At 36.4% G+C, this 72089-nt stretch overlaps 1 protein-coding gene across 1 annotated transcript; it reads left to right on the top strand.

The window, feature by feature from the left end:
• The first annotated feature begins 46536 nt into the window (after positions 1-46536).
• Positions 46537-48054, top strand: LOC130867485 (melanoma-associated antigen B4-like). Its single transcript, XM_057759519.1, has 2 exons — positions 46537-46870; positions 46949-48054. The coding sequence occupies exons 1-2, from the start codon at positions 46537-46539 to the stop codon at positions 48052-48054; spliced, it is 1440 nt and encodes a 479-aa protein (XP_057615502.1).
• Positions 48055-72089: the final 24035 nt, after the last annotated feature.

Here is a 72089-nt window from a genome sequence, read left to right as displayed (position 1 = left end):
GGGAGCGTGTATGGGTCTGATGTAGGTCCTGTACATCTATGCTATAGTTGTATAGCTTTGTCTTTATGTGTGACTACTAACAGTTCGAACAGGGGCTGTCTCTGACTTCTTTGCCTGCTTTCATGCCCCCTTTCCTCCTCCTGAGTTTCTTGTTGAGCCTTAATATGAGGGGTTGTGCCTAGCTTTATTATGACTTGATAAAATATTTTTGGTTTATATTTCTGGGAGGCCTGCCAGTTTCTGAAGGGAAAGGAGGAGTAGGTTAGGAGGACAGGGGACTTGCGGGGGCACTGGTAGGAGTGTAGGGAGGGAAAACTGTGGTTGGAATAAAATACATGAAGGAAGAAAAAAAGGAATAAGAAAAAATATGAAAGTGATAGTCTCAGTAAAGATAACAAATGCTTACATGTAAAAAGTTACAATGTGTTTTGATCCAATTCAAGGTCATAGTGTATAACATGATATAAGTTCTCCTTCATTTAGAGATGTAGGCAATAAAAAATTTACCTTGATCATTTCAATAGATTAATGGGATATTTTCTACAGAAATTGTCATTGGCCAAGTAACTATTATCACAAAATGACTAGAGGTACAATCTCAGATGAATTTAATCGATGTTATTTTCTTTTTGGTTATGCTAAGTACCACAAACACTTCCCCAAAACTTCTTGAACTTATCCTGCTAATTGCAGAGAATCTTGTGAAGGGAAGAGGCTAACAATTCATTTAACTTAATAAATAAAATACATTTAATGAGTGTGCTATAGACATGGAGTATACTTTCAAACTTAAATAAGGATATTATATTTATGAATATGTCATGACATAGGTTAATTCTGGGCCAATGTAAGTCAGCTAGTTTATATTTGGTATTTTGCAGTTGTAAAAACTCATTTATCTGGGCACTCTTGTATAAACTCATACCACTGGAACTTCATTTTTCTGATAAATGCTACAAATATACATTAATAAGCTTGCTTCTCCCATGCTATTTTTGAAAGGGCATAGTAAATTTATGTAATTCTATTTCTTATCTTCTTAAAGAGTCATCATTTCTTGAAACTCCCTTTTATAATTGTGGAACTTTTGATCAAGGGATTATTTTATTATGTATACTGTTTATAAGAGGGTAGTCTGAGATCACCTATTTCAGATGTCCTATATTTATGATGGAGACCTGTCAGTGTAGTCCATCTCACTGGATCTGTGTGGAAGAATGGAATGCAGATGCTTATTTTTCTAATAAGTGATTTCATATATCTCAATATTTGACACTTGTTAATTTTGACAATAATCCAATCCTATCATTTCCTAAACAAATAATTTGCAGTTCAATCATGGGAAGCAGATTTTCTTCCAGAATTATAAAAGACTATTGACTTCTCAAGCTTTTAAGGTATCAACCCAGGTTTTGTTTTTTGTTTTTGTAGTGTAGTAATTGTTACATATCCCAAACCTGTGTACATGTATCATAAAGTTTTCAGTAGGAAGAATTTTAGTGATATTCTTCCAAGGCAAACATACTTATGACTTATTAATGTGTTTTTTTATTGTATGCTTGTGACAGTAGTGTCTCATTACAGATATCTAGGTAAGTGGGAATGCAGCCTCAAAGCAAAATGTTTAAAAACAGAAAGCATTAAGAAAAATAAAACCCCAAGTATGTAATATGGTCTTAATTCAGGCTCTAAATTTATGTAAAATATGTGCAATTAAAATTGTTTTATAGAACATTCTGTGAAACCAAGCATCTTGAGTTCACTAGTAAAAAGAAACTCCTGCCTACGTTGTATGCCCTTATCCTGAGTGTTATGGTATCTGTTATCTTTATTCTTCTCAGTTGCCCTAAGTTTAATGAAAATGGGAACATTCTTGATATTGCTCAAAGGAACAGCTCTAGAAGTCAGTGTTCAACTGCCTTGAAAATCCAAATGATTATTTTTTTGTTCTATAATGCCATACCTCAAGCAACACTTGTCATTTAAAGAGATGCATCATTTTGCAGCCATAAATAGAGACTTCCTGTATTCTCTAGTCAATCTGTAGGAGAGAAAAAGCTTCCCTGTTGAAAACACGTTAAACAATTTTGCCTATGAACAAATGAGAACTTCAGGCAGTGAAAAATTAAAGCTTTTTTGAATGCCAACATGTGGTGCAGTTTTACAGAAAAAAATATTTTATAGGTAATTGGCTGTCTCCTCAGAACAATGACTCTCTGTCAGGTTGGCTTCATTTCTGTTCTCTTAAAATGAGAATGATTTTGTATCTGGGAACTGTGTGCCTTTCTCTGTTAGAACTGCCAGTTCTTGTAGTCCTACCCATGTGTCCTACATCTTATCTTACCTGATAAAATGCTCTTATAGAGCCATTTTTTGAGAGTTTTGAAGCTTCATTTCTGCAAATTAAATTCTTGGCTTTTGAAGTTTCAGGTTTTACTTCTGATGAGTTAGGTACATACCCCGATAAGAAATGAAGAGGAAAAATATTTCACCTCACTTAAAATCTTCCCCATATATGTTAACTATCTCATCTGGAAGGTGAGAAAGGGCTTTAGTAGCCTTTTCAAGTTACAATTAAGGGAACCAGAGGTTTTATAGAGGGAATTCTAAGCAATACATGTTTTGAAAAATATATGTCTTGTCAACTTCATATCCTGGTCCATCTTCCTTGAAAACCTCTCCTTTATTTTTATTGGCTTTTTCCCACTTTTCTATTCCATATCATTAATCTAAAAGGTGAAATACTAGCCATGTTTCATAACTTTACTATTTTTCTTGTTAGAAATAAATTCATGGTTTGATTGTTGTAATACTGACTTCTTCCTTATCCTACTTCAATGACATGCAATTAGAATATGAAAATATATTAATAAACTTATCTTTCTTATTTGTTTTGGTCTGGATTTTTAAACGAGAAACCAATGATACTTTGACATTTTAGAAGAGATTTCTGCTCCTAAGTTATCACATGAAAAGATAGGGATACCAGTTAGAACATGTTATAATAAAAATGCTGTGGTACAAACCTTTGTTGCAATAGGTGTCACTAAATAAAATGTACTTAGAGGAATATCACATGTTTATTTTAATCCTATATTACTAGGAACTAAAAAGCATGTAATTGGTTTTTTGGTTTTTTTTTTTTTTTTTTGGTTTTTTGAGACAGGGTTTCTCTGTGGTTTTGGAGCCTGTCCTGTAACTAGCTCTTGTAGACCAGGCTGGCCTCGAACTCACAGAGATCTGCCTACCTCTGCCTCCCAAGTGCTGAGAAGCTTCTGTAAAGCAAAGGACACTGTCACTAAGACAAAAAGGCAACCCACTGACTGGGAGAAGATCTTCACCAACCCCGCAACTGACAAAGGTCTGATCTCCAAAATATATAAAGAACTCAAAAACCTGACCATAAAGGGCTAACCAACCCAATTAAAAAATGGGGCACTGAACTGAACAGAGAATTCTCAACAGAAGAAGTTCGAGTGGCCAAAAGACATTTAAGGTCATGTTCAACTTCTTTAGCGATTAGGGAAATGCAAATCAAGACAACTTTAAGATACCATCTTACACCTGTCAGAATGGCTAAAATAAAAAAACACCAATGATAGCCTTTGCTGGAGAGGTTGTGGAGAAAGGGGTACACTCATCCATTGCTGGTGGGAATGCAAACTTGTGCAACCACTTTGGAAAACTGTGTGGCGGTTTCTCAGGAATTTGGGGATCCACCTACCCCTGGACCCAGCAATACCACTCTTGGGAATATACCCAAGAAATGCCCTATCATACAACAAAAGTATATGCTCAACTATGTTCATAGCAGCATTGTTTGTAATAGCCAGAAACTGGAAACAACCTAGATGCCCTTCAATGGAAGAATGGATGAAGAAAGTACGGAATATATACATATTAGAGTACTACTCAGCAGCAAAAAACAATGACTTCCTTAATTTTGCATGCAAGTGGACAGAAATAGAAAACACTATCGTGAGTGAGGTGAGCCAGACCCAAAAAGAGGAACAGGGGATGTACTCGCTCATATTTAGTTTCTAGCCATAAATAAAGGACATTGAGCCTATAATTCGTGATCCTAGAGAAGCTAAATAAGAAGGTGAACCCAAAGAAAAACATATAGGCATCCTCCTGAATATTAACCTTCATCAGGCAATGAAAGGAGACAGAGACAGAGACCCACATTGGAGCACCGGACTGAAATCTCAAGGTCCAAATCAGGAGCAGAAGGAGAGAGAACACGAGCAAGGAACTTAGGACCGCGAGGGGTGCACCCACACACTGAGACAATGAGGATGTTCTATCAGGAACTCACCAAGGCCAGCTGGACTGGGTCTGAAAAAGCGTGGGATAAAACCGGACTCGCTGAACATAGCGGACAATGAGGACTACTGAGAACTAAAAAAAAATGGCAATGGGTTTTTGATCCCACTGCACGTACTGGCTTTGTGGAAGCCTAGGCAGTTTGGATGCTCACCTTACTAGTCCTGGATGGAGGTGGGTGGTCCTTGGACTTCCCACAGGGCAGGGAACCCTGTTTGCTCTTAGGGCTGACGAGGGAGGGGGACTTGATTGGGGGACGGGGAGGGAAATGGGAGGCGGTGGCGGGGAGGAGGCAGAAATCTTTAATAAATAAATAATAAAAAAAAAATTGAAGGCAGTGTCCTGGAGCAATGCCTTTCTTCTAAGCCAGTGCTTATTCTCTTGTTTCTATGTTTGGTTAGTTGCTTGGAAAGTTCTAAAATAATTTCATAGACTTAAAGAAGCAATTAAGTGATAGGAATTTTTGAAGCTATATTAGTGTTATTATATTTTAACATCTAAGAATGCTATTTTGGAGCAACTAACGCAAAGCAAAGTAATATTCAGCTTAAGTTGGCTTTTGCCTAGAACTAATTTATATCCAGTAAATTTTACCCATTTGGAATATTAAATTTTATTAGTTATAAGGCATGTATAGTACATGTTCAAAACATTTCTATTCATATAAAAAAGTTTCTTCATGTCCCTTTATAGTTAATCCTTTCTTCCTACACCAAGTTCTTGGCAAGCAGCAAATGGGCTATATTTAGTGTGATTTTTTTTATGAGTTTGACTTTTCTGAAATGCCACACAAGTGACATAGATTTTATGCTGAGTATTTTTCACTTAATATAATTGTTTCAAAAGTATCCATGTTGCTCATATGCCACAATCAGTTTTAGGATAAAATAATATATGTACTTTGTTGTTAGGTTAAAACATGAAACAAATGAGAAGACATTTCAATAATCTTCCTTCAAAAATCATCAGCATATTAATTTATTTTAAAATATTAACTCCTGGTTTTATTGATGCATATGGGGTTTATAATGTACATATTGCAGTGTTCGTAAGCTTAACTTTAAGATCTATAAGTTTCATAAACTATATCAGTCATCTACTAATTTCTGTACATTTAGGGATCTTATTTGCAATTTCTAACCTTTGTGATGCACCTGTGCATTTGTGAAGACACTGTGCTCCTGAGAGTAGAAACCCTGGATATAAACTGATCACAGGTTTCTCAGTTTGAGAAATAAAAGAAAGGGGCTTGGTTATAGTAAGTATAATGAATATGAAAAAAGATAATTCTATTACTCAGAAGGATCAGTATGGTGGAAAAAGTACAAATCAGATTATAAAAATTAACAAACATATCGACAAAAACAGTATATTGGAATAACTCCCCTTTATTGAATAACACATTAAGCATTTAATTTCTATTACTGTACTAAACACTTGTTTTAGGTTTTCCCTTAAAAATATTTACTTAGTTTGCTATTCTTCTTGAAGAGTCTCTTTACTCCTGTGCCTTAGAAATAACTGCATTTATATTCTTCACCTAACATTTTAATAAATATATCTAAACATGTTTTCTTATCGCCCATAGTTAATTAATATATTTCTCCTCCCATTATCACAAGCACATGTGTAGTTTACTTCCCTACATTTGATGATTCTTATCTTTAATCTTTGTGTTTCAGAATCCCTGGGAGCTTGTCGTTACATGTTTGCCATCATCACTATTACTAAATGATTGTTGTGTATGGGGCTGCTGAACACATGAGTGAGTTGGATTTGGTAGTAAGCCTTGTCCTTCATATTATTGTTCATGTATCTGTTTTTTTTTAAACTTTGATGTTCATGTATCTGAGCAATATGGCTCAGAAGTCAAACGCAATGTCACAAAACCTGAGTACCTGAATTTAGTTCTTGAAACCTCAATGGTAGATGGAGAGCAAAGACCTCTTAAAGTTGTTCTCTGACTTCTATATGTGCAATTTGAGAAGTATACCCCTACATATGCAAGTGAATATAAAATAACTGTGTGCTCATGTGGTTTATATGTGTGTTCAGGTGTTCATTTCTTTGTATGAGGGTTTGTAGGCAAGAGGTTGTAGGTTGACATTGTTCACACTTTATTCCTTCAGATGGGCACTTTTCCTGAAAGTGGAGCTCACAGATTGGCTAGACTGTCTGGCCAGAGTCATAGAGATCCTCCAGTATCTGCTTCGCCTTCTTTGCGGTTGCACTGGTATGTGACTTCTGCTATTCTTTTATGTAGGTATCAGAGAACTCCGGTTCTCATGTTTGCAAGGCAATGTCTTTCCCATTGAGATCCCTCCTCAGCCAAAATTTATTTGCATTATAACTAAAAGAAAACATTTCCTGTTTCTTCCTTGGGCCAGATATTTTTGCTGCTTACTCTGCATTTGGTGAGTAGGAAGGAGGGAGGAGAGTAGGGAGAATGAGAGAGAGTTGTCTTACTGGTTTTCATTCCATTTGAGCATCCTTAAATTCACACTGTTAGTTAACTAAACCTTAAAGTTTGCTCTGCAACATACTGCTTCAAACCTAATGTGTCCCATCATCTTTTATATCCTTTTTCTATTTTCATAACAGATTTTCCCACCTTGGGCTGATTTCTTTTTCAGTCCAATTCCATCATCATTCTACTCCATCTGGCATTTCTCGCTTTATAGAGGTAAAACAGACACGCAGTTAGGATCTGGTTTTTGAATCAATGCTTTTAACCAATAAGCTATATAGCATTCTGCATGTGGTCTTAAAAATTCCCCAACTGAATAAAAAGGCACAATCTCCTCAAGAAACATTTATCTTCATTAAAATTGGCACAACAACATGGAAACATTGCTAAACTTTTATCCTTAGCTCTTGTCTCTCCAGAGTATTTCTATATATATTCATAGAGCTATTTTTGTTTAAACTATTGCTGGTACTGTAAATAGTTTTATTTTTGCTTTGTTTTCATTTATAAGCCATAATGGAGAAAAGAAATCTCGTCTTAATCAGTTACCTATAAAACAACAGCAGAACATTTGGTCCTTGACTAGTTTTAGAGATGAAAGGATATTAAGCTTTTTAATTTTAAATCCACTGAATACAAGTAAACTAAAGCTTAAAGTACTTTAATTAGGAAGAGCAGTTTGTGCATATTTAAGTGGCTATGAAAACTAAATCACATGCATTTGAAAAGTGTTTGGAAATCCAAAATAAACTCAGTCTGTTTCCCATGATGGATGTTTTATCCATCTGAGTCTCCCTCTCACAGATATGTCAGAAGTATTCATGCCTAAAGAGAAAGGCTGTAGAGTAAATGAATCCTCAGTGACTCTCTCTTGAAAACTTTGAAAAGTACCTGTGAAATCAAGTTGGTTCAGTTCATTGCTGTGTAGTTTCTGTACAATCCACAATGCATATTTACCTTTTCTTTTTAAATGGACAAATATAGAGGGCTCATATTTTTTCTTCTGTTCAATATTTTTAGTCAAATGTATTCTCTTCAAAAAGATTCAGGAGGCGAGCCTGTAAGGCCTAATTGGTAAAGAAAAAAGAATGGTCATATCAAACTCATTTCCCTGTAAATTGAGGACCATCCTTAGGCCAGTAAAGTATGTATTACATGACTGTAAATCATGCACAGATGGCAATGAGGGAGATACTTTGATTGAACTAATGGCTCTCCTAAATCATTGTCTTTTTGAGTGAAAACCTATCTGTGATGTGGGACCCCCCTCTGTATGCTGTAAATACTATTGGTTAATAAACTATCTAAGTTTTTCTATTATCCCAGCACTCACTATATAGATTTTGTTTCTTAGAATAGATCTACTTGTTTTGAAAAATTGAAAACACACTTTGACCATGCATTCTCTGATTTTCTCTCCTTGGTCTTCCAGACCTCCACCTATTCTATAGATCTTACTTTAAAAAAATATCTATCTCCTAACTCACATGTTGATTTTGAAATCAAAATAGTTTGCCCCTACAAACTGCCTGCCTTGTTATTTAAGCTTGAATGATGCTAAGTCTAAGTTACTTTACACTTCATCTTCTCATAAATAATAGTACTAGACGACTTAGGTATACACCAAACTATCCTATCCTCTCATTAGCTTACCATATCTCATATCTGCTGATCAATCAATATTAATCTTAGATAGTTTTAAAAATTCATTATCCACTTTCATTTATAACAAATAGTGTTCTTGTGCTTGTCAAAAAGATATTGTATGACAAATTTATAGTAATAGAATCAAAGAGTTTGTAGCACTTAACTTTTGCTTTTCATTTACATATAAAGACTTTTCTGTATTGTCACTGATATTTCTTTAATCACTGGCTTTCAAGTAAAAGGCATAGAAGTAAAATAGTAGTAAGAAGATAGGGAAATACAAAAATAGTGAGAAATTTCATGAGACTCAAAAACAGGAATCCGACTGGGCTTAAGGGAGAAGCAGACACAAATACTGTCGGGATTTGTTAACTTTTATCTCTCCTTTTCCCTTGTTTATAGGCTTTATTCTGTCTTCACATGATTGACCAAATGTCGGATTGTAGTTCTTAAATTTCCTCAAGACTTTCCTCAAGAGAGACTAACTTTATTTTTTACTCTCCAAGTCCTATTTCACACAAAGGTCTTGTCTTGATTTGGTTCCCGATGCAGGTTTAAACTTAATACCCATATTTTGATGTATGGAATGGCTACCCTCTCATTATCTGCATTTATAGGTAGGAAGTTCTAGGAGAAACTGGTATAAGATATGGTAGTATATATACACACATGCCCTTAAATATATGCATTTATGAGTTACGTAATATTTATTATTCTTTTCATTTATGTATATTAATGTTACATAGAATAACAAATTTCTCGTTTACATAAGTGATATTATTTATAGTCTCTTGAAATATTTCTAACAATGAAGAACTTGCTACCACTTGAAGTGTACTTAGATTCTTTTTTTATTGATTTTTATTGAGCTCTAGATTTTTCTTTGCTCCCTTCTCTGCCTCTCCCCTTCCATTCAACACTCTTCCAAGGTCCATATGTTTTAGATTCTTGGAAAAATATTACCACCATTACTTTGCCACTTGTTTTTGTTTTATAAGTCAAATTTCATATTGTATAGCTTAGAACACTGCATGACCACCAAACCAAAATGTGAAATGTAGAAATATACTTGAAGCTGCATTCACCTTGAATCTAAATATTCTTTGACATCAAATCGGCAGTTAGGATGACACTGTGCATATCTCTCAGACAGAAACAATGGTACTGTGGAGATTTTTCTGGTGTAACTCAGACAAATTTTCTTGGCATTGGTAGGGATAAACAGAGAAAAGTAAACAATGATTAGTTGATGTTACATGTTTTGATTAATGTTACCTAAGTTACTCCATTAAAAAACAAAAACAAAAACAAAAAACAAAAACAGTGGGATTTTAGATTGGACCTTGCTATGATAGCTTTCATATTGCAAGGAGCTTTTGATTTCTTTTTGTGGATGGAAGATGACTAAGAACAGGGATGAACAAATGGATGACACTATGTATCTGGCACCATCAATGAAGCCTAGGGTCATAACTGACTTATTCTTGAGAGTGGAGAGAGTGACACTCTATAAATTTATTAGGATGAAGTAACATTTTGGGTCACATGTATGTATTAATGCCATCTCAGATAAACCAGGTCTAAGAACTAATTGACCTCATTGAGCCAAGGAAAGATGTAATTCCTTCACCTGAACCCACAATGATGTTGTCCACACAGTTCTCTCACCTGACTACCCAGTGGGTAAGTTGAGAATCAGCAAGAAGAGAATTTCTCCTCTCAAGAGACTGCCACCTGGTAAGTTATTTCACTACCCAGATACACATTTCCTTTTTAATTAAATGTGTTTTTTTAATAATTATTATTATTAAAAATTTCCACCTCCTCACTTCCTCCCATTTCCCTCCCCCATCCCCCACTTCCTCTACCCCTCCCTCTCCAGTCCAAAGAGCAGTCACGGTTCCCTGCCCTGTGGGAAGTCTAAGGTCCTCCCCCCTCCATCCAGGTCTAGGAAGGTGAGCATCCAAACAGACTAGGTTCCCACAAAGCCAGTACATGCAGTAGGATCAAAACTCAGTGCCATTGTCCTTGGCTTCTCAGTCAGCACTCATTGTCCGCCATGTTCAGGGAGTCTGGTTTGATCATATGCTCCATCAGTCCCAGTTCAGCTGGCCTTGGTGAGCTCCCATTAGATCAGCCCCACTGTCTCAGTGGGTGGGTGCACCCCTTGTGGTCCTGACTTCCTTGCTCATGTTCTCCCTCCTTCTGCTCCTCATTGGGACCTTGGGAGCTCTTTCCGTTGCTCCAAATGTTGGTCTCTGTCTCTATCTCCATCCATCGCCAGATGAAGGTTCTATGGTAATATGCAAGATATTCATCAGTATGGCTATAGGATAGGGCCATTTCAGGCTTCCTCTCGTCAGCTGCCCAAGACAATGATATCTTAAATTTTGCAGGCAAATGGATGGAAATAGAAAACACTATCCTGAGTGAGGTAACCCAGACCCAAAAAGAGGAATATGCTATGTACTCACTCATATGTGGATTCTAGTCATAAATAAAGGACATTGACCCTATAAGTCGTGATCCTAGAGAAGCTAAATAAGAAGGTGAACCCAAAGAAAAACATATAGTTATCCTCCTGGATATTGGAAGTAGACAAGATGGTCAGGCAAAAATTGGGAACTTCGGGGTGGGAGTGGGGTGAAGGTAAGGGGAGATGGAAAGAGAAAAGTGAGAAGGGGAGGATGGGGAGAGCTTGGGGGAATGGGAGGGTTGGGATGGAGGAAGGGTGGATATGGGAGCAGGGAAGTAGATATCTTAATTAAGGGAGCCATTTTAGGGTTGGCAAGAGACTTGACTCTAGATGGGTTCCCAGGTGTCCAAGGAGATGTCCTTAGCTACTTCCAGATACACATTTCTGCTTCTTTGCTTCTCAGGCTCCCCAAACCTCTAGAACTCTCGTGTGTACTCTATGACATCCACACCCTCCTCACACACATACATAATGTGTGTTCAAAGAGTTAATTTAAAAAGTTATGTAAAATTTAAGTAAAATAAGTTATTTTTGTTTCAGTCAGGATTATTAAGTAAAGTGTTGAGTGTCTGATAAATTTTTATCATTGAATCTGCTATATTTTGTGAACTGATTGTTATTCAGTAAATTTTGAAGTTGTGTAAAGACCCAAATATGTTTGTCTCTGTTTTCCTGATGCAGCACATTTAGGACAATATAAATATAAATTTTATCTGGCGATGGATCAAGATAGAGACAGAGACCCAATTTGGAGCAACGGTCTGAGCTCTTAAGGTCCAAATGAGGAGCAGAAGGAGGGAGAACATGAGCAAGGAAGTCAGGACCACGAGGGGTGCACCCACCCACTGTGACAGTGGAACTGATCTATTGGGAGCTCACCAAGGCCAGCTGGACTGGGACTGAATAAGCATGGGTTGAAACTGGACTCTCTGAACAGGGCGGACAATGAAGGCTGATGAGAAGCCAAGGACAATGGCACCAGGTTTCGATCCTAATACATGAACTGGCTTTGTGGGAGCTTAGCCTGTTTGGATGCTCACCTTCCTGGACCTAGATAGTCTTCCCGCAGGGCAGGGAATTTGTACTGCTCTTCAGTATCGAGAGGGAGGGGGAATGGAGTGTTGGGGAGGAGAAGAGGAGTGGGGATAGGGGGAGGGAAGTGGGGAGAGGGGGCAATATGTGGGAGGAGGGGGAGGAAATGGGAAATGGGGAGCAGGTGGAAATTTTAATTAAAAAAGAATTTAAAAAGGTAACAAATAGTGTAGAAAATAAAAGAAATAACAATAAATATCTAAGAGTTTAAGAAAAAAAATATAAATTTTACAGTGTTCTAAAAATACAGAATGATAATGGGTAAAATATGGAAATGATGATGAATTAAAAAGTATTAATATTTAGCATCATTTTTCCATTTTGTAGAAATTATTACATATAAGCTTGTTATGTTTCTATTTTCAACATATAATCACAGTGTTTTATATATAGATTCATAACTTATGAACACTTGCAGATAACTTATTCATACCAGACTTGGTAAAGGATTTTTATTATCATCTCCTTGTCTGATGTTGTATGTTATAATATGAAGTGAGGGGAGCAACATTACCCTCATTTAAATTTTGTGAAAACGCTTCAATTTTCAGTGTCAGTTTTGTGGGCTGCAACAAATAGATTTGCAAAATGTAGAATAAGCTACAGAGAGTGAATTAAATATCTAACAAATTAGCACTTTGTATAACTGATAAAATTTGTTTTTCCTTAAAATGTGTCTAAATAATTAAAAAATTCAATGGATAAATAAAATAACATATAAGCCTAAATTTATGAACTTAGAAGTAAAATCAATGGTCTTATAGGTTTTTCATTTACCAGTGTATTTTTTTTTTTTTTTGCTTTGCTTTTTGAGACAGTGATTCTCTAAGCTTTGTACCCTGTTCTGGAACTAGCTCTTGTAGACCAGGCTGGCTTCAAACTCACAGAAATCCACCTTCCTCTGCCTTCTGAGTGCTATGATTAAAGGCATGCACCATCATTGCCAGGCTTAATTGTATTTTTATCATTTTATTTCTTTTTGTAATTAAATCTTTTTCATATAATACATTTTATAATGTTTTCCCTTTCCCAAGTCTTCCTGATCCTCCCTCCCTCCTTACTTCCCTACTCGTCTAATTTTATGTTCTTTCTCTCTCTAATCAGTATTTTGCTATGTGAGTTTACTGTTGAAGAATCCAAGAAGTGTAATTGTGTGTAGAACTTTTATAAGTACTTTAAAAGTAAATATTTTCAGGAATTGTTACTGTCAAAGTGGCCTGCAGGACCTATCATAATTGACATATTAACGTTCCTGGGGCAAACATTAATCTTAAACTGTGAATACTTTTTTTATGAAATAAATGAAGGGAAATGAGAAAACTATTGTTATAACAAAATTTTAAAATCAGATAAAATAAGATGTAGTTTTTTATTTAGTCATGTATCTTTTCTAACTTCCAGGAAATGATGATTAACTGTGTCAAATATACCCTTTAACTTTTTCTATGTATTTTGCATGCTTGTGTTTCCCAGTTGGTTCATATTCTTCAATGTAGCTAAGCACAATATATTCATTTCCTTTGAATCATAACTAATTTCCTTTTGAATTAAAAAAGAAAAGAAAAACGAATTTGATATATGTCTCTTAGCAATGATACATCTTTGAAGCTTGTAAATGCTTCTAGACAATTTTACATACATGTTTATTTCAATCTTGCCTTCTGCCAAATAGATAAGATAGATGAAGTTCTGACTTCCATGCTCATGTTCTCCCTCCTTCTGCTCTTCATTTGGGCCTTGGGAGCTCAGTCCAGTGCTCCAATGTGGGTCTCTGTCTCTATCTCCATTCATCGCCAGATGAAGGTTCTATGGTGATATGCAAGATATTCATCAGTGTGGCTATGGGAGAAGGCCAGTTCAGGCACCCTCTCCTCTGCTGCACAAGGACATAGCTGGGGAAATCTCCTTGGACACTTGGGAACCCCTCAAGAGCCAAGTCTTTTGCCAACCCTAAAATGGCTCCGTTAGTTAAGTTATCTTCTTCCCTGCTCCCATATCCACCCTTCCTCCATCTCAACCATCCCATTCTCCCAAGCTCTCCCCAATCCTCCCCTTCTCCCTTCTCTCTCCCCATCTCCCCTTCCCCCCAACCCACACCCACCCCCATGCTCCCAACTTTTTCCCAGCGATCTTGTCTACTTCCAATATCCAGGAGGATAAATATATGTTTTTTTTGGGGGGGGTTCACCTTCTTATTTAGCTTCTCTAGGATCATGAATTATAGCTTCAATGTCCTTTGTTTATGGCTAGAATCCACTTATGAATGAGTACACAGCATATTCCTCTTTTTGGGTTGGGTTACCTCACTCAGGACAGTGTTTTCTATTTCCATCCATTTGCATGTAGAATTCAAGATGTTATTGTTTTTTAACCGCTGAGTAGAACTCTAAAGTGTATATGTGCCACATCTTCTTTATCCATTCTTCTATTGAGGGGTACCTAGGTTGTTTTCAGGTTCTGGCTATTACAAATAGTGTTGCTATGAACATAGTTGAACAAATGCTTCCAAGAGTGGAACTGTGGGATTCTGAGGTAGGTTGACTCCCAGTTTCCTGAGAAACCGCCACACTCATTTCCAAAGTGGTTGTACAAGTTTGCATTCCCACCAAAAATGGATGAGTGTTCCCCTTACTCCAATAAGATAGATGTTTATATGGTGCTAAAATTAAATGATTTATCCAAAGCCTTATTTGTTTCTACATAATGGATATTCTCAGTAATTTAAACGTAGAGAATTATTTTCAAACTCCAAATTCAGTGTTTTAATGTTTTTGTGTATGTGTGTGTTTTTGATTTATATATAATGTTTATGGTCCCATTAATATAAGACTGACAAAAAGTTTTAATAAAAATCACTGCATTTTTACCACTTAATGTAGAAGCAGAGAATTAATATTCACAGAAACAGTCATAGGCATTTTTTTGAAAAATTAAGCTAGACAATACCCCTTTCTGTTTAATGCAACGTTACATTATTGTTTGGGGTTAAATAATCATTTTTCATTTTTAGTATTTTGCCATCAAGGAAAATATATATATATATATATATATATATATATATTCTAAGTACCTACAGTTTTCAAATTGATATTGAAATTTTTTGATGGTATGCAAATACTGTTCATATATAAAGCATATATAACCTACTGCCTCTTGTCTGATTATTACTTTTTATTACTGATGTGAATCTTCCTGACTGAGGATATTGTAGCAGTTTAGTTTTTATGTGTGGTGGTAGACAAATAAGTTTATTATAAGACACTTGATCAAATTATCATGGGGATTCTTTCTCTAAAGTTCCTTCTTGTCTAGAGGCTGAATCAGGTGCAGGTTGTGGAGTAGGTGAGTGATCACAGACAAGTGGGCGCCTTCTCACAGGCAGAGTTTTATTGCCAAATGATGTACCTCTGATCAAAATCACCTACTCAGGATCAGAATGTTTCTCAGATCTTCAAATCTCAAGAAAAAAAGACCATTATTTCCTTAGGCCATTCTTGTCACTGATTAGTTTGCTCGAGTGCATGCAGTTCCTGATGTATTAAACCCTGAGCCGTAGATTAGAGGAGGCAGATGCCCTGAGGTCCTCTTGCTGATCACCAAACTCATTGAAATGAAAGAAAATGACTTTGCCCAATTGTTGGGAACGATAAGGGTCAGGTCAGCTTAAATAGGAATTGAGTTCACGATCTGTTCTCAGTACACTGGAAAAGGAGAGGACACCAACATTCAAAGGTCTATAACAAAGAAAAACACAAAGACTGAGGGTTGCAAATATTTTTGCTGTTCATAAGGTAAGTGAAGTTTGGATGGTAATTACATATACAGGACGTGTTTTAAATGAAATGAATGCTTTACATCAACTGTTCATCAATAAATCAGGAATGAATAGTGACTAGAAAGAAAGTATGTTCAAAACAAGAATGTACTTCCTGAGAGACATATGCTGCCATTCATTTTCTTTTCTTTTATGCATAGAGATTTGTTTTACCTCTTTTCATATGCTTTCTGACTTATTTTTCCACTCAGAAGAAAATAAATATTATAGAACAACTGATTTTTATAATAAATGAACATCACATAAATATGAATACAAATCATGCCATAAATATGTAGAATGAAAATTGTTATGTATTGCTTTGGAAAAAACAAATTTAACAAGTGCCTATAGTTACTGTTTTTGTGCAATCGCCCATTTTTTATGATACTGATCTGTACTTATAATCACATTTTGGCAAGCATGACAAGCCCAAAAATGACCTCATGCAATTTAGGTGCCTTTTATTATGTAATATTTGATTCTCAAGCCAAGACAAATCTTGCTCTAGTCTGCATTATGTATATTGTATTCTTAGTCTTTCAAGGGATATGTTGCTTAATACTGTGATTAATTTGAAAAGTCTGGAAATTGTGAATAACCTCATTCTAAATCTTCAAAATAAATTTTATACCTAATTTAAACCTGATAGAAACTATAATCTGAATAATATCTTCCTTTCTATTATTGTCGTTACTATATCCAAAATATTTGCAATGTATGAATTTTTTAGTGTGTACAAACTGGATTGATAAATTTAACCAGGAAAAATCAAGTATATGTAAGAATGCTACAGTAGGAAGAATTTTCAAATGCTTCCAAAGATGTCTGGTCTTTAGTGTATAAACAAACATGAATTCCGGTAGTGTTATGAAAATATTGTTAGATGTAATTAAAGTCTCTAAACTTTCTTACTAAGCATTTTAGCTCCACTTCCCATAAACAAGATGTGGAAGGGGTTTCTCCCAGATACCTCTCATTTGTGAATTTATCTCAATGTAGTAACCATATGACATTAATGATGTGCCTTTAATATGAATTATTAATGCATATACAAAAAATAAAATATCTAATTAGGTAACTTTTAGATCTATGAGATATTTGTGAGGTTTGTCATAACTAGATGAGAGTTTACATCTGTATCTACAGGTCATAAAAGAAGAAATCAGAGAATCAGCAAGTGAAATAAGCACAAAGTTTATACTGTGTATTTAAAACTGGAGATAAAGAAATTAGTTGGCTTCAAGGATCTGAGAGTGACCTTACTTAACTGCCAGCAAGAAAAGGCAGATCTCATTTCTGAAAACATTCAATTCCACCTTAACCTGAATCAATTTGAAAGGATCAAAGCACCAGAGCACACACTCATCCCAGTCTTAGGGAAAACTTGATCATAGAACTCAGCCAAGGCATCTTTTTAAACTGTGAGGTAATAAATGAGTGTTGCTTTACACTGAAAATGTTGTGTTAATTTGCTAGGTAGCAATAGAAAACAGAGATAATTTGCCTTTTCAATCTGTATTTCCTCTCCAATGAGCAGTGACTGTAATTACCCTCACGTTTTCAAAAAAGGAAAAGGTTTTAGTGTTTAGAAAGTCCTGCAGTTCCCACAAAGTGATTTAGCAGCCTTAACTTCATTTGAGATAGACTCTCATTTTATAACCTAGACTGACTTCTGAGGCATGGCAGTCCCTATAGCCTCTGCCTTTCATGTACTGCAATTTAAAGCTTTAGCAACAGTGTCCAACTCTATTATAACTTTTTAAAGTTTTAGGTTTCTTTATTTCATGTGCATGAGTATTTTCTCTCTCCATGTACATACACACACACACATACACGCACACACACACAAACACACACACACACCTGCTATCTGTGGAAATCAGAAGGGGGCACCCGAGACCCTAGAACTAGAGTGGTGGATTGTTTTGAGCCCACATTTAGCTATTGAGAAGTGAACATGGGTTGTCCACAAGAACAAGCACTCTTAATAACTTAACCATCTTTCCAGCACCAATATATTTTTTTATTATCCCCTTTGCTGAGTACAGTCTTTTCTTTTTCTGTTTCTGTACCAATGATTTCATAATTCTCTCCACCTAGAAGTAGTCCCTATATTCCTTTAGTATCTCCAGTATAAATCTAATTCTTTAAGGTTTAACTCAAATGCCATGTCTCAAAACCAACTATTAATTCCTACAGTTTTTATGAATTATCACTTCTCTTTACCTTCAGAGATTTATCCTAAAGCTCTCATGAAATTTCCAAGTTCTTCACTGTATATTATTTATAATAATTTAATTTTATTTTTAAGGAGGTACCATCACTAAAACACTTTTGCTATCCTGCATATAAGTAGTAAATTCAGTACTGGGTGGAGAGATAGGTATAATACAGATAGAAATAGAGATTAATGAGTTAGTGAATACAGAGAGTTGACTTTTATTAACTTAATTATCTACTCCACTTTCCATTCCCCTTTTGTAAATTTCTCTCTTTCTTTGATTCAATTTTTACCCATCCTAGTCTTCTCATCTTCACACTTTTCCAAAGTTGAATTTCCTATTGTTGTTATTTTCTTCCCAGACATATAAAGGAGTAATTTGAAAACCCACTGAATGAGAAATTATGCTATTATTTTAATGCTCTGATTTTGTCCACGTGTTTTGCTGAATGTGACATAAGTATGTGATTATTCAGCTGCTCTCACATAATTCTGAAATAACATTCAGAAATAAATCTTTATTTTATATATTTATATGTATGTGTATGTGTTTGAATTATCCAGATATTTTTAGATTGTTTCAATTTGTTTGTTTATTAAGCATTTGCAAAATATAAGTAAAAGTAAAAATCTACTTCACCTGGTGAAGTAATTCCAGCTACTTGAAAAACTGAGGTAAGGAAACCATGAATTAATAGCTTGGTAGAGATGGGCATCAGGATAGGTCAAGGCAAATCTGAACAATCTGGCAAGATGTTTTCTCAAGATAAAATATTTTCTCATGGCTGATGATAGAATTTGGAGGATATTGGACACTATCCCTAGTTCTTTCTCTCTCTCTCCCTCTTTTTTCTTTACCCACACTTTCTCCTTTACCGTCTCTCACACACATGTATACACTCTCTTGCTCTCTCTCAGTGTATGAATCTCTTTCTTACACTCATAAGAATCAGCATTTGCATACACACAAATAAGCATACATACACATAAGCACACAGACAAAAGAAGTCAAAGTCTTTAAAAGTCAAAGTCCTTAGAGACTAAGACAATTAAGACAATAGAACTTTTTTTGCTCTTATATTATTTTTAATTTTTTTAATTTTTATAAATGCTGTACAGAGTAATAGATCTCATTATGGTATATTTTCCTTTATTTTCATTCATATTTATTGTGATTATATCCACACGTGTCACTTTCAGACATCCTCTTTCTTCTCCTCTGAGCTCCTTCTTCCTCTCTAGTTCCCTGTTAAAGAAAATGACTTCTGTTTCTCCAGCAAGCCTTCAGAGTCATTTGCTCCTCAGGAAGGGATGGGGTCTCATGAGCACCTCCTCTATCCATGGTGAAACGTTGGAGGGTCCAGTCTTGTGCAGGTATCAAAGCTGTTGTGCATTCATGGTTGCAAAAGAAATATACTTCCTCATCCTCAGACTCCTAAATTCTTTCTGTCCACCCGTTTGTAATGGTCTCTGTGCCTCACAAGGTGGAGAGTGATATAGATGAAGGATGAGAATTCACCATTAACTTATTCTTAGTCTTTTGACTAAATATGAGAATTTACACTAATTATTAAATGAGCTTCTACCTGGGCTATGAGTCATATTTTTCGGTGTATATAAACACAAATATTTAGAAGATAGTTTGACATGTCCATTTAAGAAAGCAACAATTGTTATGTTATGCACTTGGGCTTATGCCTTTCCAAGCAATAGCCTTTAGACTAGGTTCATTGTAGTCGGAACATATTCATTCCTGTGATGTGAGCCTCAAATATGACTACAAAATGGCTGGTCACGACCAAGATACTTGGGTCCCTATTGAACCTGTGGGTATATCTTGCCTGTTATTTTGATATTGTAGCTCACATGATTTACAGCTTAGTAAGACTGTTTATGAGTTTAATCTCACAGAGACTGCATAGCGCCTTCCAGTACTATGAACTCTAGAGAGCAGGGCAGGAATCTCTGGCTGAGTTTCTGTTTTGACTTCTCTATGTCCCATAACCCAAGTTCACGATTTTTATAGCAATCGGGTCTTACTATCTATTTCTGGCAGAAAGACCGGTGGCAACCACAACAGCCTCTTTTCATGGAGGTCCCTGAGACCAATCAATTCAATAAATCATGGGTAGATGTCCTGTGCTTGGCACCAACTTTCTTGTTTATAAGCCTATGACTTCTGAAGAGCAGTACTATATACTATATACACATGGGGAATAACTTTGTTCCAAGTACTCTTTGCTTTATTTTATTTTTATTCAGGTTTGAAATAATGTTTTTAGTTTATAAAACACAGCAGTTTTCTATGTGGCATTTTTGTATATCCTTAGATTTGTTAACGAACCTGAAGAGTAGCATTTGTGGTGACAATATAGTGACAAATATGTGCCACGAGGGTGAGAAAAACAATTACAATGAAATGTTTCTAGTGGCATGATTTTGTAAAATACATGGGAACACATGGAAGTATATGAATTTGAATGTTTCTATGAATATTTGATCAGGCCAGTTATTTTTATTACAAAGCCTGCAAGAGTGATGGTAAATATATAGTGGCTGGGGATTTAATGGATAGTTTGTGAGTAATTCAAATGATAGTTGTTGATATTTCTTACTATTAGTACTAAAGAATGGATTCCAATTAGTAGATAATATTCAGTTAAATAGTAGATAATATTCAGTTAAATAGATGGGACTACATCATGTGTTTTTAACAATAACTATACTATCTAGTTGGTGCTTGTTGTGATAATATAGCCATAAATTTCCATGTAAACAGAAGTTTCTCTAAACAGAAATCTCTTCAACTTGTTCTCTTCCCTTTGTCTGCTTTCTTTCAGCCACTTTCTGACCCCCTCTACACACACACACACACACACACACACGTATACATTTCCCCTTTTTCTTCTTTACCTTTCTCTTCATCAATGAGATGCTAGAAATAGAATCCTTGTCCTTATTCTTGCACATTTTACCACTGGGGTATATCCTTAGCCCCTGGTTTCTGATTCATGGCTATCTCTGTAAAGATAACAATGGTGATGATGCTAAATGTCACCACCAGATAGTGAGGAGTTGTTTGTGATATTTAAATTAAGTGTTTATTTAACCATGTAAGTGGCAAGAAATTTCTGCCATTGGAAAGCAGGCCTAGCAATACATTCTTTGGGAGACTAGAACTCTACAGGCTTTTATGAAACTCAAACTCCTTGTCACTCAAAAAAAAGTACTCTAAAACACCAAGAAAAATGTATAAGCAAAGGAATTAGCTTACAATAAAGAATATAAATTTGAAAAAAATGTTAAAACAGCAAAAATAACAGAAAAATGAAGAAAAGTTTGTCACATATGAAGCCTGGAAATTCTAAAAGCCTGATTGATTTAAGATGTGAAGCAGAGACACTTAGACTAGCAATACTGTTAAGTAAACATACAAAACAAGTTAGTCAACAAATACTGACCAATTAATTATGCATAACTTTCTGTTTTAGTTGCAATGAGGGATTAAATAAATAGGTATATTATATGTTTTCCTGACTCTGAAAATGAGTTTTCTTGAACAGATGCTTTCACTTTGATAAATAGCATGAAGCTTAATAGATAATCTCTTACAAATCTAACATTGAATTTAACACTGGAAATTTCAGTCAGATCTAACATTGTAAATATATGCTCCTCAGCATATAAGGCTGAGGAGATGGCATATTCATAATGTGAACTTGAAAACTAAAAGCAATATTTTATTCATTCTTTGTTTTTCTGCATAATGAAATCTTAATGGACAATATGCTATACAAGTTTTCTATTGAAGGGAATGTGGAATCTATGTTGTTTTACATTATGTGTTGAGCTTCATACAGAAACAATTTTAATATGTATAGAGCTTACAGATTTAAGTATATGGAGAAGAGGAGCACCAAGATGTGATTAACTATGATTCTGATAAGAGTGAAGAGAATATGAACTTATGAAACACTTATAAATGTGATTCAATATGAAAATGGTTGTGATACTAAGGGTAACTTGTAGTTACAGTTACTAAGGATATCCAGATGTTTGGCAAGACACTCGGTTCATTTTTTCACAACATCCCAAGTCTCTAGTTACATAGCAAGATTTTACGTATACTCAGAGCCTTGCCTGAGAAATGGGGAAGTAAATCTATAAAACAAAGCACATGGTGCCTAACAACATAGCTACTTTCCCTTAAAAATAGTTCCTGTAACTATATTCAGTAACATAACTCAGAAAATATTAGCATACTTCTGACAGTAGGCTTTTAGTATAGCACATCCTTGGAACCAGTTAAACCATCTAAATATTTTAACTCAGTGTTACTTTTTCTTGGCTTTTCATCTTCATCACCATTGCGATGGAAGCCTTTTCAGAATCCTTTTTATAGGAAATTCATAAATCTAGATAAATTGTCAAAATCCACATACTCTACTTAATAGTTTTCTCAATCACAGTAGCACGATGAATATACAGCATAGATTTCCTAAGACTCAAGTGAATTTCTTTTCTTACTGCTTTACAAATACTTTATGATTTGTCAAAAACTGTGTCCTGGTTGATTTTTAATTCAGAAAGGAATGTCCTCAAGTCAATGACATGTGTACATGTGTAGTTATTTTGTAATGTAAACCATTTTATATTAGCTGTAAATAGTTCAAATATAATTAAAAACCCTATTTAATCTGTGAAAATAATAGAACAAAAGAAACTCATTCAAAGGCTTTATCTTTGCCCTTTTAATAGGGAGGGTCTCATTCTGTTGGTAGACTGACCTCAAACTCATGATCCTCCTGCCTCAAACTGTCCAGAGAGCTGGTATTACAGTTGCAATTTGGCCATAGATCTTCTTTTAAATGTAGTCTAGTAGTTACATATTTTTTTACGTGTTTCCTATATGGCCAACCATTTTTGTTTAGAAGATTATAACATCTTTTTCTTTTCTCTTCATGATCTCTTGCTTTGGTGATGCTCGAGGGTCAAAACACTCTAGCCCTACATGTGCTTCTGAGAGCTTAAAAGGGGACAAGCAATGGTTTCTCGGGGTGTATACCTATTCCTTATAAGGCAAAGCCTAAGAACAAGGTCCTGTGGCTCTGAGATATAACAGGATTCCTTATGCTTCTTTAAATCTTTTCAGGAGTGACTTCAAGAAATAGCCAAATTCGGGGTCATAAATTGGTAGTAAGATGAGAGACCAGCCTGATATTTACCCTGGTGAATGACAAAGTCTAGAAAGTTACATAAGAGCCCTGTGTCTTTCTTCCCTAAGGCAAGTGACTATTTCTGTGTGACAAGAGGATGGTCTAATACTGGGGATTGGTGTTTTAAATGTCTTAGTCTGACATGCATGTACAGGAACCATAGTTTGATCACCAACGCATACGTAAAAAAGCAGGGTATATTGGCATGTACTGGGGAGCTAGCATAGCCTGCTTTGCAAGACTTAGGCCAGTGAAAGACATTGTCTCAAAAATCAAGGTGGTATATCCTGAAGAATGATGGTTTTCATAACACATATACAAAACTAAATTATCAATTAGAATGTACAGTGAATCTTTTCTGAAAATTAATCTAAACCATAATTACAATCTCCTCTGCTACACTAATTCACAAAAGAGGAAATCATAGTTCAGTAACTGGCAGAGCCCTTTGGAATGAACACTGAATCTTTTTCCTTTTGTTCTGTTTCCCAAAGTTTTTCTTTCTTTTCGTCTGAAATTAATGTTTTTCTGCTCTCATTGACCTTGTAGGCTTAGCTGATTTCTAAGACTTCAGTTTATTTTCTGGAAAATCCAAGTCTGTACTTGGTTGTCATCTTCCATCTTTTTCACTTCCTCCTTCCTTTTCTCCATGATTGTCTACCTATTCAAAGAGAGAACAAGTCTAACCTGTCAGTTAGATAGGTGGGCAATCAGTCACAGAGTTGATATTGCTTTGTATCTGGTACAGTGATTTGCACTAGAAAAACAAGTAAGCTTTCTCCTTTTCACAATCCAACCCAACATTCCTTGTCATTTCTTTTTTGTTTATTTGTGTGTGTGAGTTGTTGTTGTTGTTTTGACCCAAGTATTTCTGACTGGATTAACATGAAATCACAAAGTACTTTTATTTGCATTTCCCTGATAGCTAAGAATGTTGAATATTGGAAAGGTTTCCCAGTCATATTTATTTTTCAATATATTGTGTGTGTTGAAAATAAATTTCTTTTCATACAAAATATTCAGATCATAGTTTTCTCTACCCTCAAACTCCCTGATCCTTCTCACCTCCTCAGACACACCCAATTTTATATTTCTTTAGAAAACAAGCAAACAAAAAACAATGAAAATGAAAAAGAAAAATACAAAAAAGCACAACACATACACATGATCCCATAAAAAAAAAAGTGGAAACTATAATATCCAAACAAAAGGCAATTAAGACAGTACATTTTCCAAGACAGGGCTTCTCTATGTACTGGAACTAGCTCTAGTAGATCAGGCTGGTCTTGAACTTACAAAGATTCTCCTACCTCTACCTCCTGAGAGCTGGGAATAAAGGTGTGTGCCACCACCACCTAGCTAAGACAGGTTTTCTAGTTTACTCACTGTCAAAAGAATAGCTAGTAAAGATTTTTTTCCATCTTTTTCAGGATTCCATCTTACTTCACTAATAGTGTCCCTTTCTGTACAGAAACATTAAGTACTTCATTGAAGGCGTAGAAAGGGTGGACATACTTCTCTTGTTCTTGATATTTGGGCAAATGCTTTGAGTTTTCCTCCATTTAGAGCAACATTGGCTATGGGCTTGTCAATTGCCTTTTTCATGTAGAAATATGTGTACTGTATGAATAAATTCTCCAGAACTTTTACCAAGATGGGCTGTTGGATTGCATCCAAGAACTTTTCTTGGCTCCATACATCTGTGGGCATAATTTCAGGTCTGCTCAATTATAGTTTCTTGCTATTACATGTTATAAGATCTAGAATGAGACCATGATAAAAACTATACATTGATTTTCTTTTTTTTTTAATTTTATTTTTACTTAAAAATTTCCACCTCCTCTCCTCCTCCCATTTCCCTCCCCCTCCCCCTATCTCCCTCCCCCTCACTCTCCAGTCCAAAGAGCAGTCAGGGTTCCCTGCCCTGTGAGAAGTCCAAGGTCCTCCCCCCTCCATCCAGGTCTAGGAAGGTGCACATCCAAACAGACTAGGCTCCCACAAAGCCAGTACATGTAGTAGGATCAAAACCCAGTGCCATTGTCCTTGGCTTCTCAATCAGCCCTCCTTGTCCGACACGTTAAGAGAGTCCGGTTTGTTCACATGCTCCATCAGTCCCAGTCCAGCTTGCTTTGGTGAGCTCCCATTAGATCAGCCCCACCGTCTCAGTGGGTGGGTGCACCCCTCGAGGTCCTGACTTCCTTGTTCATGTCCTCGCTCCTTCTGCTCCTCATTTGGACCTTGGGAGCTCAGTCCAGTGCTCCAATGTGGGTCTCTTAATTCCTACATAATTTTATAGCAGAAAACACCCCAAATAATTTGGGATGGCCTATTATAGCCTATTAAGGAATCAGCTAAAATATTTTGGACGTTTATGCTTCTTGCAGTTGAATAAATGCAATTTATTGTTTTAGGAGTAACTGTCCTGTGCAATTTGGAATATTTAAGGACATTCCCATACTACATCTAGTAGAAGTCAATAGCACCATACACCATAGAAAATGATAAATATCTCCAGATCGCAGGGTGTGCACTTGTTCAAGCCTCTGCATTGCAGCATTGCTTTAGTAAGGAAATGAGAAGGATTTTGCTTTCCAACAAGAGATAAGGACATAAGCCTCTAAGTGTTCCTTAAACTTTGAACAGATCTGAATCAGTCTGACTATTTGTTCACCGAGTCAGGCCTTTCTATGCCTAGTAGGCTTAGGTTTTACTGAGGGGATGTCAGAGTCAAAAGTTAGAGTCAGCAGGAAGGTGTTTTCCTTGTCAGGGAATGGAAAACTCCCTGAGCTTGTTTAGAAACTTTGAGGAGATCCCATACAGATTATTGCAAAACTTCTGTGTTCTCAGGACTAGAAAAAACTTCTGAGCATAGAGAAAAGGCAGAACAAGAAGGTTGCAATGCCTATCACTATGCTTCATTTTCTTGGCAGAACTCTGGAAGCAGCCAGATTCAAGGGGAAAAAATGCCTTAAATGGCTGAGGTAGCTTTCAGTACCCTAAAATAATAGGGAGTGGTGCTATGATTTCAGTGTACCTCATAAGATACAAAGAGTTCCTTTGAGAGAGGGCCATGAGTATGTGTGCAAAGATATCTTATTGTTGTTGAGAGACACAATGTTGATAGGCACAAAAAGACCAGAAAAAATCATTAATGAAACCCATTCTCACAAAAAAGTACAGAAAATTTTGCCATAAGCCGCAGAGGTGTAGCAGATATTTCTGAATTGGCTTCTGCTACCTTAGCCAAATGGTACTTAAAAGAAAAAAAATGAAGGTTATATTTCTTGTTCCCCTGAGCAGGTGAACTGATATATAAATTGGTAAGTATAAAATGGAAAGTAATTCTTGTGTCAGAAGATTCAGACATGAAAACGTAATTTGATTTGTCAGTTAAACTGTGACTTAAGAAGTTCCTACTAAGTAGCAAGAGCTCTATGCAAGGCACCAAAAGGAAGAGAGAACTTCTGCCCATACAGAAGTGGACACAATAATTGATATTACTTCTTGTTATTAAGCTCTATTATAGAATATGTTTAAGGTAATATACGAACCTAGTAGAGGGACACTTAAACAGCTTCAATGACAGCAGTAGAAAAGAATTCTGGATTTCTGAGTTGAAGATTATACAATATACATAGACTTCAGCATGCTCATAAGCTTTGAAGCAGCCACTATTTGCTAAACAAACTTCAAAGGCCAAATGTTATTGCATTTAAAAAGCACTAGAGACCTGGGTTTGTAATTTACACAGACTTAACACTTGAATTCCGTTGTATCTGTGCAAATATTTTAAATGCATTAGCACAAAGTTCAAATGCTCACTCTGGTTTAATGGACCTTGTTTTTTGAAACTGGTAACACACAACTTTAGAAACATTCGTTTTGATAGCTCCATATGAGTCCCCAGCATGCATAGAAGAGTTGGCTGCAGTTTGGTGGCTTCAGAACTCCAGATTTTAGTTTTTTAAATACAGATGGCAAATCCGGAGGGGATATTGCTAGTCACAAGGGATGATGCTAGGCACAGTCACTATCTGGCAGTAATAGCTGACAGAAAATGAAGTGATTATAAGTCCTTTCGTAGGCTGGATGGTTTGCACTGAATCACCACAGCTCTATTTTCTTCTTTAAAGCAGCCCTCTGCAAACCCTTATGTTTTGAGGCTAATTAAATTTCAGCAGGGGAGAATGCATAATAAGCAGTGGGTGCTATGCACCTGGAATTTATTATTCATCTTCCAAGACCATGCATACTCACTGGCCTTTGATGATTAGTAATAGGTTAATCATTTGAGAGTAATTGGCAGTTATATTAATCACCCCCTTCCTGAGCTCTCTAGAACCTGATGACTAGCTGCCTACAAATGATTTAATGATACCTAGATTGTTGACTTTATTCCTGATTGGTGCTGATACTGTTAGAACATTCATTTGATGCTTACAACGAAAATAGATAATTTTATATTCATATGCTTTCTATAGTAGCCTTACAAATTCATGCTCTATAAAACATTTCCAATTTGAGGAGAATTTTATGAAACTTTTCTCTAATTATAAGGTAGGACTCATATTTCTTTTTTGTCTTTGCGGCTACTTAATCATAGCTATTATTCAAGTAAAACAAATGTTTTTAATTATATCTTCTTTGTATTTTGCTTCGTAACTATGAATGTTTTATGTGATATGTTTAATATATCAAAGTCTATATTAGCTTCTCAATGTCTTTTTACAATGTCCCCTAGAACATTAATGCCTGCTTTTAACCTAATAATTCATAACTATGGATATTTTGCCATCTATGGAATATTTAGCAATATTTGGTTGCCTCATTGATTATAATAATGACAGATAACAGGGTGTTCTTAGCATTTTTGTAGAAGCCAGGATGATTCAAAGTATCCTATAGGACAAAGGACAATGTTGCACATCAAATAATTATCCTGTCACAAGCACAAATCATGAAAATATATAAAAACCTCAATTCTAAGATGTCATAATACTAAAAATAATTTTAATTTTTCGTAATTTCATGCATGTGTTCACCTGATTAGAATGATATATTTATGTTGGGATACCTCTTCCCTAGCTAGTAAAAGATTGCTATGGAAATTGAAACATTGAAATAAATTTTCCTAAAATGTCACTAATGTTTAACAGATAGAAATATCCAACACCAAAAGTACTCATTTTAAGCACTATAAACCAGTACAGGAAGATGATATTTAACCTGTAAGAAAATTAATAGCTAAAGAACAGTCTTTCCTAATTAGATTTTAATTTGTGATCCAACAAATTATAAAGAGTTATATATAGTAGGTTTATAAAACCACATTTATGTTTTCAAGAAAATGGTTTGTCATAAGCCTATCACCATAAATAGTGATTACAGAAGAAAGTTATAGCTATCACAGGATTTTAATTTTTAATTTTTTTCTCCCCAAAGAATGTGATCTGAGAAATATATACACATGCTACATAGAATTTGTTCTAAATAGCAATTTTCCATGTATCTTTAAGAACATTTAATAAACTTCTTGGCATCATGAGAACATTGTGATTTCAAGACGATTTTTCATACAAGTATTATTTTCTTATATTTTCAAACTACAGAAAATGTCACCCCTCAATGAATCATGTAGAGAAATATTTGAAAAAGCATCAGGTAGCCTAGGCAGAGATCAATATGGTTATGAAACCAATGTTGCTCTTCATCTTCTACCATTTTTCTTCTATCTCCCAAATACTGGAATTATTGTCATATGCCACCATGCTCAGGAAGCATATCACCATGTTGAACTGGTACATTAAATATTTTTTCTTCAACTATTAAATTTTAAATTATGTGAATTTTATGTGCATTTAAAATTATGTAAATTAAAATATGTAAGCAGAAATCCTTCTTTAAAGTGAATCAATGAGTAGAGGCAATAACAAGAGGGTAGGGAACAAAAACAAACCAGATACGAATAGTCAGTGAATATTTTATGAAAAAGATCATGGATTTGAAATTGGGAGGACAATATCGTGAATCTGAGAAAAGTTGGAAGGATAGTGGATAAGAGCAAAGTACACTGCATGTATCTATTTCTCACAGAATAGATGAATAAAGTTTTTAGAAACCGTTATATTCAAGGAACTAGAAAATGAACCTGTTTAGTTATTTTTTTCTTTTTAAGCCTGCCTTTTTAGTGAGAAATTAACCATGGTTCATAAATATATTCAATATTAAATAAAAATATTAAGATAAATAATATCAGCCTTTTACAAGCTGAATTTTAGCAAACAATATGATGCTCATTATCCTGTATCCCTCTAGCTTCTTCCTTTCTATTTCCTTTTATCCTAGTTAAACTTTCAGAATGTAGATTTCTCTTTGTTTCTTCTTTATCTAATGCTCTCTGAGTTCCGTTGTCATTACTGATCAGCAGTTGCATTTTGCAAGATTAATAAGGATGACCGAATTATCAAATTCAATATCTCCTTTGTGGTCTCAAAACAAATCATATTTTCTTAGAGAAGACCTTTCTGATCATTTGAAGAATGTCACAAGGTAGACTCACACATTAGCATGTTTCTTGATGGTCATTACTAGAGGTTCAGGGCACTAGATTGATTTTCTTTACGTTTACATTAGAATATAAAAACTGAGTAAAGGGGCTAACTTGCTCTTCCTATGGATCCAGCTTCTAAACTATACTTAACATTTGTAAGGTAAATATCAACTAAGTTTCTGTTCACAATTGGCACTCATTTGTCTTCCTCTTGCAAGGCCTCTCTGAAGCATGCACATAAACACATACACTGCATGTATATGTTTATACACAAAATCCAAAGCTGAATATACTTCAAAAGTGCTGTTTCACTGACTCATGCTGTAATAATGGAAATTTTACAAAATATGTTGACAGTGTTGTTAGTTTCTTTGAGGAAAAACTGTTCTTTTTTATTCATGGTTTCTAAGAATTCCCTTGTGTTTAAATATATTTTGCATCTAGATTTTTCTTTTAATGCATCACACCTTGTAAATATAAACAGGAACTTAGGTTATACACATAAAAGTGACATTTTCCTTGTTCAAACAGTGAGTCACTGGCTGATCTGGGAATGAAAACCCTCAATTGGTACTCTTTTCATAAACATTTCTAAAATGGTTTTTCTCTCTTAAAGTGATGCCTATATAAAGGAGTTCTACTTCAATTTTTTTTAATTGCTCCTGTTCTAGGGTTACGAGTTATTTTAATTTCACTTTTAAGCTGTGTTTGATAAATATACATGTCCTATAGTTTATTAAATTATTGCTTATATTGTTTAATTTATAATTTTGAGAATAAATCTATGTTCTTAAATTTATCTCTCTTATAACAGGTGGTTCATGAATAGGCTTTATTGTGTACACGGCTGTTGATGAGTCTCAGTCCCAATCACAACCTGACTATAATAAGCAAATCATCCATTTTTTCAGCTTTATGCGCACAGATATTATAAAAAGTTTTGTGATTAGAGTAAATATGCACATAAGGGTTATTTTAATTAAAAATATGAATTCAGGAATGCTACAGGTTGTTTACTACCCAGTAGAAGGCATACTTTCAACCTGGAATGTAGAAGCTGTAGACAAAATCTGCACATTGTTCAGCTCTGTATACAGTAATCAGCTACCCTCAAATAATTCGGGGTTTCACAATCATAGTTGAGGCCAGCTTGGGATACGTGAAACACTGTCTCAAAAAAAAAAAAAAAAAAAAAAAAAAGGCTTGGAGATGACAACAAACAGAAAGCTTGGACATGAACTCTGAGTACTAGTAACCTAAAAGGAATCTTTAAGTCAGAAGATTGCAGTGTGCACAGTCTCTTAAGAAAGAATTGGTTTCTTTCCATTACCACCAAAAATGCAGATTATGGTAAGTGAGAATGATATGCAATTGAAGAAATAGACTATGTTAAAATTTATTTTATTTTCCATGTAAAAGATAATTATCAGCATATTTTCTCTCTTTCCAATTTAGACTTTTCATATATTCAAGAACAATATCACTATAACCAAAACATTTTATGTGAAGGAAATCTAACTTTGAGGGTTCTTACACAGTTTTGCTAGGTGACTAGATAGGTGTCACTGTAAAATGAATACTGACTACAGCTCAATTGAGTGAAACATATGGGTGAAGAGGTTTTGTTTTCCTTTTCTTAGTACTGTTTCCAAGTTCTATGTATTTTTGTTCTTGTGTCAGTTCAAGTTGTATAAGTTGATGTTCATTAACTCTAGAGGAGATCCTACTGCTGATATTTTCCTAGACCAGTATAATTTCTAACTGTTTTCTAAATATAGATCCTTATGTCCACAAATATGTGTAGCTTGCAGCCTTCATGAAAGAACTTTATCTTTGTAGCAGAGTCCATTACAAAATCTGAAACCGGTTAAAATACAGGAAATAACTGACTGTGAGGTGATCAAATCTAATTGATTCATCTACAACATAGCCCCTATGTTAAATTTTGGGAGTATTGGTAAATATTGTAAGAACCAGACAACCAGGACTTCTCCTGCAAGATTGTTTCTTATAGATATGAGAGTGGTGTTATACCCATGAATGATATAGTTATATGGATACCTTTCACAATGATATCATTTGATATATCAACATGGATGATGGAAATATCACAAATTCCCACCCCTCAGTGAAGAGGTATACGTAATTAATGATTACTGAGAGAGAAACAACCAATCATCCCCAAAGATGAGCCCCGATTGGTTATTCAATCTTAAGTAGTCAGCCCTAAATACATTTGAATATGAGCAACACTAAATGGCTCAGCAGATCATATTTATTAACTTTTATGTATACACATATATGTATGTAGCCATATATAAAAAATAAGAGACAAAGAATTCAAAGCATAGAGTCCATAACCCCAATTAATAAAACGATTTTGTAATGATTATAGAATATTTAAATGCTTCTCAGTTGATACTTTTTATAATATTGTAATCTGATGATCAAATATACATATGCATTCATAAATTGATAAATTAATTTCCTATATCAACTTCATGTTTATTTGATGAAAATGACTTAGAAAGTATGACTCTACTCAGAAGTATCTATGGATTTTCTTATTGTACACAGATATAATGTAATTATAATGTGACTTACAAGAAAATAGAGAATTAACTACAAAGACAAATTAACCTATCTTCAGTAAAACAAGAGCAAACATTTCTGGTGGGAGATGGGAAAGTATTATTTTGTGGGGGAAGGGATGATTCTAACTAAAATATATGTCTAATAGATTAATTCAGATTAGTCATACTGGGCATTTAATAGTGTTTTATCAGATTAAGCATATGTGCAAGACACTGATTAAGTTCACCAATACTTGGGAACTGACATTAAATAAACAGCAAATTTGTTTGATGAAAGCTTGAAAACTATCTCTCGTAAGAAAGTTATGAAATGTCTGATTACTGATATATTCTGGAACTGAAAAATTTTAGTGACTCACAAGTATAGGACACAGTAAACGTGAAACTGCTGCTTTTAAGTCCAATATTAACTTTATGAACCATGTGCAGGATCAGTAAATAAATTGAAAGTGCCTAATTTATTCTCTGAACACCACATGTGGCAAAGAGAAAAGTTAACTCATAATATTCTCAAGTGTTCTGTTTACTGTTCAAAAAGGCAAACAAAACACCATGTCCACTACTGCAATATCAATTGGTAGCTTTCAAACTCCTGAGATACCATCTGCACCAATAACAGTACTGAAAATGACTCAACATTCCACTCTACAAAGGCTCAAGTAGTCAAATATGCCTTTAGCTCTGAGGTTTTATTATGAGAGATGTACCTTGTCATCTTATTGCAAGATGGATCCACTTTTATTTGTTGTTCTCAAGATATTAAAAGGAACAAAGTGATTCCAAGAAATATACGCAGTATGCCACTAGACACTGGAACATGTTTTGTTGGAAGTAAATTGCCTGAAGAAACCTGAGCATGACTCCAGATGAGGCAATATTAGTCTCTCATATTTCAGAAGCCCTTTCTACAATACTTCTGTGTTACCACTAATGCATCAAATATTTTCTCAGCAGAAATAAATCTTAGTGTATTTGATGAAAGGATGAAACCCTTTTCATTCCTTGATTCATGATCAAATGAATACTAATAAAGTATAAATAATTTTAAGATAAAATTACGTACAATTTATGTTAGTCCGTAACAGAGTGAATATAGTAGCCTACAAATGTAAAGACAGTGACTAAAACATCTTTAGTGAATATGGCTTGTGTTCTTGAATATTTTTGATCAGAATTCCATTGGAAAGCCTCAAAAGACTCTCTTCTTAGAATATCTGACTCTTAAGGCAAACAATTTATTCAATGAACACTGCTTATAACTTCAAAGGTTATAAGCAAATTTTAAATGGACATAATGGTAGCTCCTACCTCAAATGTTAAGGTGAATTTAACTTAGTATTGTGTGGAAAGCATTTAAAGTAATACAAAGGTGGTACAAATTAAACAACTAGGAACCATGATGTATGTTTAAATCAGCCTAAGTCTCTCAGATTAAAAATCCTTTACAAAAATAAAGAACTCAATAGAATGAGAGTAGCTATGAAAAGTCCAGACTTTGAGAACTTGTAATTTATAAGGAAATTGGACCCCAGAAGTAGATCTGTTCATCTACAAACAGTGGCTCAATTACTGAAGAGCCCTCCCACAGGAAATGAGGTAAAATCTGCATTTTACTTCGTGTACATTTTAGAATTATTCATTGGAGAACCTGGGATGTTAAAACTCTTTTGAAGCATTAATATAATTAATCTTTTTCAATAAAATACTGGGAGTCGGTTATATAGGGGTAAGAGCCTAAATGATCAGAGAAGCGGTAAGCAGTCACCAGGTGCCTCCTACCTCTTCCCTTCCTCCATCCAAACAGCCTGAGATCCTCTCAGCCCTACCTTACTACTTCCTGTTTCCTCTCTGTCTAAAGTCCTCCAAACCTCTGTGGCTAATTTTGGTCAGCTAATGGCTAGCTCTGCCCTCTGACTCCAAGCAAACTTTATTTGTCTGAACAAAATCAGAATATCACACAACATTCTTCATACATATTTCTCCCTTCCATCAATACACCTCACCCTCCTTTTACTCACCCTTCTTCCCCTTTCTTGGTGTATATGGGGAAACTAGAAAACATTTGGAATTTCAAGAGCCTAATGCAACAGTATTTCTATATACAAGGAAAATGAGCCCGTAGTAACATTTACAGAGGTAATTAGGCAGTGTTTTTCTAGAACAGCTAAGAAAAGAGGATGTTTGTCCACCATCATGAATTGGAATAAAGTAAAGCAATTAGTTTCCATCACTTTTTTTAAACTATGCTAGATTGAACCCAGTGCCCTTGTTAGTCAAATGCTAAGATATATCTTTAGACCCTTTATGATATATATGCTGAGACAGGATCTCACTACAATGCTCAAGATGCATTTGTACTCACTCTCTAAACTAGACTCTGACTTCGCAATCTCCTGGTTCCACCTCTGAGCAACTGAAATTTTAGACCTGTTACACACAGAAGATGTTAAGCAATTACTTTAAAAAGTGTATTCTGATTAAGAATTCAAGAAAAGGGCAGATGAACCTAAAGATACATATGCATCTCATGTAATTTGAAGATATCCTGTAACAACTGGGGATGACTTCTCTAGTGCAATCAATGAAGAAAATGAATAGTAACAACCTTTTGCACTTCCTAAGTATTGTGACATTTAATATAATTTCTTTTAGAAGTCTCTGAACCAATCTTAGAGGCAAATATATTTATGGCAGGACTGCCTCTTGAGTGTATATAATGTAAGACCTAAATGGAAGCCATTATAACAAAATCTCAGTCCCATCATAGCACCTACAACATTATGTATTATAAATGTCTCCAAGTATATTTACACTCCCTTGAAGTTAAGTCATTTTTCCTCATCATTAGAATATAATCTAAACTCCCTTTTTTTTTAACTTGGAAGTCCTTTTCTTGGTTCTGGTTCTTTTCTGGCACTTGGATCCTTGGCACCCACTCTTTCTTGCTTTACTTTTACACACACACACACACACACACACACACACACACACACCCTAGAGTTCTTTGAATATATCAAGCTCTTCTTGTCTCAAGACATTGTGATTGTGTGGTTGCTATTCTCTGCCTGAACAGCTCTTTTCCCATTCCACAGTGGTCTTTCCTCCACTGATCTTATGTGTCTGCTGCAACTTCACTAACTTAGAAAAGCTTGCCTTGACATCCTGGCTCAATTCTCTCGCGATTTCCTGCTTCCTGCTTTTCACATTATCACAACATTAAAAATCATCTAGCTGAGGTGTCATGTCATTCTTCATTATAATATTACTCTAAAAGGATAAGTAGGTGCTTTTTGCTGATGTATGCTGATTACATAATAGGTTTTGAGCACATATATCTTCAGAAATAAATGTACTTATGCATTGGTGAGAGGCTCAACAGTTAAGAACATTTATGGCTCTTTCAGAGGACCCAGGTTCATGCCCCATCAGCCACATGGTTGCTCAAACCTGTCCATATCTCCAATTACAGGGAATCAGATGCCCTTTTTCAATTTCTGTGGGTAATAGGTACACACTTGTTATACATACAAATAGGTGAAATTTCATACATATAAAATAAAAATATAAGAGCTATTAAAAATAAAAGTGTGTTTAGTGATGAAATATGCAGTGTGTTTTCACCATTATGGGAATGTTATTAATGCAAATTTTCTTCTAATGAAGCAAATAAGTACCTGTGTTTGAGTGATAGTTATGTTTTCCAGGAGGAAGATGAATGTAGGTAATCAAGGGAGAATTAAAGAATCTTGGTCTTAAAATTTGGATCCCCAGGGAGATGAATACTTCTAATCATTTTCACATGGAAATAGGGTGCATCATTGACACATAGATATTAGTTGCCCTCATAGTCAGGGCTTCCTTTGTTTCATAGAGTTAAATGTCAGGAGTTCTATACTTTTGGGACGTTGTTAGATGGGATATTCTGGTGCTTGCTAGAGAGGATTCATAGACTAAAGATTTATCAAGAAAAAGTCCATGAGAAAGGAAGGGAAGACAGTTGTGGAAGTCTGTGAACCTTTGCCTATTTTATGCCTATTATTAGAAATCATATTTGGGTAAATAAAATGACAGGTTTGAAATTGTTGACCTACTGTGTTCCTTTTTAAAAAATATTGGAATATGGTACAGCTTTTTACATTTTGATTTTTAATATACCTTAGTCACTGCTGTTTTGCTGTGAGGAGACACCATGACAAAGAAAACTTATATAAAATAAACCATACAAAATTGGGAGGTTCCTTACAGTTTCAGAGGGTGTGTCTACAACTATATAATGGTGAGGAGTCTGGCAGCAGGCAGGCATGGTGCTGGAGCAGAAGCTGAATGCTTATATTCTTATCCAAGGTTGTATGCAGAGAGAGAAAGAAACTGGGCCTGGCATGCGTTTCTGAAACCCCAAATCCCACTCTGGCAAATATGGACCAAACATGCACATATATGAGCCTTTGGAGCATTCTAATTCAAACTATTAAAACATGTTTTTTAAATAATTAGAATTGCATCACTTTTCCCCCCTCCCTTTTCAGATCCCACTTTTAACTATTTATCTCTGTGTCCTTGGTCTGAATAAGGAGAATCTTTTTGGACATTGATTGTATTCCAAAAAGTAGGAAAACCTTTCCAGCCTGGAAAAAAATATTCAGAAAATTTCCTTAATAAAGAAGTATAATAGAAAATAATGAAGTTTTCTTTGTCTTGTTGGTGTAGTGATATTTCATTTGTATTTTACTAAATAAAACTTGCCTGAAGATAAGAGAGTGAAACAGCCCCACTGGTCAGCCTTACAGACCAGGCAGTGGCAACACACACCTCAATCTTAGTTTGAGATTCTTAGAGTCAGGATAGCCATTTTCGGACTGAGGTCAAAGTAAGAGCTGGCTTTTCTGGTCTTCAGGTTGAAACCCTATTTCTGTCTCAGTTAATGTTAATCATGCTTCACACTGGTATGCAGTGTTGTAGTAGAGAGGGCTGCACTGTCTTCTGCATCAGCTACCGTGATAGAATTTAGTCAGGATGAGTGATGGGCATTTTCAAAAGCTCTATCTTGGAATCGAGGGAGGTGAGACTACTACTTCGGAGGGAGTTGGACTTATTTGGTTAGCAAAACTGAGGTCCATCATTGAAGGGCAGAGCCCAGATTAAAGACTGATCCTTGTCCTTTCCCATGGAAGGGTGGGATGCCAGTCCTGCCTCCATAGTCAGTTTTTCTGGGAAACTCCATAGAAGGTCATGGCATTAACCATTATATACAGCCTCAGTCATGTAAGACTCAAAGGAAGGTGAGATATGTAGAGGGTAGGCTATGGTAGGCAAAAGATGATTCTTAGAATTGGAAAATAATAAAGAGAGATTTGAGGAGGTTTGTGAATATTGCAAGGAACTTTTGGAGAACTTTTTCATTATTACCAGCCATTTAGGACAAAATATGAAAATATGGAATTTAAATTCCACTTTGTAAATCAGGGGGGAGCAAAATTTTTGAGGCATGTATAATCATCCCAGAGTTAGCCATTGTTGGACTGCAGCCTGTTAGTCATTCCAATTAATTATACACACACATACATGTAAGATGCTGTGACTTCAGAGAATCCTGACTATTACAGATTTTGATATCAGAGTGATTCTATAGAAACAGAAGTAAAAGGATAAGTCTTTTAAGTATCTGGAATATGCTTTTTAGTTATCTAGCACCTTCAAATTCACCAGCATCTTCAGGTACTGAAACCTCTCCAGTACCTCTCTCTCCTAGGAGGTCAAAGAGTACTAAAAGTCCATGCTGCAAACTATACTTCAAACTTAAAGAGATAAATGTCTTTGATTATTTTGGTTTATTAATAGTGAGTAGCAATGGATTTAATAGCCCTATATATGAAAGTTGTCACAGTTTGGGAGGAATAAGGGAAATGATGCTTCTGGTTGATTACTCAATATCTCTGGATAAATTGGTAAAGGATAGGAATAAAGCTTCATCACATAATTAACAACTTCAGAGTATGGTATAGGACACATTGAACTTAATGATAAAGATGAATAGTTCCATATTTTAATAAAGAGTCTGAAGGTTTTTAAGTGTGCCTTGAAAGATGATCTTCTCTCCTGCAGCCATAGAGCTGAAGTTGCAGAAAATCAAACCAAAGTCCTCATTATAAGGTTGGCCAAACTACAGCAAAAATTCAAGTCCCAGAAGATATCAGTGATTAAAGTAAGAACATTAATTTTTAAAGCATGAAGTCCTATAACCTGGGATGGAATTGTGAGGGAAAGCCCTATTGAAGCTGAGAATTTTAAACTTTCAGAATCTCAAGGGTCTATCTCACCTGAGGAAGTAGTACTCACAGCCCCACCCTTTGAAATATTGCTCTTTTCACTGAGGAAATTAATCCTTCAGTGTCCTCTAAACAAGCAGTGACTTTTTTCTGAAAGAAATACCATAAAATATAATACTGATGTCCTTCAAGGCCACCAATAGTTGCCTCTGGATATATAAATAGACTCAAGCCAAAGCAGGCTCTAGAAGGGAGATAGAAAGTGTAGTCCATGAGGAAGTGCACTACACTATGGAGCTTAATTATTTTGCTAATTTGTTCAAGCAGAAGTATAGAGAATATGTGTGAGAATGGATTTTAAGGGTGTGGGATAATGGCAGAAAGTACATAAAAATAGATCAGGTTGAGTTTATTGATATGGGTTCTCTGAGTGGAGATTTACTGTTTAATATGGAAGCTTGCATAGTTTAGAAAGGTGTGACTAGTTTGTTTGAATGGTTTGCTGAAGCAATTATCAAATGTGGTCCACTGAGAAGGAGTTGGAGATGCCTGATACCCGTTGACTTAGTGTTGATAAAGGGATTTTTAAGACTCAGGAAAATTGCAATGACGGAGTAGGTACACTGTGTAAAACCTAATTCTCCACAATGGGAAGGCTCAGAAGACATGCCCTTCATTAATCCTATAAGATGCAAAAATGGTGAAAGGGGCACCAGAACATTTGAAGAAATTTTTGGGTCAGACCTTAGGGTTGGGGAAGCTGCTGCTCAACTGGATGAGTTAAATTTCATGGGTTTAATTGGCCCCCTAGGTAGCAGAGGCAAGGTGGCACATTTAATTGTCAGAGGAAAGGTGATCATAGCTTTCGTAATGGGCAATGTAGACAAAATAATGTTTATAATGGCCTAACTCATAATGGTCAGCACAAGAAAATTGAACTTTATAGTGACATGACTCATGGACTTTTGGAACTGACTAATCAAGCATGGTGCTTCCAGGCATAAAATATATAAGAAGCCTATTGCATTTCTGTTTTATCTGTATAAGCAGAATAATTCTCAGACAAATGAAAGAAAGGCCACATTGTATCATGGCAAAAGGCAATCTCAGTCAGTAAATCAGTTTCCAGACTCGAGACAGTTTGCAGGCCCAGAACCTCTTGAATGAAGTGATGGCCTGGTTTCCCTGAGAAAGGAACCTGATGGAACACCTTAACATTTATAGTAAACATTTCTCTATTTCCTCCCCTGAGGGCCCTGAGGCCCTTTACAAGGCTAACTGCACACTGGGGGAAAAGAAACAGTCAGACTTCTCAGTGTTTGTTGGATACTGGTTCTGAATGGATACTGATTCTGGGAGATCCCAAGAAACCTTATGGCCCTCCAGTTAAACTAGGAGTGTATGTAGGCCAGGTGATTAATGGAGTCTTATCTGATGTTCGACTCACAGTAGGTCCAGTAGGTACCTGAAATAATCCCGTTGTTATTTCCCCAGTTCTAGAATGTATAAATAGGATAGATATACTTAGAAGGTGGCAGAATTCTTACATTGGTTTCCTGACCTCTGGAGTGGGGCCATTATGGTTAAAAAGTCTAAATGGAAGCCTTTAAAGTTGCTTCTGCCAAAGAAAATAGTGAATCAAAACCAGTATCATCACATCCCTGGTGGGTTTAGAGAAATTAGCGTCACCATCAAGGACATGAAGGATGCAGAGTGGTGGTTCTTACCACATCTCCCTTTAACTTTCCTTTCTGGCCAATGCAGAAGACAGATGGATCGTGGAGAATGACAATGAACTATCAAACTCAATCAGGTAGTAACTTCAATTTCAGCTACTGTACCAGATGTGGCATCCTCACTTGAGAAAATTAACACATATCCAGGCACATGATATGCGGCTATTGCTCTACCTTTTCCTTGATACCTGTCCATAAGGACAACCAGAAGCAATTTACTTTCACTTGGCAAAGCCAGCAGTATACCTTCACTGTTTTCCTTCAGAGATATATTAACTCTCTTTCCCTGTGTCATGATTTATAAGGGATCTTGATTGTCTCTTCCACAAAATATCACACTTATGCACTATATTGATGAAATTATGCTGACTGGATTAAATGACCAGGAGGTAGTAACCACGTTCAATTCATTGGCAACACATAGGCATATAAGAGGATGGGAAATAAATACAATCAAAATTCAAGCACCTTCTACCACAGTGAAATTCTTACAAGTCCAGTGGTGTGGGACATTCAGAGATATTCCTTCTAACATGAAGGATGAGTTATTGCACCAGGTCCCTTCCGTCACTAAGAAAGAAGCACAATATTTAATGGGCCTATTTAGATTCTGGACACAACACATTCCTCACTTGGGATGTTACTCTGGGTAATGTACCAAGTGACTCAGACAGCTGCTAGCTCTGTGTGGGACCTGAAATAGGAGATGGCTCTTCAACAGGTCTAGGCTGCTGTGCAAGCTGCTCTACCACTTGGACCATTTTATTTGGAAGACCCTATGGTACTCGGGGTATCAGTGGCTGATAGAGATGCTGTTTGGAGCCTTTGCTAGACCCCTTATAGGTGAATCACAGAAGAGACTTTTGGGATTTTGGAGCAAGGCTCTGCCATCATCTATAGACAACTCTTCTCACTTTGAAAGACAGCCCTTGGTCTGCTATTGAACTTTAGTAGAAACTGAACATTTGACAAGGGTCATAAAATTACCATGAGATATGAACTAACCATCATGAGCTGGTTATTATCAGACCTATTGAATCATACGTATGATGTTCACAGCAGCAAACTGTCAAATGGAAATATATATGAGATCAGGAATGAGCATGTTCTTAAGGTACAAGCAAGCTACATGAAGAAGTCACCCAAATGACTACAGTTTCTACTCCTGTTAATAATTCCATCTACTCCTTAATATTCACCTATAGTCTCATGGGGTCTTTGCTATGATCAGTTGACTGAGGAAGAAAAGACTAGGGCCTAGTTTACTGATAGTTTTGCACATTGTATAGGCATCACCCAGAAGTAGATAGTTGCAGCATGACAAACTCTTTTTGGACAAACCTGAAAGTTACTGGTGATAGGAAATCTTCACAGTGGGCAGAACTCCAGGCATTACACATGGTATTACAGTTTGCAAGGGGAGATGGCCAGATGTATGATTGTTCACTGACTTATGGGTTTCAGCTAATGGATTGGTTGGATGGTCAGGGACTATGAAAGAACATGATGGGAAAATTTGTAAGAAAGACATCTGGGGAAGAAGTATATGGATAGATCTCTCCAAATATGAAAAGGATGTGAAGATACACATATACCATGCAAATGTTCACTAAAAGGTGACTTAAGCTAAAGAGCATTTCGTTAATCAATTAGTGTTGTCTGGGTTTTCTGTCCTGCCTGGTTCCCATAGTTGTTAGGTCCCAAAGAAATCACACAGAGGTCTACTTTAGCTATAAACTGATTGGCCCATTAGCTTAGGCTTCTTATTAACTCTTATAACTTATATTAACCCATTATTCTTATCTATGTTAGCCACATGGCTGGGTACCTTTTTCAGCAGGGCAATCACATCTACCTTCTTCTATGATTGGGACAGGACTGGGGAGGAATGGGCTTCCTCCTTCCCAGAATTCTCCTGTTCTCATTGACCCGCCTCTACTTCCTGTCTGGTTGTCACCCCCCTCCCCCATACTTTCTGCCTGGTTACTGGCTAATCAGCATTTATTTAAAACATAATTGACAGAATATACACAATTGTCCCGCACCACTTACCCCTCTAAAAAACAAAAACAAAAACAAACACACAAAAAACCCCATAAGAACATCCATAGTTCATTTTTGGGGAATGTGGGCATAGTTTCCCAGGCTACTTCCTGCTGGTTGGGAGTGCTGATAATCTTATGGGGACCTAAAGAAAATTTAGAATTATGATCAAGTTCTGACTAGAGTATCCTGTGAGTCTTGATCATCTCAAGCAGCAGTCTTGAATCTTTTCTGGATGTAGAACTCAGACATCCAGGCCATCTGTTCCTACCAGAGATTTCTCAGGTGGTCTTCCATGATCAAACCTAACTTTTCTTAACTGAGAATACCCAACTATTCTCTTTCTTTTTTATTTTAAGGACTTTAACCTTTAGCCTGCATATATTTTTACCACCACACCCAACTATTCTCTTTCTTTTTTATTTTAAGGACTTTAACCTTTAGCCTGCATATATTTTTAACACACTGTAAACCATTTAGAGGTTTTCTTCATCTTGTTGTCTGGGTTTCTGTCCTGCCTGGTTTCTTCAGTCATTAGGTCCCAAAGAAATCACACAGAGGTCTACTTTAGTTATAAAGCTCAGGCTTCTTATTAACTCTTATAACTTATATTAACCCATTATTCTTATATGTTAGCCACATGGCTGGGTACCTTTTTCAGCAGGGCAATCACATCTTCCTTCTTCTGTGGTTGGGACAGGACTTGGGAGGAATGGGCTTCCTCCTTCCCAGAATTCTCCTGTTCTCATTGAACCACCTATACTTCCTGTCTTGTTGTCCTGCCTGTCTGGTCAATCAGCGTTTATTTAAAACTTAATTGACAGAATATAGACAATTGTCCCACAACAAAGTATCTAGTATGTGTGACGTGTTTTGTTGACAGTCAGCCTCTTTCCACAGACATTCCTGCCATTGCTTAATGGGCCTATGAAAAAACAGCCATGGTGGCAGAGATGGGGGTTATGTATGGGCTCAATAAAATGGACCTCCATTCACCAAGTTTGACCTGGCTATAGCTGCTGCTGACTGTCAGATCTGCCAACAGCAGAGTCCAACACTGAGTCCCAGTATGGCACCATTCACTGGGGTGACCAGCCAGCAACCTGCTGGCAGGCTGACTATATTGGACCATCTCCTCCATGGAAATGACAACACATTGTCCTTACTGGAGTAGATACTTATTCCAGTTATGGATTTGCCTTTCCTGCATTCAGTGCTTCTCATCAAATCCACCATCCATGCAATTATAAAATGCCTACCTACTGACATGGTATTCCACACAGTATTACTTCTGACCTAAGAACTCACTTCACAGCCAGAGAAATGTGACAGTGGGCCCACAATCATGGAATGCACTGGTCTTAACACATCCCCCACCATTCTGAGGCAGCTGGCCTGATCAAAAGATGGAATAGCCGTTTCAAGATGTAGTTATAGTGCCAATTAAGTTGTATCAGTCTGCAGGGCTGGGAAAAGGATTCTCCAGAAGACAAAATATACTTTGTATCAGCGTCCAAAATATAGTGCTGCTTCTCCCATAGCCAGGATCTATGGGCCCAGGAATCAAGGGCTCAAAAAAGGAATAATTTCATTCACTATCACTCCTAGTGACCCACTAAGAAAGTTTTTGCTTCCTGTTCCCACAACCCTAAGTTCTGCTGGCCTGGAAGTTTTAGTTTCAGAAAGAGAAATGCTCCTGCCAGGAGCTTCAAAAACATTCCATTAAACTGGAAACTCAGTCTTTCTCCTAATCACTTTGGACTTCTAATGCCCTTTAACCAAAAGGTTAAGAAAGGAATAATAGTGAGAGGATGGGTGACTGATCCAGATTACCATGGGGAAACTGGGTTGCCTCTCTACAATGGAGGTAAGAAGGCTTATGTCTGGAATGCAGAAGATCCTTTAAGGCTTCCTTTGATGCCACTGTACCTTGTGACTAAATGGAAAACTACAATAGCCTAATCCAGGCAGGATGACCAAAGACATAGACTCATCAGGAATGAAGGTATAGATCACTCCTCAAGAAAAACATTCAAGGTCTGCTGAGGTGTTCAGAGGGTAGAGGGAATACTGAATGGGTAGCAGATGAAAATAGTTCTAAATAATAGCATTTAAGGCTACATGACCAGTTACAAAAATAAGATAATTACTGACATGAGTGCTTCTGTTGTATTTTGTTAAGAATGTATTCGCATAGATATTTGTGTTTTGTTCAATTTCCCTATCATATGCTGTAACATCAGTTAAGAGAATATCAATGGTTATAATATGTGAGTTTGAGGTAATAGAAGGATGTCCCCAAAAGGGCATTACGACTTTTAAATTTAAAATGTATTTGCGGTTGTACAAGGGATAGTTATATCATGTTAAACATAATTATTTCTTGGTTAAATATATATAATATGATTGTATGTGTGGCAGTTACATTATGATTAGGCATTATTATGACTTATTTATCTTTTTCAATTGGAAATTGCTCATGACATAAAGAGATATGATTGTGTAACATGTTGACAAGAGGTGGGGTGTGATGGCTGTTCTTGGTTGGCAAGTTGACTACATCTGGAAGGAACTACAATCCAAACATGGAGGGCAAACTTGTGAACTAGATCTTGAGGCTGGAAGACAGATGCCTTTAATCCAGATATTAAGGTAGGATGACACATGTCTTTATTATAGGTCTTGAGACTGGAAGATACACCCTTAACATGGGCCACACCTTCTGTGGAAGTCTATATAAAGACAATGGGGGAAGAAGCATTGTTCTTTCTTGCCTGCTTGCTTTTGCCTTGTCAGCACATCCATTCCATCAATGAAATTGGAGCCTACTCCTTTGGGATTCCAGCATATCAAGATCAACTGAGATACACAGCCTCCTAGGATTGAACAAGTATTAGATTTTTGGACTTTTCATTCACAGCTAGATGTTGTTGAACTAAAGCCTGTAAGCCATTCCAATAAATTATATATGTAATATTATATATACATATATATGTATATACATTCCATAAATTATTTAACTCTAGAGAACCCTGACATTGTCCATGTTTATTTCTTCTAAGGGTAGGAGTGTTGATTTAAGAAGTGCAATTTCTGGTCTAATGAGATATCTTGTTAACACAGAATGATCAAGACTGCATACAGTGAAGATTAATATTACAAGAATGAGAGAATCTCCAGTTTCTCAACCTTTACCATCAGTCTTCCCACTAAAAGAACTGAGAATGTAGCCCAAGAGCCACAGTAGGATGAGTCTCATGTCTGACCGTCATTAGTGTGAACATGAGGGTACCTTTCACTGAGGAGAGCTGCATTCTTCACAAAGCTAAGCCAATATTTCCCATCACTGAGGAGTCCCTGAACAGCTGTATTTAAAGATGGTGTTACATCACATCTTAACCTTCTTAATCTTAGGAATGTGGAGAGTTCTACAGAGAATTTGACCTTAGCCCACCAGATGCATTGAATCCAAATCATGCTAGTGGAAAGGTGATTGTAAAAAGACTAGCCAAACAGACTCTGGTGATCCCAGGATGTGGACTTACCTGTTAAATCTGAGAAGCACAGAGCTGTGCTGGCATGCCTTAGCTCAAGCTGCCTCTCTATTGCTCTTATAGAGCTTTCTGAAACTGTGGTTAGCTTATTGATGCCAGTCACAGATTCTCAGCAGTACAGAAGATTATCTGGAAGTGTCAGGAACAAAGATGAGATACAAATGCTGAATAGGCCCCAATGACACAAACAGACTAGACGAGAAAAGACCCCCATGTATGCCATTCTACATATCTCAAGGAGGGTCCTGTGACCCAAGATCTTGCCAACTTTCAGTGCCTTGAGAACTTTTCTCTCTCTCTCATATTGCTACCAGTTCCCAGAGGAAAAGCCAACTAGAAAGAAAGCTGACCAGTGAAGTTCTGTGATATATCCTACTAAGAAGATCTGTAAGTTGGCTTTTCTTTTCACAGCCACAAGGGTTGAGAATTTTAGCTGAGACCATTTACTATTTCTCTCCTTTCCAGGCTTGTGGAAGCTCATCACCTACACATCTGCTCATACTTCTACCGACTGCTTTTTGTAAAGTCATCATGCGCCGTTATCAAAAGTGTTTATGTCTTCGTCTGGAGGGTGATGTTCAAAATCCAAATGAAGTGGAGGACTTGATGTTTGTATTGGTTCCCATACCTGAAGAAGAGGAGAATGGGGAGGAGGAGGATACAGAGGAAGAAGAAGAGGAAGAAAAAGAAGAAGAAGAAGAAGAAGAAGAAGAAGAAGAAGAAGAAGAAGAAGAAGAAGAAGAAGAGGAAGAGGAAGAGGAAGAGGAAGAAGAGGAGGAGGAGGAGGAGGAGGAGGAAGAAGAAGAAGAAGAAGAAGAAGAAGAAGAAGAAGAAGAAGAAGAAGAAGAAGAAGAAGAAGAAGAGGGTGAAGAGGAGGGAGAAGAAGGAAGAGATGGGAAAAGGGAAGAGGAAGAAGAGGAAAAAAATAAAGAGTTAGGGGAAGAAGATAATGAGGAAGATGAGAATGAAAAGGAGAAGGAAATGGAAGAATGGGAAGAGTATGAAAAAGAAGAAGGAGATGAGGAGGAAGATGAGGAAAAAAGAGAATATGATGACTATGATACATCTTCCATACCTTTTTCCTATTTAAATGTCTCTTTACCTACATTGACACTGACCTTCCCCACCCCATTCTCCAGCTCCTTTCTGTTTCAGTGCCCTGAGGAAAAGGGGTATGCTTCAGGAATACTGACCCCTCAGAAAGCTCAGAGTTCCATTGCATCCACATTTCAAAGAACTTTAGATGAAGAAAATAACCACACAGAGGATGAGGAGAGTCCAGGCATTATCCAGTCTTCAAAAGACACTCAATCTTTGTTGAATAGTCAACTAAAAGAAAAGATGACTGATTTAGTATATGCTATGATCTTCAAGTACCAAGTGAAGGAACCTATCACAAAAGCAGAAATGTTAGAGATTATCAGCAAAGAATACAGGAAACAATTCCAAGTGATCTTTATGGATGCGTCTAAGTGCCTATACATGCTTTTTGGCATTGATATAAAGGAAGACTATGCCATAAGAAACACCTATAACTTTGCCAATTCACTGAACCTCACCTATGAAGAAAAGCTGAGTGGACATCAAAAAATGCCTAGAAATGGCTTCCTTATATTTATTCTTGGCTTGATATTCATAGAAGGGAACTGTGCTTCTGAAGATAGTATCTGGGAATTCCTGAATACAATGGGAATATATGATGGGGAGGTGCACCCCATCTATGGAGAGCCCAGAAAATTTCTGACAAGAGACTTGGTACAACAAAATTATTTGACATATCAGCAGGTATCTAACAGTCATCCCCCATGCTTTGAGTTCTTGTGGGGTCCAAGAGCTCATGCTGAAACAACCAAGATGAAAGTTCTTGAATTTTTGGCAAGGATCAATGAGCGTGACCCACTTTCTTTTTTATTTTTGTATGAAGAGGCTTTAAGAGAAGAGGAAGAGAGGGCCTGGGCCCAAAGGATGTCTCCAAATATAAGTCAAGTCACATTGACTTCAGGGCATACATTTCCAGCTTGTACCCAGAGTGATGGATTTGTTTTTTAATGTATTCACTCTGAGTTTGAAAAGAGGAGTCAAAAGTCTATGTAATGGAAGGTGAAAGTTAGCTTGAGTAGAAAACAGTGGAGCACAACATTGTTTTATATACCTTTTGAGGGGATTATTATTTTTCATTTGAGATAAATTATAAATGTTATTTCTTGTAGTAAAAAAATTATTAGCTTTGCTATCTAAGTTATGAATGATCTTGATCACATGTTCCATACTATTTATTATGTTTTTGGAAAATATAGAGAACAAAACTGGGTAATGTTTTCTTTTTAGATTTACATAATCTTCTATTCTGTAAAGTTAAATGTTGTGTTTTATTATTTGTGTGGCTTACTGAAAAAACAAAAACAGAAAAATACCAGTAAATTTTAGCAAAAACAATCTTAGCTCACTGGCTCATTCGTTTATGAAATGCTAGTTGACTATTTATCTTTGGATGATACTACTTTAATAGCACAGAAAACATGGATAAAGCTAGACACACACCTACTCAGAGAATATAGAATCTACAGAGAACTACTGTATCAAGAACAAGGTGAAATGTCTTATATGACATAGGAAAACAAAAGAATAAATTGAAACAAGAAAAAAGAGCTACCTATCCGGAGCAAAAGCCAGAACAATTTTACTGGAGACTTGGCAGACTCTAACTCCTTTCGACATAATTTTATATTAAGGCATGGAAAGTTTCAGGGACCATACAAACAGAGTCTTGTAGGAATAACCGTTAAATGAAAATTACTCTGAGCCGTTTTCTTGGCATTTGGGCTAAACAAGAGAGGGTTCTTGATCTTGTCAGTGTAGAAGGTGCTCTAGTCTGGTCAGTACATGCACTAAATGTTATACTCACAAGAACTGAAAAAAAATTCTGGGGAGTAATGTGGGAATCCCTTGGACTGATGCCCCAATACCATCAGGCTGCCTTTTCTTTTCCTGGTCTGGGAGAGACAGGACCCATTCTATCATTATTTCATCTTTATTGCTATTTGTCTAAATCTAATCCAGGTCATGGATTTCCTGGTATTAATTTAAAAGAATATCCAGAAAATGAGCAGCTAGAAGGGAGGAAAAAGTTAGTCTTTGACTGAATTCTAAGAATCCTGAGTTACTTTTGACTGAGTTACAATACTTTAACTATCGTATAGTTAAGCTTCAACTATACAGTAATTTATCATCTAACATGGAAAATATGACTTTTATTTGTAATGCTGATTTTTTCATTGTTTTGATATTCTTTACCATGTTGAACTACCTCTTTTCTGAATTACAGACAACAATATGAAAACCTGAGAGAGAGGACGGCAGGGTTCACCCCACCATTCACTAAACTTATCAATATGTCTTGGCAGTATACCAGGGGATTTACTCACAGTCAATGAAGTTTTACTGTGCTATCACATCTCTCAAAACTGATTCTGAGAGGAGCAATCTCAGGTTCCTAGTGCTTGAGAATTACCCCCAAGATCATGTAGCTGGTGCATTCAAGCACTCAATAAGCATTTATCTAGAGTACACATTGCTCCAACTCTGCCCAGCCTTAGGTTACCTTCAGTTCATTTCCTGCTATTCCAAAATGTCTTACTGGAAAAAATCCTGCCATGTTCACATAATGGAAGCATAAGGAATTAGACATGAAAATAAAACACAATGTGAGATGTGTCTTCATTGTATGAGGATTGTCTTGTTCCATCCCTTAGGAGATTTCATTGCAGGATTTCCTGGGATGCTGGAAGTTTGTTACTATACCCTCATTTCAAAGCAACCTTCTTCTGTTATTTTCCATTGTTTACTCCTCCCCAAAGCAGGAATCTACTATATTGAGCATATCAATACTGCATCCTCCTCTGTGAGCTATGGGTCTCTTCTAGTGGCATTATTTGTTGCATCATTCTTTGTTCTTTCCTTGACATTGAACATTTCAATGCTTTGTAAAGTTCCCAAACTCTACTCTCTTGATTTTTGGAGTCCCTCTGTTTTGCTTTGATTGTTTTCCCTTTAAAAATTCTCAGGGAAGCTTAATAGAAGGTGAGTTTGTTATGAGGGGCACTATCTTATAGCTAGATTCACATTTTTAAAAGGACACAACACTCAAGAGAAATTTTTCTTCCTTTGTCCTTTCTGGAATGGAATCAAACATCATTCATACTCCCTAGAGAAGGATTGTACAGACTTGGGGCTTAGCATTGAGCAGATCACACTTGACTCCAATTCTGCCATTTTCTTATGATTTTCTTACTTTCTTAAGCAAAAGATCAATAATACCCTCTATAGAGAGCAAGATTAAGGCAATGATCCCCAGAATAATAAGACTCCTATGGACATGACTTAAGAGACTGAAACATTTTCACTTTACTGGAACAAACAAGGATTTGGCAAAGTTTTTTAAGAGCTAGGGTGAATGTTCAATCAGAACATTATCATTGAGTGAATGAAAGTAAGTTTACAGAAACTATGAAAAGGCTGAATGGCAATGCTTCTCAATCCTGAACTCCAAATTTGAAAGAGGGTAGGAACTGATTCAAATGTAATATTTTTTAAAAGTGCAAAATATAGGTGAGGTTTGTGCTGTAAAGGAGACCTTTGTAAATAGAATTTGGGAATACTGAGTCATCACTACCAGTCAGATGTTTCAGTGTGGTCCAGTCAGGTCTAATAATGGATTGGGTCAGTGAGTCACACCTATGTTCATCCACAAGGACACAACAATGTATCCTGCGTCCATTTGGTTGATCCATTTCTTTTGGCTACTGTGGTAGTTCAGTGTTCTTCATTCTGTGTCAGGCCTGGAACATTCTTGAAGCTTACTGAAGGATGTTTGGTTTCCTTCATTGACGGAGTTCTTTTATAGACTGGAATTATGTTAGTGTCTAGGGTAAATATGACTTCAGCTGAGGCAGGCAGAAAGGGAGCAATGAAGACAGTATGAAGCAACATAGGGTTAAACAGAGGTGGAGATTTCTTCGGACTTGGTATAAAAATGACATTGCAAATAAAAAAAGTAATGAACATTTCTAAAACAAAACAAAAATAATAATATGGGTGTGCCCAACTCAGATGTTTCTTTTGGATTTTTAAGTGTCAGCACACTAAGGAGTAGATGCTATAATGCTGCAGCAGCTGGCCTCCTCCATTCACATTAGATTCTATCTGGGGTAAGCTTACAAAGATGTAAACTTTTGCAAGAAGATGTAAATGACAGAATTATCTCTGAAACAAATGGGGTCTGTTGGATTCAAATCTAAAGCCTGATACATCATGTGGTTGAGAATACTATTGCCTTGAAGATGGTGTTTGTATATCAAAACAAGATATCTATGTTAATTTTAGCCATGGCACTCTCCCATGGGAATTAAAAAGCTACATGAACAATTATACACTAGACTTTTTCCATGTGGATAAATAAGACAGACAAAAGACATGTCATACAATTCAAATCCCTGAATATGACTATTCACTCTTTTGATTTAATGATTCACCCTTTTGTTTCCTTGTTTCGCCATAAGAATTTGATGAACTTATAAGTCAATAAGAATAGTAAATATACAAAGCAGAACAAAATCACAAGACATTTAATTTGGGTAGTATGTGAGAGAACAGAGGGGTAGAAAGGATTCTGGAAACTATAGGAAAGTTTTATGAAATGTTAGAGAAGTGCATACATATTCTGAGTCCTGGAGGTTCCTGATGAGGCATGAAAGGGGTTTTTTGTTGTTGTTGTTGTTTTGTTTTTTTTTTTTGCTTCCACTTTCAGATCTTAGACCATTGTTTAGAGAAGTCATGTAGAGAGATCAAGGCAGGAACCTAGAAGCAGGAATTGCAGTACAGGCCAAGAAGGAACAATGCTTACTGGCTTGCTCCCATGGCTTTCTTGATTTGAATTGTATATACCCAAGATCACCCACCCATATAGCACAGCCTTCAATAGCCTAGGCTTGCCACACCAATTATTTATTAAGAAAATGCTCCATAGACTTGCCTCAGACTGATCTCATGGGAATTTTTACTCAGTTGAGGTTCTGACTTCCCAAATGGTCCTAGAGTAGGGCAAGTTTATTAAAAAAACAGCCAACCACTACAAATATATTCCTCTTAATTGAGATTGGGGATCAATGCGAGAAGTTTTGTTGTGATTTGGATTAGGAGTTAAGATGAAAAAGGGTGTACTTGAAGGTTGGCAGCAAACATAGATATAGTGATGTTAAGGATTATCTGGCGAAAGTGTTCAGTAGACAGTTGGAATCCAGAGTTAGATTGTCAGAAGAGGGATCTTGGCTAGAAACCATGTTTAGCTGAATCATAGAGATTGTTTAAAATGCTTGTGCTCCTTGTGACTAGATACAAGGTTGGGTTACTGGCCCAGTACGTTAGTAGACCTGCTATAGACCATACCAAAAACCGGACTGCTTTTGAGACAGTTGAGATAGTGAAGACTCAACTATTTCCTAAGCCGATTTACGTCTCCTATATCACATCCTTCCTTATGAAATAGAAAGTGGTATACATTCTACAGGGTGCCATTCATAAGGTCTATAATCCAGTATATGGCTTTTCCTTGTAAATTACTTCAGATGTTTACATAGTATGGAAAAGCATCATTTTTATTAATTTCTGAACTTCTTCATTCCTCTTCCACATTCAGAGACAAACAAATATCCCAAACCTGGGCATTTAATTTAGCATATGTTTCCACATGATACTATCCACCTTTAAAGTATTTCAAAAATATTTTTAGGAATTCATTAATGTGATTGATGGTTTAATGTGAAAATATTGTAACAAAACTTATTTTTAGCATATATAATCTTTTGTAATATAAATTTTTCTAGTGAATTTCCTTTCAGTGACATTTTAGTAACTTTCTTTCATCTGTAGAGTACTACATGGACTGTTTCTGCTCTGAGATCCCCTGCTTGCCTTTTTACAACATAGGTCCTGAATATTGGACACCCATCCCCTGTCTTTTTACTATAGTCACAAACACTTCCTATATCTCTTTGAATATATCAAACTCTTCCTTTCTTAGGTTTTTGTGCTTACTTCTATCCATCTTCCTCCAGCCTACAAGACTCTTTGCTCTACTGTACTTTAAGTCCCTGTCCCAGTGAAACCAATTCAGAAAGAGCCTCTGCCACTATTTTCTTTTTATGGTTTCCATTTTCATACTTTGCTGGATAGTTAAATGTCTCATTTTTATAATATAAAACTTAAACGAGTAGATAGAACATTTCACCAGTCTTTGCTAAAGACATTGGTTTTAAACATACACATTTCAAAAATAAATGATTGGGTAATTAAGGCACACACATTGGTTACTATCACGAGAGCACTAGTAATTTAAATTGATTTATTGCAACTAGTGTATTAATAATACATTCTGAATGATAACTACATTTTGGTCAATTAATTATTTTAACCTTGTGGGTAAAACATTAGTCTGGATTGAAGGCGAAGGCGTAAGTCACAAACAATCCCATGCTATTTTGGAATTATGATTAATATAATGGTTATTTATTTAAAGGGGAAAAAAGCTATTGGCTGGAGGAGCAGAAGGACCTCCCGCAACACTGGATAGTTCAATAGAAGTGCAAACATTAAAATTGACAATAAATACTATTGTTGAAAATGTCTATTTTGTTCAGTAAAGGCAGACTCACTCAGTATTAGTTTGTACTAATGTAGAGACCAATTACTTAGAAATAAAATTGTAAATAAAAGTCATGGGAAAACATATTTTGTTTCACTTCTAATAGAAATAAAGAAACTGTTTTCTGTGGATAACCTTATCATATGCTGACAGTGTCTAAAATCTCATTTATTCCAGATTATCTCATAATTTGCAAATATTTATTAAAATGATTTAAATATACTTTATATATTTTAATTATCTGCAGTCATATTCAGTTGTCATTTGTTCAGTCTTATCATATGTCTTTATGTTGTTAGTTGACTTCTAATTTCCCCAATTCAATCATTCCCTGTCCGATAACTTCCATTATCAAATATGTTTGTGTGAGAAGATCACTGTGAAATACAAATCCATGTAAGTATGCCACTCAAGTTCCTTAAAAGCATGTATTGTTTCACATTTCAATTCATTCTCATTGTTCTGGTTAGTTTTTTGTCCAGTTTTAGAATCACTTGAGAAGAGGAAACTTTAACTGAGAAAATGCTTCCATGAAATTGATTGGTTCATAGGCAAGTCTCTTGGATATTTTCTTGAATAATGATTGATGCAGAAGTGCCCAACCTACTGTGGATGGTGTGAGCCATTAGCAGTTGGTCTAGTTCTTATAAGAAAGCAGGTTGAACAAACCATGGAGATAAACCAATAAGCATGGTTCCTTCATGGTTTCTGCTTCAGTTCCTATATTCAGCCAAGTTCCTGTTTTGTGTTTTTTCTGTGATTTCCTTTCGTGATAGACTGTGATCAGGATATGTAAACAGAAGAAAACTCCCTCAAGTCTGAGTTGCCTTGGGTTATGGTCTTTATCAAAACAACAGGAAGCAAACAGAAACACATTTATACACATAAACACAAAATTATATACGTTGATGAAAGTTTATGTATCTATATATTCTCACATGAGTAAGAGCTATAGGGTCCTATTTTGTTTATTAAAAATTGAAATAATAGTCTACATGTTTTGTTACATTTGCTGTTTCTCAGGTAGGAATATACAGCAGTATATTCTTTCTACTACCTAATGTAATTATAGTTTGGTTGTGTGTGTGTGTGTGTGTGTGTGTGTGTGTGTGAATTTTACCTAGATTTCTTATACAGCCCTGGCCATTTGCTTAGGGGTGGTACCTCACACAGTGAACTGAGCATGCATCCATCAATTTGGAATCTAGAAAATGCCCTTATACATGTACCCATTGGCTGATACGACTTAGACATTCCTCAGTTGACATTCCCTCTTTCCTGGTGTGCCAACTTGATATAAACTATCACAAAGGTAGAAATAGAATGTATATAGAGAATATATATATATATATGTATATATAAATAGAAAAAAATATATATTATAGTATAATTTCATCATTTCTGCATTCTTTTTGCTACTTCCATACCCTAACATGTATATGACATAAAATAAATGGAAATCCTCACTGGATTATCATTCAATTTTATACTAATCTTTTTTATTCCAATAGCATATAGAAGCATATATTGCTAAATTTTTGGGAAAATTTTATGACAGTCAATTTGTTTAATGTTGTAATATATATTTATATTAATAAGTATTGCCATTTTTCAAAAAAAATTTTAAAGCTTATTTTCTCAAAGTTACAAGGATACTTTATATCTATATTCTAACAATGAAAAAATTTTAAAGCTTATTTTCTCAAAGTTATGAGCATATTTTATATCTATATTCTAACAATGACCAGGGTTTAATATTTACTTTATTATTTTCAGTTTGATAATTAGTTATCAAATGATAGCCATTCATTTTGGGGGGGATTTGTCAGAGTACTAGACAAATGAAATTGTTTATAAGATGACTTATATTTGCTTTATGGAACTGGCCTATACTCATCTTTCTATCTGGTTTTCTTTGATGATAGGTGTCAATAAACTCTTTCTACCTCATGTTCCTTTGCCATGGTAATTATAATAGTAGAAAGAAAGCTAGAACAACTTTCATGAATATATACATGTGTGATTTTTGTGACTATATAAAATCCAGGAGCCACAACAGATAATATTTTATTTAGCTTAATTTGCTTAATACGATTGTCTATACTTATATCCATTTTCTTGAAAATTAACACGATTTTGTTCTTTTTTACAGCTGAAAAGTATTCCATTTTGCACACATATAACATTTTCCTCATTTTATTCTCTGTTGTTGGACACACATATTGCTTCCATTATTTAGCTCTTGTGGGTAACACTGCAATGAACATTGACATGCAAGTATTTCTGTGATTTGCTTATAGGTAAAGAGCCAAGGATGAGATAACTGAATCATGTAGTTGCTGTGTGTTTAGCTTTGGAGACACCACTGCAATGATTTCCACAGATATTGTACTAATTTACATTTATGACTGAAGTGTCTAAGGATTTCTTTTTCTCTGTATCCTTACCAGCATTTGTTATTGTTTGTTTTCTTAGACTAATATTTTGAACTGATTAAAATAGGGTTTCTATGTAGGTTAGATATGCATTTCTTTTATGGAGAGTAAGGTTAAGAGGGTAAGGTTAAATATTTTTATCCATTTGTCACTTATATATTGCATATTGAGAATTATCTGTTCATTTCTTACTCTCATTTATTAATTAGTTTGTTTTCTTTCTTGTTCCTCGGTGTTTGTAGTTCTTAATAAGCTATAAGTATTAATCATTTGTCAAACTTAGAGCTGGTAATGTTTTTAAACATTCTATGGACTATCTCTTTGCTTGATTAACTGTTTTCTCTGCCATGGAGGATTCAAATTTAATCAGGTCCCATTTGGCCCTTGTTTTCCATATGTCCAAAATTTTAGGTAGAGACTGTGCATTTATTTCCAGGCTGCCCCAACCCAAATAATCACACAGACATTGTATTAATTACAACACTGGCCAATATCTTAGGCATATTTCTAGCTAACTCTTATATCTTGAATTAACCCATTTCTAATAATATGTGAATCACCATGTGGTTGTGGCCTACTAGTAAAGTTCTGGCATGGCCTTCTCCTTCAGCACCTACATGGCATCTCTTTGACTTTGCCTACTTTTTCTCTATATCACTATTTGGATTTCTCATCTGGCTTTACTCTACTAAGCCATTGGCTGAAACAACTTCTTTAATAATGAGTGGTAACAAAACATATTCATAACATATACAGGGGAATCTCCCATCACCAAATGACTGTGATTCTATTCAGAAATTCTTCTCTTATCCTTATATCATAATATGTTGCAAATGTTTTGTTTTTTTTTAAATTATTTTTATTCTTTTTTAATTAAAATTTCCACCTGTCCCCGTTCCCCATTTCCCTCCCCCTCCTCCCAAATATTGCCCCTCCCCCCACTCCCCTCCCCCTATCCCCACTCCTCTTCTCCTCCCCCCACTCCATTCCCCCTCCCTCTCGATACTGAAGAGCAGTACAAATTCCCTGCCCTGCGGGAAGATCAAGGTCCTTCCACTTCTATCTAGGTCCAGGAAGGTGAGCATCCAAACAGGCTAAGCTCCCACAAAGCCAGTTCATGTATTAGGATCGAAACCTAGTGCCATTGTCCTTGGCTTCTCATCAGCCTTCATTGTCCGTCATGTTCAGAGAGTCCAATTTCAACCCATGCTTATTCAGTCCCAGTCCAGCTGGCCTTGGTGGGCTCCCAATAAATCAGTTCCAATTTCACAGTGGGTGGGTGCACCCCTCGTGGTCCTGACTTCCTTGCTCATGTTCTCCCTCCTTCTGCTCCTCATTTGGACCTTAAGAGCTCAGACCGTTGCTCCAAATTGAGTCTCTGTCTCTACCTCGATCCATCGCCAGATGAAGGTTCTAAGGTGATATGTAAGATATTTATCAGTATAGGATAGGGTCATTTCAGGTTCCCTCTCCTCAGTTGCCCAAGGTACCAGCTGGGGACATCTCCCTGGACACCTGCAAGCCCCTCTAGAGTCAAGTCTCTTGCCAACCCTAAGATGGCTCCCTTAGTTAGGATATATACTTCGCTGCTCCCGTATCCATCCTTCCTATATCCTAACCATCCCAATCCCTCAAGCTCCTCCCATCCTCCCCTTCTCACGTTTCTCATCCCATTTCCCCTTAACCCCAAGCCACCTCACCCTCTAGTTCCCAGTTTTTGCCCGGCAATCTTGTCTACTTCCCCTATCCAGGCGGATGACTATACGATTTTCTTTGGGTTGACTTTCTTATTTAGCTTCTCTAGGATCACAAATTATATGCTCAATGTCCTTTATTTATGGCTAGAAACCAATTATGAGTGAGTACATCCCAAGTTCCTCTCTTTGGGTCTGGGATACCTCACTCAGGATAGTATTTTCTATTTCCATCCATTTGCATGCAAAATTCGAGAAGTCATTGTTTTTTACCTCTGAGTAGTACTCTAATATGTATATATTCCATACTTTCTTCATCCATTCTTCCATTGAAGGACATCTAGGTTATTTCCAGGTTCTGGCTATTACAAACAATGCTGCTATGAACATAGTTGAACAGATACTTTTATCATATAATAGGGCATCTCTTGGGTATATTCCCAATAGTGGTATTACTGGATCTTGGGGTAGGTTGATCCCGAATTTCCTGAGAAATCGCCACACTGATTTCCAAAGTGGTTGCACTAGTTTGCATTTCCACCAGCAATGGATGAGTGTGCCCCTTTCTCCACACCCTCTCCAGCAAAGGCTATCATTGGTGTTTTTGATTTTAGCCATTCTGACAGGTGTAAGATGGTATCTCAAAGTTGTTTTAATTTGCATTTCCCTTATCGCTAAGGAGGTTGAGCATGACCTTAAGTGTCTTTTGGCCATTTGAATTTCTTTTGTTGAGAATTCTCTGTTCAGTTCAGTGCCCCATTTTTTAATTGGGTTAATTAGCATTTTAAAGTCTAGTTTCTTGAGTTCTTTATATATTTTGGAGATCAGACCTTTGTCTGTTGCAGGGGTGGTGAAGATCTTCTCCCAGTCAGTGGGTTGCCTTTTTGTCTTAGTGACAGTGTCCTTTGCTTTACAGAAGCTACTCATTTTCAGGAGGTCCCATTATTCAATGTTGTCCTTAATGTCTGTGCTGCTGGGGATAAACGTAGGAAGTGATTTCCTGTACCCATATGTTGTAGAGTACTTCCCACTTTTTCTTCTATCAGGTTCAGTGTGTTCAGACTAATATTGAGGTCTTTAATCCATTTGGACTTGAGTTTTGTGCATGGCGATAGATATGGATATATTTTCATTTTTCTACATGTTGACAACCAGTTCTGCCAGCACCATTTGTTGAAGATGCTCTCTTTTATCCATTGAATACTTTTAGCTCCTTTATCAAAAATCAGGTATTCATATGTTTGTGGGTTAAAATCAGGGTCTTCTATTCGGTTCCATTGATCGACTTCTCTGTTTTTATGCCAATACCAAGCTGTTTTCAATACCGAAGCTCTGTAATAGAGTTTGAAGTGAAGGATGGTAATGCCTCCAGACGATCCTTTATCATATAAGATTGTTTTGGCTATCCTGGGTTTTTTGTTTTTCCATATAAAGTTGATTAATGTCCTCTCAAGATCTGTGAAGAATTTTGATGGGATTTTAATGGGGATTGCATTGAATCTATAAATTGCCCTTGGTAGAATTGCCATTTTTACTATGTTGATCCTTCCAATCCAAGAGCAAGGGAGATCCTTCCATTTTCTGGTATCCTCCTCAATTTCTTTCTTTAAAGACTTAATGTTCTTGTCAAATAGATCCTTCACTTCCTTGGTTAGAGTTACCCCAAGATATTTTATGCTATTTGTGGCTATCGTGAAGGGTGATGCTTCTCTGATTTCCCTCTCTGCTTCCTTATCCTTTGTGTATAGGAGGGCAACTGATTTTTTGGAATTGATCTTGTATTCTGCCACGCTACTAAAGGTGTTTATCAGCTGTAGGAGTTCTTTGCTGGAGTTTTTGGGGTCGCTTATGTACACTATCATATCGTCTGCAAATAATGAAAGTTTAACTTCTTCCTTTCCAATTTGAATCCCTTTGATCCCCTTATGTTGTCTTATTGCTATCGCTAGAATTTCAAGCACTATATTAAAGAGGTATGGAGAGAGTGGACAGCCTTGTCGTGTTCCTGATTTTAGTGGAATAGTTTTGAGTCTCTCTCCATTTAATTTGATGTTAGCTGTCGGCTTGCTATAAATAGCTTTTATTATACTTAGGTACGACCCTTGTATCCCTAATCTCTCTAAGACCTTTATCATAATGGAATGTTGAATTTTGTCAAATGCTTTTTCAGCATCTAATAAAATGATCATATGGTTTTTTTCTTTCAGTGTTTTTCTTTTTCTTCTAACAGTGTCAGAAATATGGCTATTGCTTTATGGGCCTTGATCAATTTGGTGCTGATTTTTGTGCAACACAAAAATAAAGACCTAGCTTCAATTTTCTGTTGATAGATGCATAATTTTTCAACACCATTTGTTTAAAGGTTGTCTTTTTAATGCATATTTCTGCATCCCTGTCAAAAAGTAGGTTACTGTACTACTTCGGAACCGTGTCTGGATTCGCTTTTCTGATCCATTAATCTATGTGTCTCTTCTTGTGCATATACCATGCTTTAAAAAGATTTGTCTTATTTTATACATACTAGGGCTTTGTCTACATTTATATTTGTATCATGACCTTGCCTTTTGCCCATAAAAGTCAGAATTTGGTGTCAGATTCCCTATAATTGGAGTAATGGCTGATTGTGAGCCACCATTTCAGTGCTAGAAACTGAACCTTAGTTCATTGCATAAGCTGCAATTTTTCTTAACTGCTGATTCAGCTCTCTAGCCCACCCTATTGTGTATATCAGGTAGGCTGAGACCACTAGTATATTTTTTTTGCTCCAAACTCATTTGATCATCCATGCTTTCATATGAATTCTATGATTATCTCTTTTTTCTATCTCTGTGAAGAACACCACTAGAGTTTTGATGGAGATTACATTGAATCCATAGATCACATCTGATAGAACAGTCATCTTCAAAATACAAATGCTTCCAATACATGTATATAGAAGGCCTTTTCATATTTTAGTATCCTCTCAAATGTATTTTTTCAGCATTTTATAATTTTCATTGTAGAGCTCTTTTACTTCCTTATTTAGATTTATTTTAATGTATTTTGGAATCAATTTTTAAAGTGGTAGTTTTCCTAATTTCTTTCCCAGTTTCTTTGTTATTGATATATATAATGGCTTTTAGTTTTCCTATAATTTTGTATCCTGCCTCTTTTCTGAAAGTGCTTATCAATTCTAAGTGCTTTCTTGTAATAAAAATATAAAGATGTAATGAGAAAAGTATGCTGGTCAGAAACTTTACAACTAGAGAAAAAAATGAAAAGAACTATAAGAAATTATTTTCCTGTTTTTGGTTTTGCATATATATATATAATGTATACAGTTTATACACACAGTATATATATATATACATATATATACATATACATATAGTTTTGGTTTTGATTTTGCTTTTTCATGCAGGGTTTCTTTCTTTGTGGGGCATTGACTATCCTGGAACTCTCTCTGTAGAGCAACTGGCTTAAAACTGTTTCTCTTTGAGACTGGATAAATCTCCTGTAGGCCAGGGTGACCTTGAACTCATAGAGATCTGCCTACCTCTACCTCCTGAGTACTGCAATTAAAGGTGTGTGCCACCATTGTCCAACTTATTTTTTTTGTATTTTTAATTGCTTTGGGGAAATATAGATAAGATCAATGCTGAACTATAATGTAATAAGATAGATAGAGAAGAAATTATTTGTCTAGCATTAGAAAAAATCTTTTGCATCACTTGCCCTATACTAGACAAATTAAAACTGGCCTTGTGGAAGGAACATCTCCTCCTACATCTTGGTTTTATCAAAAAGCATTGTAGCATGTATACAGAAAAGCAACATTATACAGACCAAGCAGCTTATTTTTAGGAATATATTCACATATATATAAGCATATATATAATAATTAATTATTATAAAAAGAGGTCATGGATTTGAAAGAGATCAAGGAAGGATATACGGGAGGGTTTGGATGGAGCAAAGAAAAAGAGTTAAATGATGCAATTATATATAAATGGGAAAAATGAAAAGGAAAATTGGAAATTTGATCTCCCATTCTGTGCCTGGCTGAAGCTGGCAAATATGATATTTCCCTGTTAAGGCAGGAAGTGAAGCTTCCATCCCCTGCCTAGAGATTTCTCCATATGACTTTATAGGAAGATACTTTATATCTCCATACATATAGTAATGATACTTTATCCATCAATTAATTGGCTGATTTACAAAAAGCTCTATTTCTACTCTTCTGTCAAATTACATACTCCTAGTGAGGTGGTCCTTTTCAACGTTAGTGAAGACACTGAGACTAATTTTATTCAAGCTGGCATAGTTAGCACTCTGCTATGGAGAACTTTCAGATTTTTTTATACTTATGATAATTTGGGGACTAGAGATAAAAATCAGTTGGCACGATCCTATTGTTGCTCTTTTTTTCCCTTTTTTTTGCTTTATATATGTTTTATTTTATTTTTATTTTTTTAATTTATTTATTTTTATTAAAAATTTCTGCTTCCTTCCCGCCTCCCATTGCCCTCCCCCTCCCCCTCCTCCTCCCTCTCCAGTCCAAAGAGCCAGTCAGGGTTCCCTGCCCTGTGGGAAGTCCAAAGTCCTCCCCCCTCCATTCAGGTCTAGGAAGATGAGCATCCAAACAGACTAGGCTCCCACAAAGCCAGTACATGCAGTAGAATCAAAACCCAGTGTCATTGTCCTTGGCTTCTCAGTCAGCCCTCATTGTCTGCCACGTTCAGAGAGTCCGGTTCTATCCCATGCTTTTTCAGTCCCAGTCCAGCTGGCCTTGGTTCCTTTTTTATTCATTTTATTAGCCATACACTTTTCTTTTCTCCTGTCACTTTGAACCCTGTCCCATGGGCCCCATGCTCCCATTTTACTCAGGAGATTTTGTCTTTATCTACTTCCCATGTAGATTAGATCCATGTATGTCACTCTTAGGGTTCCCTTTGTTGTATAAATTCTCTGGGATTGTGGATTATATTCTGGTTTTTCTTTGCTTTATATCTAAAGCCACTTATGAATGGGTATATATGGTATTTGTCTTTATGGGTCTGTGTTACTTCATTCAATATGATGTTTTCTATGTCTGTCCATATGCCCACAAATTTCAAGATGTCATTTTTTCTGCTGTGTAGTACTCCATTTTATAAATGTACCATACTTTCTTTATCCATTCTTCAGTTGAAGGGCATTTAGGTTGTTTCCAGGTTTTGGCTATGACAAACAAGGCTGCTATGAACATGTCCTTGTGGTACAATTGAGCATCCTTTGGATATATACCTAAAAGTGGTATTACTGGGTGTTGAGGAAGGTTGTTTCCTAATTTTCTGAGAAATCACCATACTGATATCCACAGGGGCTGTACCAGCTTACACTCCCACCAACAATGCAGAAGTGTTCCCTTTACCCCACAACTTTTCCAGCATAAGTTGTCATCAGCATTTTTTATCTTGGCCATTCTTACAGGTGTAAGATGGAATCTCGGAGTTGTTTGGTTTGGATTTCCCTGATGGCTAAGAATGTTGAACATTTCTTTAAGTGTTTTTCAGCCATTTAAACTCCTTTTTTGAGAGTTCTTTGTGTAGGTCTGTACCCCATTTTTTATTGGATTATTTATTCCTTTGGTGACCAATTTCTTGAGTTCTTTGTATATTTTGGAGATAAGTCCTTTGTCTTTTGTGGGGTTGGTGAAGATCTTTTCCCATTCTGTAGGCTGCCGTTTTGTCTTCTCAACCATGTCCTTTGCTTTACAGAAGCTTTTCAGTTTCACAAGGTCCCGTTTATTAATTGTTTTTCTCAGTGTCTGTGCTACTGGCATTTTATTTAGGAAGTGATCTACTGTGCCAATGCATTCAAGTGTACTTCTCACTTTCTCTTCTGTGAGAGTCAGTGATGTTGGCTTTATTTTGAGGTCTTTGATTCATTTGGACTTCAGTTTTGTTCATGGTGATAAATGTGGATCTATTTACATTCTTCTACATTTTGATATCCAGTTATGCCAGTACCATTTATTGAATATGCTTTTTTAATTTTATATTTTTTGATTCTTTGTCAAAAATCAGGTGGTCATAGGTGTGTGAATTAATATCTTGGTTTTCAATTCAGTTCCATTGGTACTCCTGTCTGGTTTTATGCCAATACCAGGCTGTTTTCAATACTATAGATCTGTAGTAGAATTTGAAGTCAGAATTTGTGATGCCTCCAGAGTTTCCTTTGTTGTACATGAGTGCTTTGGCTTTCCTGGCTTTTTAGTTTTTCCATATGAAGTTGAGTACTGTTCTTCAGAAGCCTGGGAAGAATTTTGCTGGGCATTGCATTGAATCTCTAGATTGCTTTTGGTAAGATTGCCATGTTAATTCTACCAACCTGAGAGCATAGGAAATCTTTCCATTTTCTAGTGTCTTCTTCAATTTCTTTCTTCAAAGATATAAAGATATAAAGTTCTTGTCATACAGGTCTTCACTTGTTTGGTTAGAGTTATTCCAAGATATTTTATGCTATCATAAAGGGTGATGTTTCTCTAATTTCTTTCTCAGTCTGTTTATCATCTGTGTAAAGGAGGGCTACTGATTTTTTGAATTTTGAATTTGATCTTGTATCCTGCCACATTACTGAAAGTTTATGAGTTGTAGAAGATCCTTGGTAAAATTTGGGGGGGGGGTTGCTTAAGTAAATTATCGTATCATCTGCAAATAGTGAAAGTTTGACTTCTTCTTTTCTGATTTGTATTCCCTTGATCTCCTTTTGTTGTCTTATTTCTTTCTAGAACCTCAAAAACTATATGGAATAGATATGGAGAGAGTGAACAACCTTTTCTTGTTTCTGATTTCAGTGGGAATGCTGTGAATTTCCCCAAGACCTTTATCATGAAGGGATGGAGTATTTTGTCAAAGGCTTTTTCAGCATCTAATGAGAAAATCATGTGGGTTTCTTTTTCAGTTTATTTATATGCTGGATTACATTGACAGATTTTCATATGTTGAACCATCCCTGCATCTCTGGGATGAAGCCAACTTGATCATGGTGAATGACTTTTCTGATGTGTTCTTGAATTCAACTTACTAGTATTTTACTGAGTACTTTTGCATCATGTTCATGAGTGAGAGTGTTCTGCAATTCTCTTTCTTTGTCTTATTGATTCTTTGTAGTATTTTCTTTGTTTCTATTCTGTTGATTTGAATTCTAAATTTGATTGTTTCCTGCCATCTAGTTTTGCCGGGGGAATTTGCTTCTTTTTGTTATAAAGTTTTCAAATGTTCTGTTAATTCACTAGTGTGAGATTTTTCCAGCTTCTTTATATTGGCATTTAGAGCTAAGAACTTTCCTCTTAACACTGCTTTCATTGTGTCCCATAAATTTGAATATGCTGTGTGGTTATTTTCATTGAATTTTAGGAAGTTTTTAATTTTTTTCTTTATTTCTTCCTTGACCCATTGGTGCTTCAAGTAAGCATTGTTTAATTTCTGTGTGTTTTGGGGCTTTCTGGGATTAGTGTTGCTGTTGAATTCTAATTTTAATCCATGGTGATCTAATAAGACACATGGAGTTATAATATTTTTTGTATCTTTAGAAGTTTGTTTTGTTATCTAGTATGTGGTCAGTTTTTGAGAAGGTTCCATGAGAAGCTGAGAATAAAGTGTACTCTTTTGTGTTTGGATGGAATGTTCTACATATGTCTGTTAAATCCATTTGAATCATAATATCTATCATTTACCTTATTTCTCTGTCAATTTTCTGTCTGACAGACCTGTCCATTGGTGAGAATATGGTGTTCAAGTCTCCAACTATTAGTGTGTGGGGTTTAATGTGTGATTTAAGCTTTAGAAGTATTTCTTCTACATATGAGGGTGCCCTTTTATTCAGGGCATAGATGTTCAGTATTGAGATTTCCTCTTGTTGTATTTTTCCTGTGACTAATATGAGATGCCTTTATTTTTCTCTTTTGATTGATTTTAGTTAGAAGCCTATTTTGTTATATATTAGGATAGCTGTATCAGCTTTTTTCTTAGGTCCATTTCATTGAAAAAATTTTTCCCAACACCTTACTCTCAGGTGTTGTCTGTCTCTGAGGTTGAGGTATGTTTCTTATATGCTACAAAAAGATGGATTCTATTTTCGTATCCAATTTGTTAGCCTATGTCTTTTCATAGGTGAGTTGAGTCCATTCATATTAAGGGATATTAGCGACCAGTGATTGCTATCTCCTGGTATTTTAGTTTTCACTTGTGATTTTATTTTGTGTGTTTTTCCCTTCCTTGGGATTTGCTTTTGTGAGATCAGCTGTTGTCTGTGTTTTTGTTGATGTAGCCAAATTCCTTGGGTTGGAGTTTTCCTTCTAGTACTTTGTGTTGGGCTGGATTTGTGAATAGGTATTGGTTAAACCTGGTTTTGTAATAGAATATCTTGTTTTGTCCTCTATGGTAATTGAAAGTTTTGCTGGGTATAGAAGCCTGGGCAGGCATCCATGGTCTTTTAATGTCTGCATAACGCTTGACCAGGATCTTCTGGCTTTCGTTATTTCTTTCCATTGAGAAATCCAGTGTAATTCTGATAGGTCTGCCTTTATATGTGTCTTAGCCTTTTTCCTTTGCAGCTCTTAATAATGCTTCTTTATTCTGCATGTTTAGTGTTTTGATTATTATGTGGCAAGGGGACTTTTTTTGATCCAGTCTATTTGACGTTCTGTAAACTTCTTGTATCTTCATAGGCCTATCTTTCTTTAGGTTGGGAAAGTTTTCTTCTCTGATTTTGTTAAATATATTTTCTGTGCTTTTGAGTTGGACTTCTCCTTGTTCTATCCCTATTATTCTTAGATTTGGTCTTTTCCTGGATATTTTGTGTCAAGCTTCTGTTAGATTTAATGTTTTCTTTGACTGATGAGTCTATTTCTTCTCTTGTATCTTTAGTACTTGAGATTCTTCCATCTCTTATACTCCGCTGTTTATGCTTGCATTTGTGGTTTCTGATCATTTTCTCATATTTTCCATTTTTATAATTCCCTCATCTTGTGTTTTCTTTTTTGTCTCTATTTCAGTTTTCAAATCTTGAATAGATTCTTTCTTATGCTTGATTTCTTTTTCTTGGTTTTCTTTAAGGGATTTGTTGATGTCTTGCAATTTTTTGTCCATCTTTCACCTGAGATAATTTTATTTCTTCATCAAGAGCCTCAAACATCTCCTAAAGTTATTTTTAGGTCATTTTATTTTGCTTCATCTATATTTGGGTGTTTAAGTTTTGCTGTTGTAGGGCCACTAGTTTTTATTGGTGTCATGTTTCTCTTGGTGGTGTTGCATATGTTATTACCTTGTCTACCCACCTTTTCCTCTGGGTGGTATAGTTGGAGATGTCTGTGTCTCTGGTGATCAGTCTTCAAATTTCCAGTGGATCCACAGCTCAGATGTTTACTCCTCATGGTGTTGCTAGAGCCATGGTTTCAGTTACCCCAATTGGTCACTCTGAGTTCCTGGAGGTGCTTCTGGGGGTCACTCTTCAAGAAAATGGTAAGGCAGAAAAAAATTAATTAGATTTCTTGTTGACTCCATGAAATGGAACCCATACCAAACACTGCTAAAGTGAAAAGAACCTGAGAGTACATAGAATCTAAAGTAAAACCAACTACTATCATTGTGCTAAAGGAACATAGCAATAAAATTACTCTGAATGACATAATGCTATTGAGACCCACAATTGGACAATGTAGAGAGAGTTAGAACTTTGGGGTACTCAGACCTAAATAAGATGTCTTTATCAAATCCTTCTTATGAAGCCTCAGTGATCTATGCAGAAGAAGAGTGAGAAAGATTTTAAGAGCCACATGTGGTATTTGCCTTCAAGGAAACCACATCTTCAAGACACAACAGGGTTTATACAAATGTGAACTCAAAGATTTCATGTAGAAGACCTCTATAAGTTTAAACCTGACAACATCTTTGTCTGAAGAGGGGTAAGCAGACAAAAATTTCCATGACTAACAAAGAAACTGTTTGCAATTGATACATTCTCGAAAAGAAAAAAATCTATTTTTCTCAACTAAGTGTCCCTAGGTTTATCAAACACACTCTAAGGCAGGCCTTATGCCCATGAATAGTTGCCCAACAAAAAACAAATTCCTTGTTTCTGTGTGCTTTTGTTTTTGCAGCTTGTATCATATTGGGTTTTTTGTTGTTGTTGTTGGTTTGTTTTGCTATTTTATTTTATCTTATTTTATTTTTATTTTGTTGAGAGGTGCTGGGGACACAGAATGAAGTTGTCTGGGTAGGAACATGGGGAAGATATTGGTAATGTTGGCAGAGGGGAACGAATATGATCAAAATATACTGACAGAGTATAGAACCAGGTCAGGAATAAGAAGGTGGAAAGGAGGTGCTTTCAGTTCAACTAGTGGGAATACCAGTTACTTGAGCTCTGTCTGCCCCCTGAATCCCAGAAGTCAGAGAGCTTCTGGGTAGTTCCTGTTCCAGAGCTCCATCCAGAGATTCAGAAGAATGTGGCTTTACATTAGCATAAGGCATGATCCTAGACCTGACCAATCAAGAAAAGAATGTGCAAGTCCCTCTCATAACAAATAGGAGGCACCAGAGCTTGGCATCCACTGTATCTCTGGCCTGGAGCATCAGGGATTGTTTATAGATTACAGTTTTTCTTTTGCTTCATGCCCTTTTTCAGGCAAGTAAGTTTTCGTGAAGGACATAAAACCTTGTTTGGGAGGCAGAAACTGTGACTTTGAACTATCAAAGGATGTGAGACCCAGAGGAGGGAGGAGGGATTTTTCTTCCACCACAGGAATAGAGGAAAGTTTGGGGGAGCTAGTATATAATAGTGAAAGACCCTCGAAGAGGACCTTCCCTCAGGAGGAGATCTCCCAGAAGCCAAGGAACAGGCCGAGATCACACGGATGCAAATCACAAGAGGTTTATTAGGTAGACACAGGTACCTGTGGGTGGCAAAGTCTTTCGGAGGACTTGCGTGCCTGCAGACTGGGAGGAGGTCTTTTTATAGGAAAGAGGGCAGCAAAAGCAAGTTTACAGAAGCAGAAGCGTGGTTATCGGAATGAGGCAGGGGGCATGAATGGTTTTTCCTCTCCCAGCATGGATGTTTGGCAGCAGACATCCTGTTCTTATCTTATAGATATCCTACTTTGCAGTCATCCTGCTTTGTAGATGTCCTATCTTATAGATATCCTGTTTTCCTAAGCAAATGGGATGTTCTCACGAGAGTAGGCTAGCTGCTGATCCTGAGAATCTTTCAAGCAAACAGGACGTTCTCCCGGGAGCATGCTAGCTGCGGGTTCTGAGGAGGGGGTCTGTAGGGTCTTTCAATAGCTCCAGTGCCATTTGCCACTGGTACAGGTAGTCACATTCAAAGCATGAGTGTGAGGGTTCTAGTGCTTTTTGTGGTTGGAGTTGTACAACATTTTCTAGAAGTTCTGCCTTGTGTAATACTGACTAGGAAGTGGGGAGAGGCTGTCAGGGCATCTTGAGGACAGAGCAAGGTACTCCCACCTTTCTGGAGAAATAGTGCTGGAGGTCTGTCTACACTGTTAAACCAGTGGAGGTGGTTGATTGTGGGGGTAGATAGGTGGGTCAGTGATGGTCTTGGCTTGTACTGGCTACCTAGTGTCATGTCAGTCTCGAGATAGTGAGGCTTTCTGTAAGTGAAGCAAGAGGCCAGTGAAGTAAATAAATTCTGCCTTTCAGTACTAATAGGGGGAGGCCACTGGGGGACCATAAGAAAGGAGAAAGAGATTTCCATGTTGGAGAAGTGGAGAGCTTCTTGTTGTTTCTTAGCCACCCGGCTAGCTTAGAGCCGTAATAACCACACAGAAACTGTATTAATTAAATCACTGCTTGGCCCATTATCTCTAGATTCCTATTGGCTGTTAATCATGTATCACCACATGGCTGTGACTTACTGGTTAAAATTTTAGCACATCTGTCTCTGGTGGCAGCCCCAAGGCTTCTCCCTGACTCTGCCTTCCTTCTCCCATGATATAGGCCAAACCAGTTTTTTAGTCATTAACTAATAAAAGCAACACATAGACAGAAGGACCTCCCACACCATTTCTCCTTTTCTATTTAAAGGAAAAGGAAAGCTTTAACATAGTAAAATTACCTATAACAAAAAAGTTATCAAGCAAGAATTACAGTTATAATATTTATATATACTTTATCTTTTATCATAATTAACAAAAACTATGTCTACTTCTATCTATTCTTCAAATCCATCAAAGACTCCAGAAGGATATAATATTACCTAAGTAAACAGGAAGTACATTGTAAGCAACTTCCAAAACTCTAGGAAAGACAGAGACATCTCACTACCTGGACAGTCACCTAATGTTCTTTTGTACCGTTGGGGCATCCATCTTCAGCCTAGAGGCTCGGAGTATCCAACAGACTCTTCCATGAAGCAGGAAATTTCAAAGATAGTTCCGCCTATATTGCAGTTTGTCAGTCACTTTCTTCTGTGTGCTGCAAAATGTCTCACAGACTCTCTCATGAAACAGGAACCCTGAAAGGTCGTCTCACCTTTAGGCAAGTTCAGCAGTCATTTCTTTGTGGATCCTGCATGTCCAGTTAAGCAGTCCAAGCAATGTCAGTTTCTTGCCCAAATGGCTATCAAACTCCAGAATGGACTTTGGTTCCTCTATTTCTAGGATCTTGCCACTGCCAATTAAGTGTGGCTAAGATTGTAGGCATATAGTCAATTCTTTGCAGGATGGTGATAGTTATATATAAACCTCATAAGACTCAGAATGCCTCTGTTTTTCTTTTTATTTATTTTTCTTTCTCGTGTGATTGTTCTGTCCCTCAGGCAATGATACTCTCTGGTTTTAGGTCATTCCTCACTCTCAGCTTCACCTCTTCTTTTGTATTGCCAACATGTATCATATGAAAACATAACATGGAGCTTCCCAAAACAACTGTCTGGACAATAAGAGCAGACAACACCATCTTTTCTCAGGTGTGGAAAAGCATACTTTCCTGTGGTGAACATATTTATCACTCAAGGATGGAATTCCTCCTTCAAATGATGAGAGTTGAGCCCCCTCTGGAACCTACATATCACTCACCCTGCCCAGAGTCTATCGGGGATATAGTCTGTAACTAATGCCCAACTGTGTCTGTAAATAAGGATGTTAGGGAAAGAATAAATCGATCCCTCAGAGTCCTCCTAGTGGTGAGTTTAGACTCCTGTGCCTACTTAACACCAGTTCCTTATGCCTCCCATGATGCAGCCCTGGAAACCACACACCAGTCAGCCTGCCTGAAATATTCCAGGTAAGAGAGCTGGGAAAGGTAGAAACAGATCTCTAAATGCAAGGAAGAAAAAGGTTCCCAAATCGTCCTCATTGTCCTTACTGACATCCCTCAAGATCCCCCCCTTAACGTTTGCCAAGGTTAGACATTTTCCAGACCTACCTGAAGTCTAAGTAATATTCTGAAACAGCTTACTTCCCTGAACTCTGGATATGGCACTCATAGAAACAAATAATTCAATATAGGTCCTAGGTAGGAGCCTCTGGTGGCAACTTTCTGGACAAGTTAGACTCACCCCTCCCATAAGCATTCCTGTGTAGGATAAGACTGCTCCATTCATCCCACAGTGACCTCTGCCTTAGGTGTAGGACTTTACCCCTAATTATCTGAGTCTCTTCCCCTCACAAAGAATCAAGCAAAAAAAGAAAGAACAAAATAGAGAGAACACAAAGAAAAAGCTGAAGAAATGAAGGAAAGAGAAAGAGAAAGAAAGGAAGGAGAGAGAGAGAAAAAGAGAGAGAGAGAGAAAGAGAGAGAGAGAGAGAGAGAGAGAGAGAGAGAGAACGAGCAACAAGAAAAAAGCTCTCATCTCCCTTAGGCAAACAGACTCAGGAAATTGTTCAGGGGTCACAGCCTGCTTCTAGGAAGAAACAGTTAAGGAAGTAGTAGATATACTACTCTCATATATCTGTTGCAAGAAAGGTCCCTGTAGTAGGAGGAACGGGCTGACTGTGTCCTGTTGCCTGGCTAGCTTAGCCCCCAAAATAACCACACGGAAATTGTATTAATTAAATTACTGCCTGGCCCATTATATCTAGCCTCTTCTTGGTCAACTCTCACATCCTGATCTAACCCATTTCTATCAATCTGTGTATCACCACGAGGTCGTGGCTTACCGGGAAAGATTCTAACCTATGTCCATCTCAGGGGGGAGATTCATGGCATCTGCCACACTGCTTTTCTTCCCAGAATTCTGTTCTGTCTTCCTGCCTACCTGAGTTCTGTCCTATAC

The sequence above is a fragment of the Chionomys nivalis genome, chromosome X (assembly GCF_950005125.1).
Source record: "Chionomys nivalis chromosome X, mChiNiv1.1, whole genome shotgun sequence".
NCBI classification, from domain to species: Eukaryota; Metazoa; Chordata; class Mammalia; order Rodentia; family Cricetidae; genus Chionomys; species Chionomys nivalis.
This window is presented reverse-complemented; position numbering and strand designations above follow the sequence as displayed.

Excerpts from the sequence above, each read along its gene's own strand:
- LOC130867485 (XM_057759519.1), top strand. The coding sequence starts at position 46,537 with ATGCGCCGTTATCAAAAGTGTTTATGTCTTCGTCTGGAGGGTGATGTT. Across the intron at positions 46,871-46,948 it reads AGAAGAAGAAGAAGAAGAGG|AAGATAATGAGGAAGATGAG; the intron begins GTGAAGAGGAGG and ends AGTTAGGGGAAG.